Raw genomic sequence first — 59,389 nt, 5'->3', positions numbered from 1 at the left:
GGTGGGGAATGGAGAGAGAAACCTGAATTTTCAGAGAGTGAGGGGAGGGGAAGCTTTGGGGCTTCAATCCTTGTGGTAAAACAATGGGAAAAATAATAAAGGATGTAGTATTTTCCCTTTAACTGCTTTTTAAAATAATGTAACGCAAGAAATTTGTTGTTTAATCCTGTCACTCTGTCAGAGTCAGTAGAGATTGTATAAATATGAGAGAGAGCAAGAGGAACATGTCTTAGCATAAGCAGCTCTGTCTGTAAGCTGCTGGGAGTTCAGAGAAGAGGCCATTACAATTTTACTGCTGCTGGTCCTGTGCAAACAGCTGTATTTACTCACATTGGCTGCATTCCCATAAATCACTTTGTTGGAGCATAATGACTAGTCCCAAAGATTATGTTTCCAGGCTAAGTTGGTGGTGATCGCTCCAAAGGTTGATAAACAGGCTTCTGTTCTGGCAGGTATTTGACTGAAATGTGAAAAGGTCTCTGTGATGATGCAAATACCGTAGACTGCTGCTTTTCCTTCCCCCCCCCCCCGACCTATGTTTAAAATAAAATGACTGACTTGAAGGAGTTGTGATTTGTGTAGTAATTAACAGAAGTGATTAGAAATTCTTGCTGTTGATTCTTGACAGTTTCAAATAAATAAAACAATGTAAACAGATTAAAAAGATAAGTCATCTATATCAATGAAGATATTGGCAGCAGTGCCTGCAAAGAAATTTGGAAGGCAAAAAGCACAGGACTTCAGCAGTAAYAGTAACAACTTGGAAGACTGCTGCATGTAACTAAAGATTTCTGTCAGTTTCCTTGTGTTTGCACAGGCTTAAGGGGTTGAAGTTTTTAAGCTTTAACAGTAATTCCATTATCCTTTGAAGTTCAACATATATTTTTCCTAACTAAATATTGAAGAAATTTTATTTTATTTTATATTTAATAGCATTACACATCACAGTTGTTTCTTTTGGAGTTTGTGAGAGAAATGCTCTAACAGTGGTCTCTTCCCTTGTAAGTCAGCTTGAACTATTGGAAAAGCAAACAAATTAGATATCAAAATGCTACTRAAGAGGAGTGTAGTTCTAGAACGTATACTACTGGAGGAGGGCAGGAGTGGAAGCGTACGCATAGAAGCTTTTAAAGAGCTTAGAAKAAAAAGGCTGTTGAGGAACTTGCAAGTTAGATTACTGGCTGAATAGCTGTGTTGTTGAACCATGGTTATTGGAGATAATACAGTTAAGATGTTGTATCTAACAAAGAAAAATTTCAGAGAAAGGACCTCTAACATGACAAATGACTTGCATCCAGACCCTGCCAAAGCAAAAGGCTTGTCATTTCAGTTCTACTTAGAGCTCTAACTTGATGTTTCTATTTTGAGTCCTCTGCGTTTCCATACACGTGAGAGTCTTGAGTCTGTGGGGTTAAGCTTGCTCTAAGTAGCCTGTTGGAATTGCATCTGGCCTGCTGTGATAATGCAATGGGGATGCAGTATATCAAATTGTAGCTTCCCATCAATTGCTAGCAGATTATATCATTTATCAAGCTGCCCTGTGGGRTAAAAGTTACTTGGAGTGTGGTTTTTTCATTTTGGTTGAATGAAACTATTACAGTGAAGATAAACCCTTTGTTCTTGTGATTAACATCACATATAAAGTGTGGAAAAATAACATTTTAATTTGCCCTTTGAGAGATTTGTTACTTCTGAGATTTGCTGAGAGTTGWCTGAACTCACTGGGTCACCATGACATAATGGATGACTTTACGCTAGAAACTTGAAATAGCAATTTCAGTTGATTATGCTCACTCTTGGATGTCCTTCTGTTCTGGGTGCAGCACACAAAAGTGATATTGTGGATTTTATGCTCTGGTAAGCTCTAACTTAGTTCCTCTGTCTGGTTCATAAGGTTATTTCTCCCTACTCTCCCCTCTCAGCCCAACAAGGTGTCAGTACACAGATGTCCTGTAAGCTGCGTCTTCTAAAATCAGTTCTGTAGAATCATGCTTTTTTACAGCAGACCTGAATTTGGTTTAGGTTGTCTATATGAATAACTAACTCCCATTTGTTTTTCTAGTGCCAATTTAAGAAGGTAGTTCTTCAAAAGAGGATGATGTTTTACTGATTGTTTTTGTAACATTTGTATCAATGTTTTTGTTTTGCATGGCATACATGATAGCAAATGGTAGGAACAAATGCTCTAGTCAAGCAGTAATTATTGAACATACTTTAAAGCAGCACTCAAGAATGAGACTTTGGAACTGCAGTAGCCCTAGATAAGCATTTTTGTAATGTCTTAATGAGATAGAGAGAAGTTGCTGCTGTATGTAGTAGCATTTTCCAGGATGAAACATTTGATCCATGATATTTTGTGACAAGGTGTTTTTGTCAGTAGGCTAATGTGCATGGTAGTGTTGGGTTTATTCAGTGCTTTTTCTCACAGTTGAATGCAGTTTAGATTTTCAACATTCCAGGTGTGTTGAGGGTGTAGCTCTCAACATGTATGCAGCATAATACTAATCTACACTGGTCATCAGTCATAACAAACTTTATTAAATTGTGCTTTTCTTGTCAGTTACAAAGGTCCACTGTTAGATGATGGAGCACTGGCTCAGGCAGTCTCTCGTGGAGCCAGTTCCCCTGAATTCACCAAACTCTGTGCTTGGTTGGTATCTGAGTTACGGCTATTCTGTAAACTAGAGGAAAATGTGCAGGCAACTAACAGTAAGTATTCATAACTCCAGCATAAACGTTCAGTAAATGTGTGTTCTTGCATGCCATAAAGATTTAGGCTGACAGAATTGCTAAATCTGTTGTACCAGGGAGTGTTGTCTGCACACTGTCAGATCTTGGATATTTTCCACTTCAGTGTTCAAGCTTGCCTAATGAGCTGCCAGTAGAGGCTGAATTAATAGTGGGAATCAAATGGTCGTTCTCCTGAAATTAGTTCTTTCTTTTAATTGTTCAACTACAGAGAGTTTTGGKTTTTTTTTTCATTTTATTTTTTATTTTTATTTTTATTTTTTTAGTTCTGAAATGGATTTGAGGAAATTATTATTTAGATCATGAGAATATTTTTCTTTCAAATCATCTGTATAAAATTCTGATGTAAGGAGTATTTAGCATTCAAGGAAATAGTCTCATGACTAGAGTGAATTTATTGTCTTTTTATTATTGGCTGTCTTAAATCCATCTTTACTATATATTTTTCCTTATTTAAGAAATGCTCTGTGGGAAAGAGCTTGAAAACGTCTGTTTTCCATTTTGATGGAGGAAGCAAGCCCTGTCTTTTCAGGAAAGTTATTTACAGTCAGCTACTTGTGCCATTTTACAGGTTAAACTGGTATGATAACTTGTACTTCTGAATATCTAACACACTAGCTCTTAATGCATTAATGAATTTAACTGTCTGTTTACTTAGTGTCCAAAGATTGTTCACCTTCCTCTCAACATCTGTTCTGTCATTCTTCCTTTTTCCTAGCTATTTCTCACATGTCCATCTCCTCTTTTTTTGAGTTTGTGACTCCCTCTCTCCGTAGCTATTAAAGAAAAAGATATGCTATGTTTTATAAGGTTCCTACTCATTTTTGTAAAAAATACAATTCAGCAATATTCTAACACCTATTTAAAATCCTCTGAACTACAAGGATAGATATATTTTTATATGTAGTATCCAGTCTTATCCTTAATTTGTGTGACATGAGTAAATAAATAATATGTGTTTTAGGCAAAAGTTCCTTTTCGGAAGAAGAAGGCTGATAATTTTCCTTTATCATTATGTTTTGCTTAACCTGGCTGAACAAATTAAGATCAATTTCACTAGCAGTGCTTAAGTTCTGACACAAACATCAGTCTAAGTTTTGTCTTAAATGACTTGATTATTTTTAAAGGATACTAATAAAATAACATCAATTGACAGTATCACATGTGAGCTTACAAGGAGAGGCAGTTAAAGATAAGAAAGCTGGTAAACCCAATTATTCATGACTTTACAAACATCTTAGATAATCCTGATAATGGGAACAGTTAATTGATGCTTCAAATGCCCTGTAGAATTTGTGATGTCTTTAATGCTGCTTTTTATTGTAGAAGTTGCCAGTTGCTATTTATTATAGCTGGGGAAAGCCAGTGATGAACATTATGGCCCCAGATCGGTTGTTCTGTGTCTCTGAGAGACCTGAAGAATGCATTTGACTTTCATTAAAAGCAGGACTTTTATGTTAAAGAGTAACTGGAGCAATGTGTTTTTTTATTTTTAAACAAAGCAAATTCATTCTAACCATAGCCAGAGAGATATACATTAGCTGTGAACCAATTATTTTTATTTTTTTAAGGTCCAAATGAAGCAGAAGAGTTTCAGCTTGAAGTGAGTGGGTTACTGGCTGAAATGAGCTGTCCGTATACATCACTAACATCAGGAGATGTGACAAAACGCCTTCATAGTCAAAAGAACTGTCTCTTGCTGCTCAGTAAGTTAAAAGGATGCTTGAAAGAAAACTTGCTCTTGTGCAAAGAGTCATGCTACTGTTTCTTGCACTTAATGAGATACTGCAGAATATAATACGAGGTGTTTCACATCACACTGTATATATAAAGTGATTACAGGAAATCATTAATAGTTTTTATATTCTGTAACTTACAGTGTCAGAATATTATACTTTTAGGTCTTACAAACTTACTAGTCGTCGCTTAGCTAGTATATGATATTATAGAATATATTCTGAGCATTAACCTTTTTCACATTCACTAGCAAAAAGTCTGTTCTATAGCTTCTCAAAAAGTACTTCCAAGAGGAATCATTCAAAGGTTTATAACAGAATTTAGCACTTTGGTCAAAAAGGTCATAAAAATGACAAGTAACATACGGTGCATCATTGTCTTGAAGCTCCAAGCATTGTCTGACTCGCAAGGTGAAATTAGATTTGTTTTCTACGCTCCAAAAATAATTAATCTTAAAAAACACAGGATGTGTTTTGTCTCAAGTCCAATTCTTTTGATCATCTAGTGAATAGCTTCAGTATTGTTTTCTACTGCCTGGTGGGAGCGGGGGGGAAGGGAAAGAGCAGTAGCAAAGATGATGTCCTCCTTTTCATTTTCCATCCATGAGCTCTGAATATCTAAACTGACTTTAGTCTACTTAGGAAATGTAAGGGCAGAAGGAATAGTGCTTAATTTGGGGAAAGTATGCAATGTTGATTTATGKTTTTTTTTTAAGTATTATTTTTACAAGTGTCAGAAATTGTAAAACTAATTTCAATCTGATCTTAAAGTCAACATAAATTAGTATTTTATTTGCTTCCTCACTGTGGAATGCTYAGTTGCTGCTGTTTCCCTAATTTTGTCAAAGCGGAAGTGTGTATTTCCACTCTTGGCTGAGATGTAAGAAATGAACTACAGAGTAGTTCCCTGTATTTCAATAATTGGAGAAAGACTGCAGTAGTAAGACTTCATCTGAGAACATCCTATCAAATCAAATTCAGATTAAGTGAGGTTATTGTCGCATTTAAAGTATTTTCTAGCTCAAAACACATTTGCCTTTCAGGTTATTCTCTGTAAGCAAAACATTGAATAAATTTGGCCTTTCTGTGACAAACAGATTATTCCAGATCAGATTATTCTGTGATCTAAGAACATGTTCAGAAGTCAAATTCTGGTTACCATGTGACAGAAATTCTGTGTTTAGTGTCAAATGTGGAATTTAAGTTGATACCAAACTCCTTTTGTGCATAGCATAATAACAATACCTAAAGCTTTTACATAGCTTTCATTAATTACATTAACTGATTGGGTATCCTGTTGTATTATGTAAGAGCCAGATTTTTTCAGAAAAACAGAGAATAACACTCTGTGAGTGCTGAGATATCTTATACTTTGCCAAAACACTGCAACTACCGTCAACTGGGAGATGCAGCAGTATTGGTGGGAGAAGCAGAGCATCAAGTAAGCATAAATAAGTAGGATTGCCTTGGCATAGGATACAATATTAAGTACTGGCGTAGAATACAATATTAAGTACTGACATCTGCAAAAAGAAAAAGTACAAGAAATAAAAGTTTCAAACTGGTTCAGAAAAGGTCTACAAAAATGAATCACTCTCTGGAAAACATGTATGTCTTATGGTAACAGACTTAAAACTTCCATTTTTTTTCAGAGGAGGGTGAAGGTAGCTTGGATGTGATCTCTGAATTCTTGAAACAAACTTCTGCTACTAGTTTCTTTCACAAGAGGTTATAATATGCTGTAAATAGTTGAAAGTTGAAGATGAGACAAATCTGTATAAAGCACAAACTTAGCTAACGAAAGAACTTACGAAGTATTTGTTATTTTACACGTGTTAAGGATTTTATAAATTAAAAGATATTCTGCGGTATTAGCAGAAGACAGAGGCTGGATGAAATTCTAAGGATCATTATAATGCTTTGTTCCGGTCTTAATCCTTTGATCTCTCCTGGTTTTAGAGGTAAAAAGGTTGACTGGAACACTATCACATGCTACTATATAGTTACAGGTGTACATCCCTGCTCACAAGTCTCTCAGTGCAGTAATATATATTTCCATCCCTACTTTAAAAAATAATTTAAATTACTGTTATGGTCAGCCAGTATGATTCAAAATAAAAGTATTCTTAAACATATTTATTTTTTCTATCGAAACTTCAAGTTGTGACAATTGCAAGCAATGGCTGTGCACTAAATCTGTATCACTGTAACCTACACTGTAATGCTGGAATGTGGATGTAGATCATATGCAGTTCTGTGATTTTACTTTATTTAGTTGTTTGATAAAGGAGTTCTAATGTGATAGTAGTCTCTTACTCTTAAGATATTTGAAAGTGTTGAAGGCTTTCTAGCTTCAATTTCATCAGTAACTGCTGCCTTTGCGAAATTGTAAACCTGAATTCTCAACAATACTTTAAAAAGTGGATTTTCTTCCACTCTGCATCTTGCCTGGGGAAGTAGTAAAGGAGATTTATCCARCATTTCACTTTTCTTTACTCATTTCCTTGCTTCTTTCACCAGAAYGTCAGGGAGTCCTTGCTTGTCTAGCTTAAAGTGCATGTCCCAGTGCCTCATCCTGCTTACTTTCGTGTTCCCAGTCTCCTGTCTTTGCTGGGCAAAGCCTGCAGGAAAAGAGTTGTACTCTATTGACCTCGGTAATACCTGTTGGAATCATGGGGATATTCTCCAGGCTTTAACTGCTCATACTAAACCTTTCCCATGATTGCTGTGGTTCTGGCCTTGGGCTTAGTAATTACTAGAAACATGAATGTTCTTTGGATACCAAAATTATATCCCTAACTCTTTCTAAAACACTATTTGCACACTTGTTGGTTGTAAACACCTGGATTCTCTGATTGGTTCTAAAATATTTAACTCTGCTGTATCTGATGCTGAAATCTAATTTTTCTTACCCCAGCATACCTCATCTCAGAACTGGAAGCTGCCAGAATGCTGTGTGTGAATGCCCCTCCTAAAAAAGCACAGGAAGGAGGTGGCAGTGAAGTCTTTCAGGAGCTAAAAGGCATATGTATTGCTTTAGGCATGTCCAAGCCTCCAGCCAACATAACGATGTTCCAGTTCTTCAGTGGAATTGAAAAAAAAGTAAGATCCAAAGGAACAAAAGTAGAGTATTTACAATATTACTGTTTTAATGAAAAATAATTTTACTGCCAGAGTGAGATCTGTGTCTTGTGAAACTCCAGTGTTTGAATTGTGAAGGCAACTTAACATGGTTTACTGAGYATGCTGAGAGTCTGAATTTTGAAAATGAATTTAAAGGCTTTTTCCACGCTAAGGCATGAAGTCAGGGACTACTGCTGTCATTGCCTTAAAGAGTGATGTATTCCTTATACTGCTCTAAGTTTTAATGTCATCACCTTTTGCAGGAAACGTGGAAAATACTGGAYTTAAGCCTCAGGAAGAACATTGAGGAGAAATGTATTCTAAGCAATATTGGCACCTAAACAAACTTTTAAAGGAACAGACTATTTTAAAAATATTTAGGTTGAAAGGTGTTATAATTAAAGTCAAGTTTGCACCTTTTTCTTAAAGCTTTTGTCARTTCTTGAGGGTCCAGATATTTTCATATTTCTTTATATGTATGCATTCTTCAGGTTGGTTTTTTTTTTCATTTGTGTAGTTTATATAAAACAAAAAATCAAGTGGAATGCGTGCAGATCAAAGGTGGAGGACAATATTTAAAATATAGTAAGTGTAGGGTTTTTTGGTAGAGGGGAAGCAGTGCTGCAGAAATAAACCTTTGCAAACTTCAAAGGACAGGTAAATAGTTATCAGAAATACTTTCAGAGAAGCTTTTTGTCTTTAACCAAGTCTCTGATTGAAAACAGCAAAAATAGCACTTTGTTTCTTTGCAAAGCATCTGTTTGGGCCTGTTTAGGAGGAGAGGGGTGGTCTTCTGGTGGAAGTCCAGGGCGCAGAATGGAAGCAGATTGTTCTCTGATGTTGTTATGGGCATTAGAAAGTTAAATGTGCAAGAAACCTGTGCTTCTGTTTTTCTATATAATGGAGAAAATATTCATAAAAATAAAGTCAACAGTAGTGAGTTTTGGCAGAAGAAGAACCATAAAAATACAGATTATAAACTAGATCAGAATCTTTTAGGTTAAGAATTCTGTTATGTGTTATTCTTTAATTGACTTTCTTTCTACATTTTCTTGCTTTAAAGTCAAACTTGCAATACTCTTAGCATTTGTTTAACCATAATGATTTTGTGCTATTATTGATTTACATTCATAGGTTGTGTTATTCAAAAAATTGAACAATCCTTATAGTCTAATAAACTACATCAGGAATTTCTAACATAAAAAGTTCTTAGAAATCATATATATCTGTGGTGCTTACAGTCCAAGCACTTCAGATGCTAGTAGTATTTGAGAACGAGGAAGAAAATTTTACTGAAATGAAATACATTCATCAGATGTTAAAGGAAATACATCAAAAATGAAGTTTAGCTAAATGTGAAAAATAAAATAGTATAAGGAGCAAAAATTTTACTCTTTACTGTGGAATATATTGTTAAAAGATCCACCTTACAATGCTCTTTTGGTCTAGTATATGAAATAAAGCTGCCTTTTTCATCGTGTGTATGCACTACAGTTTGGAGTAGGATCTTTGTATAATTGACTTGCTTAGGGATCCATAACATTAAAAAGCTACTTTTTCTTTTTCAATAAACTACTACCTCTGCTATTCTAATAATATTTAATTTTTAAAACTTGAAGGAAATTGATTGGGTTCAGCACCTTTGGAAAACTGGGTCACTGAATGTATTAAATTAACTGTTGGAATGAAACACGCCAAGAAGTTGAAAAATGTCGGAAGGTGCAGTTTCRTAACGCTACCCTGTTTATCCTTTGATCCAAGTCTTAGTCCACACTACCATTTCTTCCCAGTGAAATCCTTAGCCATTTAGAGATCAGAAATACAACCAAACAGTTGTGCCCAGATTCTTTAAATTCAAATTAAATTTAGATTCCCATTCAGAGGACTTTTTCTCTTGATTGTGAAGAGGAGTCTTTTTTTAGGTTCTACTATGTTTTATGTAGTCTTAATACAACCTTTTTGATATGAGAGTTTTTTTTTCTGAATTAGAAATATGAAATTTCCCTCTATCATCAAGGAAAAGATACCATAAAGTACAGTTCAAATTTAAATTGTAGATCTCATCCATAGTTTGTTTGGTTTTTTTTTTTGTGATTTTAGCCAAAATTACTGGAAATATAAAGTAGCTGTTTTGCAAAAGAAATGTGATTGGTTCAAAGGGAACAAGCTGGTATTGGAGGCTGCTGTGTTGTGCCTGTGACAATCCAGTCCTCTCCTGTAAATTTAACCTTGAAAAGTTAATTTTCAGCCAATGCTTATGTTGTATATAAATCTCCTAACAGCTGAAGGAAACCCTAGCAAAGGTTCCACCTAATCATGTTGGAAAACCTTTATTGAAGAAACAACTGGGACCAGCTCACTGGGTAAGTAGTTGTATGTGTTAGAGCCTGTTTTCCTTGTTTGAACATGTAATACATTAATGTCGATTGTGTGGAATATTACAAAATGATTTTTGACTTATCTATTTATAAAGATGAGAAGACAATTTCTTGCAGTATTTCTACATGTATGATGCAGTAAATGTTCAGTGAATTTGTCTGGATCTTTCTTAGGCTTCCCTTGACAAACGTTAGATTTCCATATATGGATATATGTATAGGGACTGGCATGAAATTTTCCAAAGTAAAGGAGAAGGTTAATTTTACAGTAGTGGCAGAGCTGCTCTGCTGCCTGATATCTTTGTGCAGTGATTTTAAGGCTTCCTGTCCTGCGCCTTGCCAGCATGGTATGTATGACATAGCTGTGCTGAGGTAGTGTAATATCTCCTCCTGAGCCTTCTTTCCCAAGAGCCTGGGTTCCTCCCATCATTTCCTCCTCTTTTTCTGTGCTTGTAGAATAGTCTACTTCCTTCATAGCCTTTTCTCCCTGAAGCAGTGGATGCACGGGTGGGTGCTTAGAGAGACACTACATYCAGGTAGCAAAGGCATGATGGTCTTTGGCTAGGATTTGGTTTTGTTACCTGCTGTTCCAGGATGATGGTGCTTGGGGARGATACTCTAAGACTGGTGCTGAACCAGCACACAGTGCTATAGCTGCTACTGCAGGATGCTGAGAGTATCTCTCTCTCTCTCTCTTGCTTAAGACTCAAGATTATCTGACCTGAACGTACTTCTCTTAAATGCTTATATTGCCTGGGCTGAAGGTAGGCCATTGAGATGTCTTGATGCAGGCATCAGACAAGAGAGAAACGGTTTCTGTAATGGTATATATCCCAACTGTTGCTCTGACTAGACCATCATGTGCTGCCGTGTGTGTGCTTCTAGTGATGGCTTTTTCCTGTAGGTCACTTTGTTGCTTTGTCTGTACAGCAGATTGTGCTTTAACCAAGATCGTCTTAAAAGTACTTTAGTTACCTTTAATGGTGTATCTCTTTGTCCTTAGCTTGCCTTTTTTTCCAGAAAGTAGGGACTCCCAGCTCCCTAGGACTTAGATGCATGTCCTTTTATCTCCTTTAGCTTGTTTCATCTAGTACTTTTTCACTTTGCTTTTGTCTTGGTGAATGTTGAGAAATGGATCAGCAGTATATGCAGCCCTTACGTTCCTTACAAGGAACAGACAACTGTACCCGCTAGAGATGGTACGAGGGTGAGGATAAAAGAGCCTTTGAAGCTTTCAGGAAAATAGTGTTAGCAGACATGGGCTGAGGGCCCATTTAACAAAGCAGGTAACTTGGCTTTAGCACTGCTGTAGTACCTGCATATCTGATTGTCTTCTACCTACATGGTTTGCTGTCTTAAGCAGAAACATTTTCCTATAATCTGTATTTATGTTTGCAAATTTCTGTTTCAGGAAAAAATTGAAGCAATTAATCAAGCCATAGTCAATGAATATGAAGTCCGAAGAAAACTATTAGTCAAACGTTTGGATGTAACTGTGCAGTCCTTCGGCTGGTCGGACAGAGCTAAGGTACAAACAACTTTCTGTGAAGTGCTGTGCTGGATTATGTTTATGCTTTATATTAAGTATCTCCAGAAACCTACTTCATTGTTTCACCTTTCATAAGTAAGAAATAATCAGAGGAGTTAACCTGGTTTTGATTTGAGTTTCTGAAGAAGTTTATAACTATGTAAGCTGATTACAGAATTCTACTTTAAACTAATTTGTTGGGATGGAAGAACAACATGTAAAATGAGAAGATGGACTGCGTGTAACTATAGAGTGAAGCCAAAATCTACAGTTAAGTAGGTCAGTACAGAAAATAATAATAGAATACTAATCCAGTCATTGGCACTGAGAGCATAATGTAAGTCTTTGAAGTGCTGTGTTTGTGTGATGGCAAGAAAGCACTTTCCTGTTGGCCATCCCTTAACTTACTTTATGCTGTCCAGAGTGCTTAGATTTCTTTAACTCAATCTATCTGCAAACACACGTTCACAGATGCACATGAGAAAAACTGCTATGGCACTACTTGTTCTCTTACCTCACAGACAGGGTAATATTTCAGTATGTCTTTTGTCTTTGAACGGTGCAAGTGGCTGTGACGTGACTTCTGTTCTCTCTGAATATGAATTATGATTATTCTGCTTTTTAAAATTGCATGGTTTCTCTATTTCTTATCTTTTATAGTGAAAAGAGAATGAACATTTTAAATGTAGTATGAAGAGATCTTTTAAACTGGTATATAACACTCATGTTTAGGACTAAACCACATCTGATATAATGCTGTTAATTAGATGCTGCTGGCAGTGTTTGAGAATGAGGAATTTAGTCATAAACTGTGACACATGTCACAGTTGTCAAGTGTTTTTTCTTGGTAACTGATTAATTCAAAAAGCAACTGCGTTTTAATAGTAAAATGTCCCCTCTCCTCTTTCCTGGCTCATCACCTGAATGAGGCTTCTGCTGGTGCCTAGTCTCTTGAAGCTAGCATTCTTCAGATTTTTCAGTATCACTGAGGATCACTCAACATACTTAATTGTATAACCTGAAAAGTATCAAAATAAGTAGTATTAATTTAAATAGTTGTTTCTCTGAATGGTAGAAGCAGTAGTAAAATTTTATAATCTATTATTAGCTTTTTTTAGATGGAATTTTGAAATTTTTGAATTTGAAGAATAATCTCATAGTACCAAAATACTCTGGTTGTCTTTTATAAGTTCACAAAAGCTCAGTTAAAATTGCCAGGAAAAAACATACTTCTCTTGTGGATACTGTTGCTCTTCCAGCGTAAGATAATGAAATGCGTGTTTTCCTTAACTTTGAATACACTCTGTTTAGCCTATTAAAGTATAAAGTTTTTGGTTCTAAAAACTAACCCCTGAATCTCGTTAGAAATACACACTGTCAACTTCTACCAGTTCCAGCTTTCTGCCTGTAKTTGGAAAATATGATTTTAGGATTTTAAAACTTGCACCAAAATTTCTGCATTATCAATAGATTTGTTGGCAAATCTAGTTTGCCTGTTCTCAGTGTTCCCACTGTAGTCATCTAGCTGTACCAATAGATCTTTTGTCTTTCTGTATGTCATAACGTCTTTTGTCCTAGCTGCCGCATTCTACTTTGACTGAAAATACATGTAACTAGTGTATTGACTCATAGTTGGAAGCACTGATTTCTGTTGATTGGACAGCTGCTATCATACTTTTGAGGAGTTTAGAAAAGCAAGTATGGTTAATGCCAAAAGGCATCAGAGGAGGAGAGATTGCCCACAAGGCAAAGTTGTCTTGTAAGTTGAGAGGATCTCATTTCTAATTTTGGTTTACAGTATACAAGTCAAAGGACAGAATTAGAATAAGTTCTCGAGAGTTCTCCTTGTGCCCCTTGATGGCTTGCATTTGTGAAGAAGCTGACCTAAACGAAGAATGTGAGAGTAACACTGTCTTTTTGTACTGATACAGTGTTGGAGATAATGGTGATGCCAGTGTAACTGAAGTGAGTCTCTGACTTCAGAGATTTGTGTTGCACAGAGGCCTGGTAGAGACTGGATACAAAAGTGTTTCATTTTCACTGTTGCTTAGACATTAGTGGTAATTCATGTATTATGTGACAAACTCGCATTCTATGTTGAGAAATAATATGAATAAATTCTGTGAGAAGTCATACAGTCTATGCATACTTTATTCAACTTAAAATTGTCAGAAGACTGATGTCTTGTCAATTCAGTCCGAGTAGTGTTTCCTGTATTACTTAAGAATTTGGCTAATGCTGGCCTTGCTACGGTGATTCTTAAGGTCACAAAGTCATTCTCATTGTTCTTTATATTAATATTTGTTCTATTTGGAATGATATCTGGTTCATCAGTGTCCCATTGCTTTTCTGAGCTCCAGCTAACTGAGTTATGTTTTTCTTTTCTCCAACAGAGTCAGACAGAGAAACTGGCTAAAGTCTACCAGCCAAAACGTGCCCTTTTATCTACTAAGTGCACTATTTCCATTGCAAATCTCTTGGCAGCTCGGCAAGATCTGTCAAAGATCATGAGAACAAGCAGTGGGTCCATCCGAGAGAAGACTGCCTGTGCCATTAATAAGGTATTTGGTGACAAATAACAAAATAGCTTGTTCTATTCTGAATATTTAAGAAATTTGACTTAAACTTTTAAAACACATTTTCATTCCATTGAGAACAATAATGTTTTGAATGGAGTAGTAAATCATACTTTTTAAAATTTAAGTGGAAGTTGGAAATAAAGGAAAAGAAACTTGRTGTTTACAACAGATTATGCCCCAGTGCATTATAGGGAACTGTAGTTTCTCCCATTTAAGTTCAGATTAATACTCCTTATGATCAGAAGAAAATTGCTGGAGTATCTTTGACTGTTTTTGGTATGGCTAGGCCTGCTCTAACATTTCTTATCAGAATTATTGATGTTGTTATACTGCTGTTACCTAACTTGGTCACTATATCTAGAATAATGTCTACATAATAACTGTGTTTCTATCCTGTGTGAATGGAATGCATTAAAATCACAAACCCTGTATCTCACTAGATAAGACACATTATAGTCAAATGTGTAGTTTTAGTAATAATGTCGAGGAATACGGTACAGACAAAAAATTTGTTTCAAGATGTTACAAATTTACAGGAAAAAATAGATGCTCAAAAGTGCATGCGTTAAACTTGAAGCTCAGTAGCTGAGTACTACAGTGTACCTGATGTGTTAATTTGTGGGTATATGTGCATGCTTTTTTCCACTTCTAGTACTGTTCGCATGTCAAGTAATTTTCTAATTCATTTAGAGCTGAATAGTGGTGTGCTGGTTGGACTGACCCCCTCAACCAAAATATTTTTTTGTGCCTATGTTAGCGTAGTTGGAGCGTGGAAAGTAAAAGAAAGCGAGTGGTAACAGAGGTGTAATTGCATATATGTTTTGTTAGGARTGCAAGACTCTCCTACTGCTGTTAACTTACCTCTGTCTGTTATTGATATTAAATCTTTTCCAAGAAAGTCACAGAAAAGAACAAAATAACCTACTTCCATTGAAGTTTTYCTGATTGATGATTTAAGAACAGTGCAAGCATCCTGTCTTTTGTCTTGCTAAATTCCTAGTTTCACAACATCCTTGGACAGCTGAAGACCTCTAGAATCTCTGTTCAAATCTGGTCAGCACTGTTTGATACCTGTTTGCTGATGTGTGGAGTTCAGGAAGTTTGTTCCTAGGAATGTGTGTATCCTTATTGGAAAAATAAGTATTTTCATATAGTTTACCAAAAATATCATCTTTGCCGATGGCTTCTACAGTGATTCAGAGTTCTAGTTAGAAGAGAGACTGAGTTGCCCCCTACTGATGATTGTTTGAGATCAGCAGTTTGCACTAGCACGCTGTTGAGTGAAAGACTGTACTGATGCTGCCTCTTCTGGTGGGTGTGATACTGAACAAAGAACCCAAGACTCCAGACTTGCTAGCAACCTTTGGAGTACTAGATGATTCCTGCTTAATTTTTATTAATTTGAGACAAAAGTCTTTGTTACTTTCAAACAGACAAAAATGTCGTGATGAAATCTCCTGAGTGTTCGAACCCTTGAGCAGCTGCTCATTGCAGTGGGTATCAGTAAGTATGGCTCTTCTGTGAGGTGTTCGAACTCCTAAGGCTCTTCTCCCTTTCCCTTTGCAGGTGCTAATGGGCAGAGTGCCTGACAGAGGAGGAAGGCCCAATGAAATTGAACCGCCACCTCCTGAGATGCCACCTTGGCAGAAAAGACCAGAGGCTGGTCCACAACAAAGTGGCAGCAGAGGAGGAAGAGGTGGCTATGACTCATCGTATGGAGGGCGAGGAGGTTATGACCATGGAGGTCACGACAGAGGAGGGAGAGGAGGTTAYGACTCGTCATATGGAGGACGAGGAGGTCATGAACAAGGAAGCCATGATCGAGGGGGGCGAGGAGGACGTGGTGGTTATGACCATGGCAGCAGAGGAGGAGGAAGAGGAAACAAGCTCCAAGGAGGCTGGACAGATGGTGGAGGCGGTAGCTACCAGGATGGCAGCTACAGAGAGAGCAACTACAGAGATGCAGGTTTTCAAACGGGTGGCTACCATGGCGGTGGTGGTGGTGGTGGCTACCAAGGAGGAGGCTATGGTGGCTACCAATCTTCTTCGTACACAGGAAGTGGCTACCAAGGGGGTGGTGGCTACCAGCAGGACAACAGATACCAAGATGGTGGGTCCCACAGTGACCGAGGGGGTGGACGTGGAGGAGGGAGAGGTGGCCGTGGTGGTCGCGGTGGCCGTGGAGGTCAAGGAGGGGGCTGGGGAGGCAGAGGTGGACAGAATTTTAATCAGGGGGGACAGTTTGAGCAGCACTTCCAGCATGGAGGTTATCAGTATAATCAATCTGGCTTTGGACAAGGAAGACACTTTACAAGCTGAGGCTACTGAAAATGTTTGCTTCAGCAGAGCTCAGATAATACAAACCTGCTTTCAGAGGCCTGGCTTAATGCTTCTTGAAATAGTGCAGGTTTGTAAGTGGCAGGCAGGATCTGTTTGGATGGGATGTTTTGCTTTGAGTAAACTGCAGGTTTCTGTAGGCCTCTTCTTTTTATCTTACTGAATTAAAWGCATCATCATTCTCCACTGCACTTCACCTAAACATAAACTAATTGCCATGCTTTTTAGATGTTGGACTGATTTTTCTCTGCTTAGAACACTTCTGTTCTGAAACTACCAGCTGTGTTTGCCTTCCACTTTGGTTAGGTAAATAACAAGATCTGTCTGGTCAAATTTATATATTGTAATACACAATGGAATTTCTACTTTCTTCCCCCTAAACATTATTTGGTTATATCCTAAAACCAGTTCTGAATATTGCTTTTGACTTGCTGGCCTGTCTTTCTAGTCAAGAAAATGTTACATGCACGCGCACGCAATGAATTCCCTTTAACAAACAGGTTTGTCTATTATATGAGCTCTACTGTAGATGCCATGTTTGGTAGCCTTACTGCCACTAAAATTTTACCACCTGCTCAACTCTGGAGACTGACCGCCGCCAAAACCTGCAAAGATCACTTAAAACTAAGCTAAATTGTGAACTGATAGTGTATGTAGGCCTGTAGTTAGGTGTAGCAATTCAAACTGACCTGCATCCATCCAAAACAAGTTGCTCCTCCTCCAAACCTGATTTTTACTTGAAATCAGCTAGAAGAAATGACAAACTGAAATTTATTTTATTTGCAAGTTAATACCACTGGCTCAGCAGATCTAGGGCAATTTGTTTTGGAGGTTGTCTTTTTTAAAGAAATGCACTACGGCCTGGGAAGATTAGTTCCTGCCTGGAGGAAGCCCTTTTATTATTGCTGCAGAAAACAAAGCCTGGCTGAGTTTGATGTTCTGATGTGTTTTTTTTTTCTTTACTGAAAGCCACGTAATGCTTCTTGCTGGGTTTTTTGTGTACATAAACATTGTCAAGCTGTGAAAGAAAATGGCTGAAGGTGTGCTGTTGTATAAAAGGTGAGCAATAAAAGTATCTGTATGTTGTCTTTGCCTTGGTTTCTTTTCCTTCTTGAAAAGGAGTAGAAAGCAATTGCTACAGTAGCTAGGAACCTGTAGGGGTTTCCAGMTGTTTCACCTACTTTAAATCTAAAATATTTTAGTTGTTCTAATCATTGCAGACAAACTGTGAATTCTTCCCCTTTAGAAGCTGTCGGAACAGGTCTGGGAGATATGTTTTGATTTACTACAAACTGTTTGGACTTAATACTGATGTAACTGAGTGTGTGACTTCACTTCTGCAGAAGCTTGGACTGTATTAGGGTGTCTTTATTAAGAGAGATGGAGCTGCACAGCCTCCTTGAGAGTTACTGGAAACTGTTTATAGACAAAATCTGTTGTGTGGCTTGTTCTTCCGTGATACGGGGAATTACTCAAAATCAAGTGGGTTGAATGGTGTGTTTAGAGAAAGGTGGTGGCAGGGACTGGGCTAGATGAGTTGTTCGAGCGGACTAGGTTTGACCTGTGGAGTAGGCCACTTCCTGGCACAGTCTTGGTTTAAATGTGAAGTGTTTCAATTTTGCAAAAAACAGAATGCTAATTTGTTTACTTACTGCCTTTCTGTGGTCGAGAGAAAAAGGGACAACAGGAAAATGGGAAGATACGTGACGTGATTGTCTCAGTTAACAGTTCTAAATGGGGCTGATCAGGAAGGCTCTGCTGCCTGAACCTGGGATTTGAAGCTTTCTGTAAGCAATTGAGAACATCTACTGGGAAGGTATGCCACTTCCCCATCTTGWTTTTTTGGCTCTTGGTGTGTGTCTGGCTCCATCTTTTCCGAGAGACTTCCTCCTTCCTACTGTTTGCTCCTCAGTGACATTGCTGATTCTCTCCTGTTTCTCATTAAGCTGAAGACAGGAGTAAATGGGAGTAGATGGTCTTCATTCCACTGTATTTTGTTCTGTTCTTCTCCTGTGCTATGAGGCAGCACCACCATCTCCATTGGGTCTCTGTGTAAAGTAGTTCTTACTGTGCTGTTCAACTGTCCCCCATGTCACGCTCCTCCGTGCTATGTGAACACACTGTGCTGCTTCGGGGAACTCTCCTGATGCTGTTTGGGCTTGTGGAAAATACATGTTGCTGCTGCTGCACTCGGACAGCTGCTGCAGAGGCTGTGCTGATGGCAGTCTCTGCTAGTTGAAACGTCCAGAGGGCTGAATTCAGACTGATACAGGTAGGAGGAGTTCCCTGGATTATGTGAAGAACATGAGCATTTGAGAGAATCTATGTAATGCTGTTCTTGCTATTATTCAAGCTAAGCGTGTAAATATAGCTGTAAACATTGTTTAGAATTTATCTCATATTTCATTATATGATCAACTCRGAAATCGTCTGTTAATTTTTTCTGGCCACTAGGTGCTGCTGGTGATTCACAGGTTGGAAGTGAAGATACCAGTAAAAGGTGGCTGTGAATCCAAGTTGATGTCTGTCTTAGTTTTTAATATTTCAGGTTAAACAAGTCTGACAAGAAGAAAAGAGAATCAATATTGAATCCATGTCTTTATGGGGCACTGAAACAGGTCTGTCTCAGCATGATATTGTTCAAATTTAGAACTTTCATCTGGAATGTTCTTGTTTCACAAAGGCATGGATTGTTGCTAGTATTAGGCAGTGAGATGCTCCAGAGAAGACATCACCGTTATAAGGAATAATGCTATGTCCTGAGAATTTGTGGATGACTGAATTTTTGTAAAAATAGTTTTGGGATTTCTTTTTAAATAAAATATTTTTAAAATAGGGACAGTTCTGGACTGATAAAGGCAGAGAGTTTGACAAAGRTAAAGAGGCATTCCTGCGAAGGTAATAGCTTTAAGTTGTTAGCTGCTGATTTCCCTYATTGTAAAGAGGCTAAGGTTTCTAGTCTGTGTATTTGTGTGCTGCAAACTTGTCCCTAGTAGGAGAGGCAAGAGGTTCTGTTTTCTCTTCAGGAAGTTGCTGAGTTGCCACAGTGCCTTCAGGGACTAAATTCATTTTCTGTGCTAGAGCTGCCAGTTTCTGCAGGACTGTTACTTAAGCTGCAATGGGTATTCTCAGCTTTGCACGCTGAGGTGACAAGGTGAAATGAAGATGCTTGGGGAGGGGAAGCAGAGGTTCCCTTTCCCCTTGTTTCAGCTACTTTTGCTGCCCCAAATACGCTGCTGCTTCCCCTCRTTTTTACAGGACTTAGGGTAAGTTAAGCCCTGTTTTATTGCTGTTTATGGGAGGAAGTTTAYTTTTTCTAAATAAAAAGAACACTCAAGAAACAGGCTTTACGCTTCCAACGGGAAAGAAAACACTTTGCTTCTGCCAGCTGTTGTTGTTTTTCCTTACTGCTCTATTGTTTCCTCGTAGTGTGCTGYGACTCCTTTGTTTTCCTGAGGAAAACAAACTGTGTATGTGTGGAGAGGGCAGCTTCAATTAATGGAAGCAAACAGCGACTGCTTTGCTATTGTCTGTATGATGCTTTGATATTGTTTTGCAAATATTATTCCCACTCCAGTGGAAAGAATTGCTAACTGGGAGTTTGAAGACTGGAGAGGGGTTGTGGAGATTATTGGTCTTGTGGTAGATGGGGATATAGGTGCTGGATTTCAGTGTGTGTCATGGTACAAAGCAGAACTCAAGGAGATCATGAAGGCAGTAAGTAAGCAAGGATTTATACAGTGCAACAAAATTCTTCTTTTAAACTGTGGTCATTCTTGCTCCTTTTCTTTTTGTTCCACAAGCTTTAGAAATCTTGTTCCATTTTCCCCCCTTTAGCAACTTGTTGAAGTCCTAAGGACTCCCTTGTATTGCCTTTCCGTTCTATCTATTACGATAATCCTCTTGGATGTTGTCGTTGGGCATTAAAAAAACTATGGGGAGCGGAATAGAGTCTGGACACAAAGTTACTTCCTACATCAGACACGTTACTGCATCACTTAAAAACCATGATCTGTCTGCAGTGTGGTCACAGTTGGGTTTTCCTTGCAGGTCTGGAGAACAGATAAAAATGTACTTTAAACCAAGTCTGATGCTCTAGAGAATGTAAGCATAGCATGACTAATAGATCTTTGTATGCACTAGTTTGAACATTAGACGCTCCCCACATTTGCAGCTATTATTTTGGCTTTGCTAGCAAAGGACTCAACAGAAACAGAATTGGTGCTGAACAGAAACAGAATAGGCAGGTCTGCCCTGCCTATCTCCTTACCGTGCACAGAWCAGTAACACAAGGGGCAGGGTATCAAGCTGAGCTTTCACCATGCGTTGCTTGTCCTAGGAAGCCGTTTTTCTTGTAACCATCCCCCAGTGGTTTATCATCTTTGGAACTGGTTTTGGCTGGAAGTCCTTATCTCACTTGCTGAAATTCCTYTGCTTTTTTAGATTCAAACCCCTGGAACTGCAGGAAGTGGTTATGTTCCATTACAGCTAGCGGACCCCAGAGGGGCTTCTCTAACTGGGTTAGATTTGTTAGCCAGAGCATGTGGGTAACCTGCTYTAGCATGGTGGGGGCTCTGACTGCWTGTCCCTGTTAAACTGCTGTTTGCATCTGAATTAAAGTGGCAAGTGCCCTAAACGCTGGACTAGGGATTAGTCTGTCTCTGGCCTAACCAGAGACAAGACCGTCTTACCTGTGAAGTTTCTAAGGTGCAGCTGTTAAGAGAGGAAGCAAGATTTGCGTCAGTGGGTAGTTATGAGAAGTGCCTGAGCAGTTTGAAAAGTCCTCTGTCATAAGAATTTRCCCCACAAGGGATTGTGCATGTAAGAAATAAAAAYTAAGCTGTGCTGAATTAGGAAAGTTAGGGAGTGAGAGGAATCTCACTAAGACCTGATGACTGTTTGGGGTGTCCGAAAGACTTAAGTGTGGATTCTTAGAGTACTAGGAGTTAAGTCAGCTCCCTGTTCGTTCAGTGAAGGCCTAGCACACAAAAGGTCTCAACTGCCTTTCACATGTGATTTGTCTTGTTCTGCTATACTTAAGGCTGCAGTAGAGACTCTCAGTGATGTTGCTACTGAAGACTGTCAAGCTGTGATCCTTCTGCCTCTGTGAACTTCTGATTGGCCTTAGCAACAGGAATGTTACAAAAATATGTATGTATATATTTTTTWAAGCTTTTGAGCATGATTTAGCAATCCCAAACAAGCTAGCTGATAAACTGCAGCCTCCTAGTGTACCCTTACATGAGAATCACGTCAGCGTTGTGACTGGAGAGCAGTACACTGACGTGGATATGAACTTCTGTTTCCTTTGTGTAGGCTCTCAAAAAACTAACACGCTTGTTTGCTTTGATTATGCCTTTTTAAAGGGATGCAGACTGAAAAAGCAAGTTCTATTACCAGCTGTAAAYGTTGCCTTCTCCTCTTCGGCCAAAAATAAGTAGCACCTCTAATGGCTTAACAAACAATGTTAGAAGGGAAAAATATTTTTCTCTTGTGTTTACTTAGTGCTTTTTAGAGCTCTAAGTGCTGTCAGTGTCATTGTTTCCCTTTTATTGTCCTGTAATTTCCCTTCTTGTCCACGTGGGTCTTTCCCACAACAGAGGAGAGGAAAAACAAGTTCAAAAAATAGGAAAACACTATTGTAAAACCAAAGAAAGAGAGAGTCTGCCTGTGTTGTGGGCAGGTGGAAGGTCGTAACTCGTTTTCACACATAAAGCAGAGATGAAGGCGATAAGGACTCGTTAAACTTTCCGGCATTGGCTTAACTCATGGAAAAAGCAGACTCTTTGGCTAAATTTTTGTACTGCCCCAGCAGCAGCCTTTTGCTGATGGCTTTTCTGTCTCCTAGGACCAGATTGTCAGCAGCTGTAAACACCCATTTAGAGTTCAGCAGATGGAATTTCCAATGATTTTTAGCCTCTGAGAGGCACGTTGGCTGCAGTGCTTATTTTGAAAATCCAGTTCCACACATCAGTGCTGATAACTCATGAACTTGTTCCAAAGTTGCATCTATTTCTCCAGTGTCCCTRGGTGGGCCAACTCTGTTAAGACTCTCTTGAAGTTCTTAGATCTATTTGCTATGCTGTACAGAGGCCCATCAGTTAGCAGGCTGATGCTGAGTGAAAACAAACATTGGTTGGTTTTTTGGCTATGATGATCACAAAACAAGAAGCCCTCATTTCTCCTGCCTCTATATCTCTGAAATTTACATTCAGCTCTTATTTCTTCCTTCCTTCTTTTCTTCCCCTTCCCTCTGCTTGGTCTCCATTGGGATMCCTTTCCATTCCTGGAGTCATGTAGGGTGGGAGAGCAGAGACTTTGCTTGCTTCTTCCTGTGCTTAGTCTCCATCTGTCTGTTATTTGTTCCTTGATTATTTTGTGTTCAGGATCCCTCACATGCAGCTATTTCCCCTACAGATGCCTGGGACTTCTAGAAGTGCAGGGATCCTCATTTGGTTTCTTAGGCAGTCTTGGGCAATGACTTCTGGACTGCCTGTGAGGAAAACCTTGGGGTATGTTTTCATTTTGGCTCTCCCAGGGGAGCCCATGGATGTGGCAGCAGCCAGTCTGCTCTCTTCTGAAAAAAACAAAATTTTTGGCAGCAATTGTCCTTAAAATTGCTTTGCGAATCAGCTTTTTATTCTCTTCTGTATCGAAAAMGGTCTACCTTTCTCAACCAGGAGAAATTCAGGTCAGTAAGCCTATATTGTCCCCCTCTTTGCTCTCAGACTTACTTGGCAGAGGAAGACACCTCTGAGAAGATAGCTGAGGAGCTGAGATTATTATTTTAAAGTCTAGAAGCTGGGGAAAACTCCAGGRAGGAGGCAAGGTAGGGCAAGACACTGGAGATCTACAGCAGGAAGGAGCACTAGAATTCAAACTTTTACCTTTCACTGTAAGGCAGCTGGTTGTCTCCTTAACTCCTTGCATAGCCCTGAGGGCAACTTGGCAAAGCAGACAGCAAAGTCGAAATGCCCTTATTTGTAACACAAGACTTTCTGCAGGTTCTGTAGAAGCACAAAAAGTCCTAGTGGGTTTGGCTCAAACAGCCAAATTATCTTGTATAGGGCTGATCCAAACACTTACATTCTCACTTACTCTTGTTGCTCGTGTTCTTTGGCATTTGCAGATCAGGCTGTAAATAAGGTTTGGCCTAATCTCCCCTTTTTCCACTGGCTTTTAAAAGCTTAAAAATGAAGATCAAGATTCTTAAAAGTTCCTGAGGACTTAAAGACTGAGACAGGGAAGAATGGGTATGGTGGAACTAGCCAGCATCAGCTGGGATTGTTTCTCACTTTTGATACTTCATGAATCTGGTGCACTTGATGTTACAACAACTTCTCCTGTACGCTCTCCTAGAATAGCTCTGCATTAGTAGACAGATATTTCATCAGGAGCTGTGATGGCTGGTATGTTTTGCCTCTTGCTAAGTCAGGGGAGTCRAACAAGAAACTGTGCTTTCCCTATCTAACAAAGACAGTTTCAGTTTCCCAATCTGGGCAAAAGGCTTGCTCCTGTTCAGAAAAACACATCAACTGCAAAGTGTGGAGAGAAAAGATTTTATTTTTTATTTCATGTATTCAGGCTTCCTCTGAGGTAAAGAGCTCATCTTACGCAGACTTCTTACAATGATTGCTCATGCCTTGTCAGCTCTCCCCAGTCTCATTTGCTTGCGGTGGAACGAGAAGATCAGCATTCTGCTGGAAACAGCCTGTTAACGTATTTTGTTGAATTGTTACATGATAGTCTATTCCTTCTCRGGGTGGGAAAAGGCTGTATTTGCACACAGTATTTTTCTTACTGTCTGCAACACACACTCAGCATTCCCCTTAAGATGCCTAAAGAAAGGGTTTCCAGGTAGACTAGATGCTTGAGATTATTATCTAGAATGAATCCTTTGCCTTGAAGACTGCAGTATCTTGCTTARAATGGTAGCTGTGTAAACATGCAGCCTACACTTGATCTACAACTTAACTGTAGCTAAGGTAAGACAGAAATGACTAAAGATACCAGACTCACAAAAGATGTATTGAATTAAACCTCTAAAGTGAATTGAAACTTAAGCAGTCTAATTGCTAGCAGAAATGGCCTTCAGAAAGTGGGTGCTGCTCCTGTAGAAGATACCTTTCTTCTTGCTTAAGTATGTCTAGCTTCTGATGAGAGTATACATGGAAAAATATATTCTCGAGAAAGCTTTCCTTTGAAGAACTTTGAGCAGCCAGCCTTCTAAACAACTTAAAAAGGAATCTGTAAATATCTTGGAATAGGGAAGTGAGAAGATAAGATTATGTACGAGAAACATTCTTGACCTATAGAGAAATAAAGATAGGCATTGTCTGTGGATCTGATRGAAATAGGGAAGCAGGCACTTCTCAGAACAAGATGTACAACTAACTTTTAAAAATCCTTAAGAAAKGGACTGAAGTTTTCAGAGTAAACACTAGTTAAAGCTTACTTGATGATAAGAATGAAGTTACACATGAGCATATCATTTAATAAGTGTTAAAAGGCTTATCTCAACAAATCCATCAACAGCCTGGATCATAACCAATTTCTCTGTTCAGATTCTCTACCACATCATTTTCATTGAGTGCAAGCCATGCACTGTAACAGTAGCTGTCCAGTCAGTGCGTTGTAACCTGTCATCTGACCCAGCACAGGAAATAAAGACTAGATTTKTAACTAATACCTGTTCTTTGCTCACCCTAGTAAGAGGGAAGGATGCTTCTGGCCCTCATCCTGCTTGGAAATCAATGCTCTCTGAAGTGCTTATTTCTCTGAGGTGAAAATAGTAAGAGCACCTTCTCTTCTTTCTCCCCAGATTTATCTTAAAAGTTGAGTTGGAAAACAAAGGAAACTTGCAGAATCCAGGATGCAAAAATGAGCTGTATTGTCAACAGTACAGCTCACACTTGAGGTAGTGAAGGTAGTCCTTGATCTTAAGGGTTTGATCCCTGTTGTATGGAGCAGTAGCTTGTATTTTGTAGGAAATCTTTTATTCCAAGTTTCTTTAATTCAGGGTGTGTGTTCCTCACACATACATACCATGTTTTGGCTCAGGACTTTGAAMGGAAGAAGAATGTGTATGCCAAATCAGACCACACTCCTTAGGTTGGTGCTTCCTTCTGTGGAAGGGAGGAGGAGGGATAGAAAGGGAGGAAGGTTGGTCTTTTTTCAGATGAGGGCTGTGCTCCTTAGGTAACTTAATGCTTCTGAGAAATCCCACGCCAAGCCTGCATTGCAAGCTGTTACGGATTCAGGTATTAGACCCTACTTTAGCAATCCCCTAATTTGGAGGCTACTCTTCAGTACACCTAGTGTTGCATTTTAGTCTAAACCTGCAATTTGCTAATCAGAGAAGAATGTTAAGTAATACACACATACATACACTCAAAACTAAGATGTTTATTACATGCTAATTTTACCATATCAGTGCTGGCAGAGAGGACTCCTCTCTGTTGCTGTATAACCAGACGTATGCATAGTGGCTTGGCCTTCCTTCAGTCTCAGACGCATGCTGCGAGGTTGAAGGAGTCCCAGTCAGTGAATTGGTATCAATGTGCTGAACATCAATATGCTTACTTAGCAATGTAAACCTGCCCAAAGTTCAAAAAACGCAGGTGTGCAAAGAATTTCAGTATAGAGGACTTTTTGAAAGGATCTTGTTTGAGATTTAATCAATGTAACACACGTACTTCTTTCCTTAAAAGATCCTCACAAGCCTCTGAAAAAGGAATGTTGTCAAATTAACTTAGACACTTGGCTTCTGTCCTCACCATTGTTGTCACTGGCAGACATACTGAAATGATGCAGTATATTTAGAGGAGGCCAAATATATCCTCATTGGCGCGTAGAGGAAGTTTCCACAAAAGTCATACAAGAGAAAACACTGAGCGCAGAGATCTGTTCTGCTTTGTCCATGCAACGTTTAGCCAGATGGCTTATTCATGTGAGAAAATAAATAGTGCATTTCAATGCTTATCAGCTAAGAAAATAGGGCAGTGGTTGAATTTATAAGTATGAGGTACAGGAAAACATCCCATAGCCAAATGTGGTCTATAATAGTCCATCAACTCTTGCTATATTGCAGTTGTTATCTCTGTTTTTCTCTGTTTCATGGTGCGTAATCAGCTATCCTGTAACCAAAAGAAAATAGGCACTTATATGCTGGCAAAAAAAGAGTCAATAAAAGCACAAGGCTTTGGAAGAATTTTTTTTTTTTTTTTTTTTTTTAGCTGAGAGCAACAGAAATCTGACCAGTACCCTACTTTAGGTTGGACTTGTGCATTTACAAAAATGCTAGTTCTATTGAGCGCAATATTGAGCCCTGGACTACGTACTGCAAGGGTGCAACAGGACAGAATTCGATCAGATATCTAGTAGGCTATTTTAATGATTCTCAAATCTCAAAAAAAAAAGGTGCCTAACTTCTAAAAGCACATAGCGAGATGAAGACCCAAAGTCCAATTTACAATGTTAAAGTAAATAAAATTCACTCTGCTGTGCACAAAATAGATACCTATGGATGATTTGGCTTTTTTTTTTTTTTTTTTTTTAATATTGTGCAAGGAAGAAACAGCAAATTTGTAAGAAAAAGTGTCCTGAAATTCATAAAATAGCCACATGAGATCTCAGACTCTAGCAGATTTTAAATGGTCCTGGCTTTTTTTGCATCTCACCTCAGATTCTTGTCTTTCTGGGAGTGTTTCTATTCCATTGTGGTCCAGTATGTGTTGTGAGGCCTCGGTTTCTACGTCTATATCAGCCTGTATGCTGGGTTTTTCGTTCTCCCATTTTGCAAAGCCTTTGTTCTTCCCAGCTTTGCCATGGAACTTGGACTTCATTTTGGGGAAAGTATGGGAACCTGAATCACTCCAGCCTGGCTCATGCCACAGCGGTTCCGTCTGTGTCGCTTGGCTAGTGGTTGCCCTCTGTAGCCGCACTGAAATCTTCCGTGAAGAGCCAGTCACGAGAGTGATAGCTCTGCCATCGAGGTCCTGGTGTCCTGAGGCAACACTGGGAAATTCAAATACTTCATCCTGGACTGAAAGAGAAGGTGGAATTATTTAAGTATTCTACTTCTAGACTATTTAAAAAAGAAAAAAAAAGGGGGGGTTTAAGCCTGGTCCCAGGTTCCTGCTGGTTTTTTTGGGGGAGTTCTGGCAGGGGAGAAAGRAGGGAGGGATTTAAATGTTTAGAATAGAAGTCTGCTATTCAGTAATATTTATGCAAGGCTTTTAGTAGTTAAAGCTCTTTCAGGAGCAGGTCTTATATATCATAGTATATTAACTGCATGATGCTTTACAGAGGTGTTTTTCGCAAGCAGCTCTAGGGCACATAGAAGAGAAGGCAGCAATATCACTCTGCAGCAGAAAACTCTGAAGTAGGTTGCTCTTATTCCAGGTAACCCCTTACGTAAAGCAGTGCTATACATAAGCAATAGCTGTATGCTGCCTAGAAACTGATATTGGCCTTGGGCGCACAGATTTCCTTTTCCCTCTACCTGCATGCTGAGGGGATAAGGCAGAGCTAGAACTAATCCTCCAACCCTTGCACCTAAGTGACCTCCAAGGACAAGAAGCACTATTTCCCCAACTACAATTTTATTTCCCTTAATTATCATTTTATTTCAGCTATGATTGGGACACCAGTGTAGAGGAGAGGGAGCCTCAGGCAGGAGACTAAGGCTGTTGTTCCTCACTGTAGAAAGAGATGCAGTTAGAGCACCGAAGAACACAAACCACGGTGTATTTGGAAGTGCATGAGCTGCTCAGTGTGTTGGCAAAAAGGAAAAATTAAAAAGTGGCAGTGAGGACAGTGGATATTAAAAATGATCCCCAAAATGGTATAAAATATAAACAAAGGACTGTTCTCACCTGGAGGCAGAGATGGGCTGCTAGGCAGAGAGCCATGGTTACTGCCCACTGAGGTTCCCCTGGAAAATCTTCTGCAGGCGAGCACAAGCAGGTCTCTGCATTGCTTATGGCAGTTGGCACCGCAATCTGTAAAGAAAGGAATTGTCAAGACAGCAAAAGTGAAGCCACAGCTATAYGGTAATCCCTCAGGGCTGTTAGTGCATCCAGATACGAGCAGGGACTTTGGTGGAACAAACATTTTGACAGAAGGCATGAAGGTAGTTGTAAAAATGGATCATTTCTATGGCAGCCATTAGCRCAAATCTGGTAGTAGGAGGAAGATGATGCTACCAATGATTCTACCATCAGAAATGAGTGTAGAGGAATAGACCTAGAATTAGTGGCATGGTCCTGTGTATAAGTAAGTCTGTGAACAATATTTCTGCTCCCCTGCACCAGTCTCAAAACCGATTTGGCCCAGCAGGGCCTATTATTGTAAACTCACTTGGTTAAAAGACACTGCAGCTTCCAGACTCTGAGCCTCTGGAAGGGCAACTGCAGGTTAATGTGCTCAACAAGGAACATCACCACTGAGTTTAGCAGGACCTATTTTGCCCACCTGGGTAAAGCTTCCTGAGTTCCTGCACCCCTGGACATCATCACAAATACAATCATCACTAGGTACATTTATTTGAAGTATGACTGCAGTACCGATGTCATCTGTAAAATGGAGCCAACGAGTGAAAGATGGATGCCCTAAACATGGGCTGTGTCCTCTGTGTCCCTTGGCCTTGCTTGAAAATTTCCATCTCACTTGTGTCTCTTGCTGCTCCTTGGCTCTAGCATTTTGTTTTACAGAAAACACTGCATTTATAACTTTTGGCTAAAATTACAGTTCAGCTCAGGGAAGCAGTTCYAGTGTAATGGGAAGAGTTCTGGCTTCTCTTAGCAAGGCTATCCAATTTGTTCATTTGACTGCTACTGAAGTAGAAGTAACTGCCTTCTCTGATATGGTTTTTGTCTGCCCTGATTTTTTTTTAGGAAAAAAAAAAGAGAGAGAGAGAAAGAAGAAAGATTTTGCTTGGCRGTGGATAGCCTCTCTCATCCCCTGTAGATCACACCATCTAGCTTTATCTCATTATCCACAACACTGGGGTAAGTAGCAGAGCTGAACAGATGAGCTCCCCTGCTAGCACAACATCAGAGGTTCAGAACAGAAGATGCCAGCTCTCTGCTCAGAGGAACAATTCCATAACTGGTGCAGCACCCTAGCGCTGCCTGCATACACAGCAGCTGGCACTAATGAAGGACAGGCACTAATTGTGCCTGTTGACTGGCTTAAGAGCTGAGAGAGATGCTCAGCTCTTTTACTCCCAAGCACCAGGCTGCTGTTACAAGCAATGATGCAGGACAGGGCTCAACTTTCAGATCTCAAGTTGAGTTTACAGGGTTGCTGTGACAAAATTCTGCTTTCCTTCCTCCATTCTACCAGGAAAGGTGTAGACCACAACTAGCCCTTATACAGCTGCTTGGATGACAACAACTAGGAATAGGTGAGTTAAATATACTGGATAGTCATGGATGTTTCTCCCACCCAGCCTCCAGGAAGAGATAATCCTGGGTGAGAAAGGGAGACAGGAATACAATTTATCCTAAAAGACCATTTCTTCACCTTTCTGGCATAGTTAAAATCTCCTGGGAAGTACTGTGAGACTGAAGGAAAAGCATTTGCATACMAATGATTGTGAAGCCCTCAAGTGAACACTCCCCTGTGAATAAATGAGATGCAACTAGCATGGAAGATCACAGTGTTTCTCAGAGCTGAGCTACCTGAGAAACAAATAGATCCAGGATTTTAAAGCCAATGGGGACCACTGCAATGTTGCTTTTGATCTGACCTGCTTATACTGTACAAGTGCTACCTAAGCAATTAATGTTTTCTTGAAAGCAATCAACTGAGAAGGCAACTGAGAGTTCCAGGATTTTTTTTTTTTTTTTTTTTAAGTTGCACTTCTGCAGAAGACCTTGCAGTGAGATCTGCCAGGCAGCCAAGGAATTAAATATCTGTCTATTCCTTGCTCAGCCACTACCTCATTGAAAGGCCAGCTAGCCTTCACTACAGGCATGTGGACATGACAAAGACAGCACTGTCAGCACAGTTTTAATGACTGCAAATCTCAGGAGATAGGATATTTCAGGATATCCCCCTGTTAATGTAAAGGCATTTAGTCTTCTGAGATGCAAGTTCTTTAGTCAGACAAAGCAATGCCTCATGGAGTCAGCAGTTGTTTTAGACCATTTGCTCATAGAGCACCCAGTGGCAATGCACAGGTTATGTCCCCTAATGCRCTGAGATGCAGTGAGACTTCACGGGGCACCAGCAGTCACTGTTCACAGACAGTACCGAGTGTACAAGCAAAATTTGGCTGAACCGATGTCCTCTAGTTAAAAAAAAAAAAATAGTTGACTTATTTATGCTAAAGCCCACCACCTATATCTTGAAAATCCATGCAATATTTATTTACCTTTGCATTTGTAGCCTTGCTTGATTATACCCCAGAGCTGCAAAGAGAGACAAAAAATTGTCAAGGAATCAGAAAAGAAAACCAGAAGGAAAACAAGGTCACAATGAGGAAGTAGCAATGGCTACAAAAGCACAAACAGGATACAACTGCTCTTAACATCCTTCCTGTTAGGCATCCCTCCCCTCTCTTGTTGTGATAAGACTTGTGTGGCTTCCCCCTTATTTCTGTTACCTACAGTGGAACTAACAGCRGCAGAGAGCCATGATACCTGCTTCCAGGAACAGACCAAAAAAAAAAAAATGCTATCACAAACACCGAGACCAGCAGAAAGCGTTCTGCTTCTAGGCTCACTGTTAGGTTGGGGGGGGAGAGGGGCCGGAGGGAGAGGATTTCCAGTATATACCCATACCTATATACAGTATATATGCAGTCTCCACATCTACCCATTCTCCACTTGGATGGCCCATAYCATATAAGCATGGCAGGATAAAATACCCCTGGGGATAAAAATGAGGTTCTTGGTTCCCATGCTGGCCACCAGCACATCCACCTTTGGCAAGCCGATGTGTCCTCCTGACTTTTTCCCTCTAAAAAAAATGTTTGAAGACTGAAACAAGCAAAGAACCATTAAATTTCATCTGCGCCTCCTCCCAGAAGCTGTTCTTGCCAAAATATGTTAACAACTGAATGCTAGACTTCCAGGAGGCAGTGTGTGAGGTCCCACTTTTGGGAAGATTTTATTGCAACATTAGCAGAAAGTAGGAAAAAAGGTATCCTAGCAAATTGTTATCGCTATACTTAGAGGCAGGTATAACTGCAACCACAATATTACAGAAACTTGATGTAGTTTCAGAGAGGGAGAAAGACAGGAGGGACAGTTTTGCTAGACCTAGTATTAAAGCAAAAAGATGGGGCAMACTGCAGTGTTTCAGCAAGGAATTAATATTTAAAAGCCACAGCAGCAGCTCCAAAGGGAAGCCAGCAGGAAGCAAGGAGGAGGAGGGTGGCAGARAGCACTTTTACTGAGCCTGGATGCATATCAAACATTATCAGGGAGGTTGAGCAAATCCAGGCAGTCAAAACTGCACATGGCTCCTCACCATATTTTAAGAACTCATGCATAGTATGTTGAGTGAACGTGGTGATTAAAGAAGTGTTCAAAAGTAAGAGCAAGAGAATACTCAGAACATAGAYGAAAGAGTAAAAGAAAACAGAAAAAGAAGATGGAGGGGGAAAAAGCCATACACAGCAAAAAGAATTTGCAAGGGAAAAAGAGAGGCTTGGAGAGAGAGCAAAACAGATTAAACAAGGTAGAAGAAAGGTAAATAAAAGAACAGAAGTGACAACAGTAGAAGACAMGTCCATAGAAAGCCTGCTACTTGCTCTTTTCTTGTTAATATGGTACATACACACAGTGAATTGCAATGGTCAGGCAGCAAAACTGGAACCCCCCGCACCTCTCAGAAAAGGAGCTGCAGAGCTGTCACTGCTCAACTTTTTGAATAATTTTCCCAGCTCTCTGTCAGAATCACCTTAAGAGATTCTGATGCTCATTTCTGTCATTTAAGCTCTAAACTGTTTCCACTGAAGAGCATTTTCTTACTTGCTCAGCTCCGTACCTTGCTCTTGCTCAGATTTGGCACCCTTATCATGGTTACACACAGCAGAGAAAATATAGCTCAAGTACCATGTCATGAATTCTGGCCTAAAGCTCTGAACCCATCTGATACAGCTTTGCTACAAACTAGCTTGAGTCAGCTGTATGGTAAGAGGATCTGCACAAATTCAGATTATACAGCTCAAAGGGATTGCTGGTAACCTACCCTGACACCTAACACAACTCAAGCTGTAGGAGGGAACTTTGACCAGCAATGGACATATCAATTTTGCACTGCCTACTGGCATTAGATTTTTAGTTTGACCTTTAAAGTTCATATCATCTTAATAATAGATATCTCACTGGATCCTGCTGACATTCCACTATCATTTCCATTCATCCTGCCGCACCATTAGTGCACATCATTTTGACTGTGAATCATTGCATCAGTTTGAAGTTAAGCTGCCACCCATGGATGAACAGCCCTGAAATTTAGAACAAGCACTCAGCAAATTTTGCAGCTGGTTCATGTCCTATCAGCCCAGCTCATCCATGGAACAATGCCAATAAATTCAGTGAGTTCACAGGAAAAATGACCTTATTTCCATTTCCTGTACAACTCCTTGCTCATTTTTATTCTTGCACTGGATGTAATCAGGGAGATATGAGATATTCAGTAATGGCCAATTAGCAAATAGATGCAGAAGAAAAATATCTAGCAGATATCAGTATGCTCTTCAGGTCCTGCTTTGCTATGGAAGCCTTCCAAAAATGAACTAAGTGTCACGAACGCAATGACATCTTCCTGAAGCTGCAGGCAGCCTGAAACAATAGGCTCAGGCAAATTATCTCCATTACCCCATTAATATGCTTGAACTGTCAGCTCAAAAGCCCGAGAGCAAGTTTCTGAATCAGAATTAGCTACGTCACATCCCAGGTTTTTGCAGTTTTAACGGAAATAGGTGAAATTCCTTCTTCTGAAAAAAAAATATGGACTTGATTAACAGTTGCTATAAAGGAGAAAAGGCAGAGCAAGGAACACAGGAATCAGAACAATATAGATGTGCAGCAAAAGAAACAAGTTGAAGATGGGAAAATGCATAAGGGTAGAAACAGTGCTGATCTGAAAGGAGGGCCGACTTTTGCACTGAATAGTGCTGTTACTGTTGTTCTCATCCATCATCAAATATTTCTTAGCAGTGGCAAAGGTCATTCAATACAAGCTGATGATTTTGCCATTGATATCATTGCCAGATCTGCACTGGATAGTAGAGACTACATTCTGAATTTATACACTATATATGAGCCACAGATAAGAAGAGAACACAAGCCTCTTCCCTGAAGGAGACTGACAGTCCTATTTATTGCTCTAGCTCTGCAAATGTGGACATCTGCTTTCAGCAGGGGGTGTTCAGCAGGCTGTACTTCACACTAAAGTAAATTAACAATGCCTTTTCCTTTACTATACCTGGTTTGAAGTGGGAAAGATGGAAGAGGTTTACAAGCAATAAAAAAAGTTAAAAAAACCCTGTGGTTTGCCAACTCTACATAGAGCACTTTAATAAATGTTAGCTTGTAACTTATGACTGAGAGAAAAAGCAAACAAAAAATTAATTAAAAAATTCTTATGTTATAGAACTGCTGGAAGCACTGAACTTTTTGACTAATTAGGAGATCTGTTAATTCAATAGATAAAGGATTAAGGCTGTTACGGACACTGCAGAGAATTATGACCATAGCTACGTTGCCCTGTGTAATTTCCTGAAGAAGAGCTGCTTTTGCTTCATCTACAGACGCTCATTTTTCCTTGAGCTTGTTTAGATGTGAAATCAAACCAAATGAAAGAACTTAAGATAAATCAAGTAATGCCATTCATACAGTTTTTAATATCCTTTGGCTGATACAATTTTATTTTTTTCCCTGCAAAAGAAAGCCTTCCAAATGCAAGTATTGAGGAGCCACAGAAACAAAACTGGATAGTACAGGTACAACATGAGTAAATGTTCTCTGCTTCTGAATGCAAGGAGGTATTAGGCCAGGCTGAAGGAARTGTGGAACCAGTTTCACTCTGTCTACATTAAAATATTAAGAATTTGTGTGTGAGATTTACTAAAAACATACTTACAAATCCTGCACAGTGCTCACAGAAAGTTGGTTTAAGATAGGTCATCTCCTGAAAGTTATGAATAAACCCTGGTCCCATCTTGCACTGGAACTGTGATTTAGCCCTCAGAAAGTAAGCCATCATTTCTTCTTTGCTTATAAGACCATCTCTGTTAGGAAAAAAAGCAGAGTAAATCYATTACTGCTCAAAACACTGAACACTTCAGGATTTTCCATTGCAAAAAGCACACAGTGCACAAAACATGTTCTTTGAAAGACCACCAGGCCTCACTGTGGTGCCATCAAAAGCCAGTGACAAAGCCTGAGGTTCCAATCATATTTTTAAGTAAGTACTCTACTCATAATAGTTTAGGCAAGCTTTCTTACACACACACACACACATATGATCGCCACCAGGGCTGCACACCTCTCTAATGAGCCTTACAGAGCAGAGAGATTTTTCTGATACAACAATTCACCCAGTAGTAACCAGGTTCAGCATATCTTTAAAGCTAAAGGAAATAGTCTCCATTGCAGACGTAGATAATATTTTAGTGCTGTAGTGAAAGGCAGCATTTAAAGCAAGGTCAGAGTTTTCAATTACATTGCCTATACTTTTCCAAATACCACCTTTCCTGGGCTGTAAGCCACTAATTCACTGGGTTTGCAAAGCCCTCAAAAGGGTTCCTCTGAATGCAATCATCTGTTACATGTTGAGGTCTGGAGGAGACTTTAAAAATGCTTTCAGTCACCAGCTTTATGTCTGAAATGCTTTCAGTCCCCAGAACAGTGATAGCACAGGAGGCCATGAGACAGACCTAGACAGACCTTGTGTGGTAAGAAGTTGGTTCTGACTGTCTCATCCTGGACACTAAAAACTTCCAGTCGAAAAGACGACAAGAAATCCCCACAGTCCGACGTTTCACTGCATCCAGTTAAACAAAACAAAAAAAGTCCTCACAAGACATTTAACCTGATGTTTTATTAGTCTTCAAAGCTGTGCTGATTGCTCATTCTGGTAAAACTAGCAGCACTGGCTGGGGGCTTCCAGTTTACATCTGGCAGCTGTCTGCGCATGGGGCTCGCACAGAGCACTGGGAGATAATAATGAGTGGAATATCTGCTGGTCAGCCTGGAAAATTAGAAATTGTGGTCTGCCCAAAACATATCCTCCCAGAACAGCTGCTTCACGTTCTATAAAGCACAACCTTATATCCCAGGTGAATACACCTAGTCTTTCATTGGCAGCTAGGCATCAACAGGCTGCGTCTGTTTGAACTGATGAACAGCAACACACTGCACAGATTTGCTGCAAACACCTCTAAACCAATCAGTCTTTTAAAGCGTAATTTTCTCAGCAAGTCTCAGGAGTGGAGCCCTGGAACATCCAGCAGTTACTGAACAGAAAAAAATCGGTGAAAATTTTCTTATGGTGTGAAATTAACCACTTCACGTGGTAAGATGGGGAAGAGCCATCTACATAGCAAAGACCAGCTACAAGCCAAGCCAACACTGCAGCGAAAGTCCTGCTCAGCCGAGCTGCAAACTTGGTGTACTGTCAACCGAGAAGGTACACGGTGCAGCTGTGAAGCCACATCATTGCAAAATACTGTTTGAGGGTTTCTTACTGCTAGGGACAGAGACGCTTACATTAAAATGGAATTTGAGACTAGTCCCAGCCAACCAGCTTGAAGCATTCAAAAATCACAGATCTTTACTAGCAAGAGCACAATTCATGTGTTCAAATGTTTTTCTAGATTCACCAGAATAGGAATCCACAAGAAGACTGTGAATGTTCAGAGCCCTAATTGAGCAGATAAATGTCATATTACAATACACCATCTCTACAGTATTTACATCTTCACTTTCTACTCACATAGTTCACATGACTATGCCCCTCGCTGACCATCGGACTTTATGACTGGATAACAAGAATTATCAAGCCCAGGTGAGTAGGGAATATATATACCTCCTAGAATATTTGTTACTCTCCATCTACTACACTAATTCATTTGCCCTGTGCTGTACACAATTTACTTGTTTCTTCAGTCTGATGCCTGGTCTGGGTACAGCATCTCCATTGTAATTTGACAATACTCAAGCGGTTTCAACTCAGTCCTAGCAGGAATTCTTCACATTATATGAATACTTAAATTAAAGAAAAGAAAGAAAAAAACAAAACAAAACAAAACTTACTGGTCTTTGTCCAGCACACAGAAGGAGTCCAAAAAAGGGAAGTTGGCAGCTATACTTTCGAAGTCTTCCTGAGATATATAGCCATCATGGTCATGATCATAGTTCCTAAAGACAGACTGAAAAAACAGAAGGAAATGATTGTCCTAATATCCAGCCTATCCACTTCCCTGAATCTATATTAGCTCTAACTTAAATRTAATTATAAGGTTGAAATGTCCAACATTACTAATCAGATACTCTGCTTCATTATTTCATTCTTTCAAAAGTTACTTGCTACTTCAGCATGCATATTTATTGGATTGCAGGAGAAAACATGCATAATTTTTAAAGAAAACTTGCCCTCAAGATTCACCTATCAAAGGTTCTCCACACCTCTCAGACACAGTTACTGTCCTTGCTTGTTTTTTCTTTTTTTCTTTTTTGAAGTATCACTAAAATTCTTCCCCATGAGACATATTCCCTTTCTTTCATATGCTTTTTTGATACAAATACAAGTAATACAAAATACAAGAAAGAAACAAAACATTAACAACCAAACAGCAGTGTTCCTATGGCTATTTCAGATATTTTGGACTTCTTTTTTCTTTTATCTGGTCACCTCCTCTCTGCCACAGTATTGTTTCAATCTGATTTCTTTACTAAAACTTTGATATCCGGATCACAAGCACCTTGCATATAAAAATTACTCCCTCCTATCAATCCACACCTCAACATACTACTGTGTAAACATAGACATGGGATCAAATTTAAAAGTTACATAAAAAATGCAAGCCCTCCTCAGTTGCTAAGGCATTGGTATATTCTGTCTTATACTAACTGTAGARATATCTAAGGGGCTTTAAAGCTACACGTGATGCTGACGGAAAAATTCTGCATGTCAGAGTCAACATGACCAGCTGAAAGATGCATACTGAAGCACAAACTTTCTCATTAGATTAAAATTTGGTTTCTAAAGGCAAGAATTTCATATCTTGATTCCTTATTTTAATGAGAATGTAATGAAGCCAATTTCAAAGCACATTAAAGGACCTGTAACTGAAGACTGATAGACCTCAAAAATATGTCATCAGGAAGGCATCAATATACAAGCCCAAATATTACTTAAAACTTTTAGTAATAAAAACAATACTGCATAGCACAAGTCAAAGCAGCTAACAAATGCTAAAGACTGGCAGAATGAAGACAGTTGTATATAGTACCAAGGGTCTCTTGGTAAGCTGTATCCACAACAGCCCAAACTCGTATTTCAATTCTGCCACACCCAAGCTCATATGTCCTGAACTAGGCCAGAACCGTGGAATGGGGGACTGCATTTCCCTCACTCAAAGAAACAAGAACAACCCCCCGCCCACCACATTCTGGAAAAGATTAAGGAATTGCAACAGACTTCCGATTTAAACAAGCTATCAGAAACATTTCTGGATGTGGAGTGATTTTTATCAAAACATACAGCACTGACAAAACCAATACTGGAACAGCATGTACAGTTCTGGCATCCAACATCAAAAAATAACAAGTTAGAAAAACTCAGAGCATGTGCAAAAAGTAAACCATAAAATATATTTGAAGTCTGAGTGAGGGAACTGAAGACTTATGTTTAAGTGACCTTAACAACATAACCCCAATTAATGACTTATCACACAGAGGAGGTCAGAATCTAATAGTTCCTTCCAAACTTTATTAACTTGTAAAAAGCAGAAGCAAATCTTGCTTTATTGTCTACAGCACTTTCCTGTTTCCTCTGCATGCTGCTCACATCACTAAAAGTCCCTTACATATCAACACAACAGGGTTCAGGCTCTCCAAAGAAACAGAGAGTAGTGTTGGTTTTGTGTGTATTATTCAGCATGTCCCCTCCAGATTTAAGCTGGAAGATCACAGCTATAATTCTCAATGTTCTCATGCTCAGATTTTAAAAGTGATACCAAGACAGTGCTGTCTTTACTAGGTATAACCTATTCCAGACATTCAAACGATGGTGAGCAGAAAACCAGAAATGGGCCAAGAGACTGTTGTCTGGTATAGAAATAATTCATTTAAAAACTCAAGCCATTTTGATTCAGCTCCACTTTAAAATTTAATCACCTAAGTCCAATTAGAGTCAGTCTAAACTACTAACGTACCCCAACAATCTGTCCCTTTCCTGCCAAGGTAAGAAGCCAAACTGCCATTGACTCCAATGGGTGCAAGAGAAGGCTCTAAACAGGACAAGTAAGGTCAGCCGGTGTCTGGCCAGCAGGGAGTTACCCACAAGGCAGACACAGCACCTCTGCCCTGGKCCAGGCTTTCCAAGGGAGCGGCATCACCTTTGGAAAAGCACCTGCCAGCAGCGAATTTGCTTGTCAGCGTTTGTTGTTTCTCAGGTGGCTCATTAGAGAATAGGAATGTTATTTTAACCTTGGCACACTAGATAATCAGTTTCTATTAAAAAAAAAATCCATTTCTGTTATACTGTCCTGAGGAGTAAACTTGGTCTGTGGCTTTTGATCAATCGGTGCCCAGAGACTAACACAGCGATGCCAAGAAACCTGTCTTTTGCCGGCAGATCAGCACAGTGCACTGCTTGGTAGAGAGGAGGGTTTACAGACACCTTCTCTAATTTAACAACACATGAGTCCTCGTTTCTGAGTATTTTTGTTGCAAACTGCTTGTTACTGGACCTAAACTAGTTGGCTAGAGTTCTGAGAAGTTAACTTTGCCCTCATTTTATACTTGCAAATCAAACCCTTTGAAAGGTAGCCAGGTTTTAGATGGTCCTGAAAGTTGCTCCTTTGCATCTGGAAACCTGCTTACTAATGCCACCTGATTCCGTGACTAAAATATAAACAATTCTGAAACTATCAGCAGAAGCTCAAACTTGCTATCAAATAGCTGAAATTTGTCCCAGTCCTAAAATCTCTTGAAAAGCTCAAATAAAATTAGGATGATAATAATATCAAAGCTCTTGTTCCCCTTGACCATTATATTCTTCGAAACACTTACGTCCACCAACTTCCTTATATGCTTGTTAATGACCGTAGGGTCRGGTTTTGGTACCACTCCAGATGCCCACTCCAGTGGCACCACTGGCTTGTTTGGAGTCGTCGGGGAGGTAGGCTGCTGAGAGATGAATCAGAACACAAAGATTTTCAAATCCGAATTATAAAATTATGTTTGTTATAAGATGCACTACATGCCAGAGCTACAACCACAACCTACTGAAAACACATCTCCATGCTGAAAAATGGGCTTAGCAAAACATCAGGCAAGGTTTTAAAGGAGTGCTTGCCCTTGCTAACAGCTTTGGTTGCTCTCACTCAGGCACCTTGAAGCTATGTTGTTAGAAGAAGCACTAAGTGAGGTCAGAAGCAAAACAAATGCAGTCTTTTCTCACTGTCATCTCCAGAGGGCTTAACAGGAACTAGACTCAAAAGAAGAGGGGAAAGGAAGGAGGATCTTTGGACACAACAGAAATTAGAAATAGGAATCATGTAAGGCAAACACACAAACCTGATTCTTCCCTTCCCAGTGCAGTCCCTAGAGGAACTTATCATCACGAGACAACCAGCAGCAAGCTCCCTGCCCYGAGGACATGTGTCCAGGAGCCACTCAAGGGACTGAGGAGGTCTAGAGAAGATAATACCTCCTCTGGGTGCAGCACAAAGAAGTCGGCAGTATGCAAAAGCACGGCCAGGATTGCGCATAGGAATTACACCAGATTTCAGCCAAGATGTACTACGACAACGTGGCAGGGAAAATGCCAACACTGTAGTTGAACAAAACCTAAATCTTTCTGGGCAGGGACTGGAGCAAATTCACAACAGGCCAGGTTGCATAGCTTAATCCATCCAGGCAGCCTGAGCAGAAAGGGGCTAACCTTTGACTTTCTCTCCAGAAAGGACCAGTCAGACTATTTTATTTTGAAAATATCTTGGCCCTGACTGAATGGTAGCTGAGCTGACAGCTCACTCAATACACAGAGCACGCAGCCTGACTCACTCCACGTGACTAAGATGCTTTGAGAAAAGCTCTGGCATGCAGCTAGGCTTGTTCAAGTAGAAAATATAAGACAAACTTGAATGCATTTTCAAGTAAGGCTTCAAAAATCATCAGCTGATATGGAAAATGCTGTAAGGCACTCTGGTAATTTCCTGCATCTGCCACTGAACATCCAGCAGACGAAACAGTGTCAAGTAGAAAAAATTCAACATGATTTGGACTGGGAAGTGAGACAGTCCACAGGCTCAGAAAGCCCCAGTACTAGCTGATGAGCAATAAATCTGAGTCCCACTAGCTGTCAGACACTCTATTAATTGGTGTGTGTTGCTGGGGCAGTAATTAAGCTATCTAAAAATTTAACAGTTATTATGTATAACAAATGTATCGTAGACTTTGACATGGGGAGGAAAAATAGTCATAGATACTCTACCATATTTGGTAGAAATAAACCCAGAGGATGTTAATGGGTTGCTTCATTCATTTGGCTTTTCCTTTTTCAATTTATCAACACTGCTTTTACCAGTTCCGCAATGGCTCTTGACTCATTATACGAATCTGCCCAGGTAAATTTAAGAAGAAGAAATCCTGATATCCACAGAATTAAATTCCAACACAAAATTCAGTGAACCTGAACATACACCTCTACATGCTAAAAGCATTTACAGAACTTCTTAATCCTAAGACTAATATGCTACCAGACAGGACCCAAATTTTTTGGACCCAAATGCTAGCATTTTTTTTTTTTTTTGCTCTAAAACATGCCGAAATTAAGCAATTTTTWAAAGATAACATGTTATATAGCAACATGTTACGTGCTGATATTGTGGCATTCTTACAGCTATGGTCAAAGAGATTTGATGTGYCCCTTCTTTTGAAAAATTTTTAGACTAAATGGTCTCAAAATATCAGCTTAACAGAGTGATGCTAGACTACCAAGTCCTCACAGAAAACTTTTAACTCCTGTTGACTTCAATGCAGAAAGGCAGAAAGAGTCTCAATTCACTGGAGCATTCCTCCTTCTTCTTGGCTATTTAATTTGAACTCTCATTTCATTTTTATGTTTTTTACCATATCTCAAAGAAACCTTTATGTTACTGTCACTCCAATAAGCACTGGGAAATGGATAGATGTTTTAACAAGTTCATTCCCTCAAAATAACTGTAGCTAATTGGACAAATTATTTCCTATTACTCCTCCTATTTCACTCACAGACTCATATGAACAACTGCACTCTTAGTTTATATATTTGAAATATAGGCTATAAGGAGGAAAAGTACTAACCAGCATTCAGAGACCATCTAGCTGAGTTTGCTGAACTATCAGAAACATTGCATCTGGCCAACATTTTGTGATTCAGGCTGTATCTCCTGCCTGTTTTACCACCATAAGGGTAATGGTAACCCAGACTGAAAAAGCATTTCCAGATGGATGCAACTATCTGCATATTTTGATGTTGAAACTAATCCCTCTCACAAGCAAACAACTTATACGAGTGCATTTTCRCTGGCGTAACTGTGCTAGGCAGAGTCATCTGCTAGCCAGTAGCTGTCCAGGGGGAAGTGCACAGCAAGGAGATAACTAACACACAGGGAAAAGCCACCTGCGCAACAGAGGGAGATGCTGCACTGTAACTGGTGGTCGGGCTTCAGTAATTTGTTAAGGATGCTACRCTGACCAAAGAGCTTATTTCCAATTTTACCACAGAGGAAGTTTTGCTCAAGCCCATTTTGAAGGCAGGCTCACAGAATGAGGGACCGTATCTCCCCATTCACCTGGAGAAYGACCACAGCAGCACAGGACACGTCCTCTGCAGTGCACCCACATGGGAACTGCACACCAGAAACCAAAGAGTGGTTGTAACTTTGTAACTACACTGTCATGACTCCTTTGACAATTTTTTGCATGTGTAAAAGCTCTACAAGTTCTTTCCCCTGTAAAATGTCTTGTGTGTTTTGGCACGTCAACAAAGAGAAGCATGCCTTGAACAGCTGGGYGTCTGCTTATTCAGCTGTAGCTTTTTACCCATCACAGCGCTGCAACAGCTGAATGTCACTGGTTATTTATTGATTATGGTGCAAAAATCTCCAACTATTGATGGGTACTGTTAAAGTTCAAAGCACTACTCCATGTTGACTTTGTCCTTCTTAAAGCTAAGGCCAGAGAATAAAGCAACAATGTGTTTATTTTCCTCAGTTACAATAGTGGCCTATGAATCCATCTCCAGCACAGAGCCATAACAACTCAACACTGCAGTCACTGCTGGCAGTAACRGAAACACGAGGGGGACAGAATGACCACAGCAAATGGGGACTGTTGTGATCAAACCATATCCATCAAAGACTGCGGACTAAGAAAAGAAATTCCAGGTGTTCAGACTGAATTAGGGTTGAATATTGAAATATTCAATAGCTTTTTTAGTATCAGTCATCACCCCCCGCTGAAAGCATGCATGCAGTCTCCAAGCTGGTCTCCAAGAGTGAGAAACTTCACTTAAAGCCCAAGAAGTGGCTTTGTTTTCTTTCTTGCTTTTAAGAATACTTCAAAAATGTAAAAAGTCATCTCAGACTACTGGACTCCACTCTCASATTTTGCTAAGCCCTCTCTGCCTCCCTTAGTTTGTGTTGGTGTCAGCCTTGAGAGTGCTCAGCTTGACAGAGCCAACTGCCAGATCTGACAGGCCATAAGGATGTTAATGCTCTCCTAGAAATGCCCACAGGGCAGAGGAGTTCCATAACTTTGGCAATARGAGAGTTAGTAATACTTCAAATGAAAATTCAGCTATTATTTATGAGATTTATCTATGTTCTCAAACTTTCACAGCATAATACATAATGCACCAATGCAGCATTAGCTTTAGTTACTTCTCTTCAGATAGGATAAGATGTGCATATTAAAAAAATACTGTATATTCTGAAATGTTTTAACATTGCTTGAGAGCCCAACATACAGTTAATTCCACACAAGCAAACAGTTTTTAAAAAAGTGCAGCTAATGCTGTGGCTTACCTGAAAGAAATCTTTGGACTTGGTGTTGTTTTATATAACTGCACCAGCATCCAGCAAGTGAATCAATGGACAATTGATAGAAGCTGTTAAGGGTATTTTCATATAAAGTGCAACTATGTTTTCTGGACTTGCAGAGGTTTTGTTGAAAAATAATGAATACTGAAGACTGGCACATTTCACTACTTACCTCTCCTAATGCCCATTAAAACTTATAAATAATAACTCTATTTACTAGGTGAGCATACATTTTAAAAGGCTTTCAGCATACATGAATAAGGGAACCTATTAAATGGCATTCACAAATATAATCTAATTACTTTATATTAACCTAAACCCATGCAGACAAAGTAACTAATACATCCAAAGGCAGTAAAAGGTGACTTACTGATTTGCAGGTCCTCGGTTCCAGCACCAGCGAGAGCTTGTAAATGTCATCTTCAGTATGATAGAGGTCCAGAGACAGCTAGGGGCAAGAAATAGGGAAAGAACAGTAATATTTACTAGACCAGCTCGGATAAGACAGGGATGCTAGTGAAGATACACCTCCCATTGAAACTAAACAGAAGTTTTGCTGCTAAGGATGCCTAGAGAAGCGGTTTAGAGCTGCTGGGAAAGCAGCTTTTCACGGGGCTCCCACATCGCCGAGCCCACACCTAAACCCATCTACAGATGTGTTGGATTTGGGGGCTGTCACAGTCCACACCGTGACATGTCRAGTTAGAGGGGCTGCGTGTTGATCTTTGCCGAAGGATTGCAGAGGATCGTCCCTACACAAAACGCTTTCAGCAGCTCAAAGATCATGAGAGATCTCAGAGAAATGGGCCYGTGAGCACACAGACTGCAGGAAAGAAGTTTTAAAAGGGCTCAGTAACACATCATCAATACAAACATAATACAAACATAAATACCCTCATAAAAGCTGTTTAAAATTTGGTGAGCTATTTGCAACAGAACACTCGATTCATTTAGAGTTTGGGGGGGGGGGTTATTCCACAACCCCCTTTTAGTGTGCTGAAATGGAACATTTTAAAATGTTTAATGCAAACCTGCCTGCCAGCAAATTGCCACAAACAGATTTTAGGCAAATGCTTGACCATTACTGTTCAAAATTCAAGCTATTCTGCCTGGCTAGGTAGACCTTATGRTCTGTTTCTATTCACGTACTGACTAAATGGGTGAACAAGTCCAGGCTGTCAGGATTAATAGTTGAGGATGCAATTTGCAGAATTTCTACAGTTTTACCACAGTTCCTGTTACTACACGAGTTTCTTCTAGAACAGGCAGAGAAAGCCAGTACAGACCACTTTTTCTTACTATAAACATGTGATTTGTCAATCACATGCCATTACTACAGGTCCTTTAATTCTGTCAAGACCCAAAAGGGAAATATCTGTTGCTCTCTAACTCTCCCAATGTAGAAGTTGGTAATGACACCTTAAAAGTCTATTAAACATATGAAGAAAATACTAGGAATAATTCACATTGATTCACATTGTGTTCCAAAGAAATTTCATGATTTCTCTTGGCCTGAAAAGGGGCGAGACTACTGCAGCTCCTCTTCAGAGAAGAGACCACGCACCRACGCGCGGAGGTGGAAAGCCTCTTTGGAAAGTGCTGGCCAAGAGCCGAGCACAGACGCAGGCCTGCAAGACCCAGGCCAGGTTTGACCTCGCTGTTGACACAACCAAGGTCTCCTGCCATGAGCAGCAATCCCYGTTACTCCAGTCCAGCTTTGCCTATCCCCAGTCCCCTCTCACTATTTCATGCTGTTTCTTCCACGTGCCCAYTCTTTTCCCAGACTAGAGGAGAGAAAAGAAGGGACACAAATACAGTAAAAGTAAAATGAAATTGTTTGGGTTTCTTTTTACTTTGGCAGCTGTGGTCTAGAGCTGATGCAGATGGGCAGTAAACTCCTCCTTGCTCAGTGTGATGGAGGAGAAAAATAATCAGCCCTGTGGCTAACGTCATGCAGTGAGAGGAAGCGACCATTGCACGTTTCCTGTGCTCCTGGCCCTGCGTTAATTGGCTTTGGAGTAATTGACATGATTTGAAGTCATCATCTACCTTGCAGATCCCCAATTAAGCTAAGATCAAGTTAAAAGACGTTTCACAGCAGGCAGAGACAATTACCACTGTGACACTATAAGTCACTGTAGATGACTGACAGAGAATTATTTTTAAAGAGACTGGAGTGCAGGAGCAGCAACAAACAGGACCAGTGACATATTGTAGAATCGTATCTAGAAATAACCTTCATTCAGGCAGAATTTTGTGTAATGGTAAGACAGAACCAGTGCCCTTTTCCCAAACGTAAGTGCCTAACCTAAAATTAATGCAGATCCACTAATTGCTGCAACTAATATTGTTTTAATATTCTACTTAGCTATTCGGTGATTGTAGTCTTGGGTTCCCTTGTGGTATAAATAACTAGAAATCAGCTAGAGTAAATTATATTTATCAGATCAGCCTGGGACTGACAGCAGAATTCATAGTTTTGAATTTGAAAGGCTTTGCCCTGTTCCTACTAAAGACCACAGTTTTGTTAGTAGAGAAGATGAGCATGGTATGTATTTGGGGATGGAAATAGATTAACATTTACCAAGCAGGTTTTTATCTCCCCTCCATGAGTTATCTGGCCTTTTAATGAGCAGAGGCTGTAAGTGCATTAGGCACAATGCCTAAGCAAAAATGGAGGATAAARTATTGTCTAGCATAGGAGGTTCAAATACTAGCAAAAATGCACAAGCATGACAACCAAGCAGAAGTTATATAAGCTCTCACCTTGTATTTTACTTACAGTTTTATAGGGACAGAAAAAACGTAATAAGGATTTTCYGAGGACAACTTTTACAATGGATGGTAGATTCCATTCTAATTCGATTTTCATTGTTGTCCTATTTTTCCAAGCAGTTTTTTGGAGGTGAGGGAAGGAAATCAAAAAAGCCATGACTATTTTTCAGAAATGGAGCTTGCTGAAGAAAAGTTGAGGAGGGCGACTTTCAGTTTGATTGTTTAGATATTTCTCACTCTCTTCACTAGACTGTACAAATGACTGGTACTTTCCAGGTATTTGCATATAGTCTCAGAACAGGTTAGTTAAATAGCTGTTAAGACCTAAAAATAGTGAGGGGGAAATGGTGGCACCAAATGTGTTCAGACACGGTTAGTGTAAATACACTGCAGAATAGTAAAAAGATCGACAGCCAATTCCATTCTGCTGAAAGCGAGGAAACATTTCACCACTGGCACTTCTTCATGTTGTGAAATGAAAACAATGTGAAAATACTGCACAGCAGGTAACGAACTCACCTAAACTTGCTTTCCAAATATAAGCTTTCCAATTAAGAAAATGTCAGTAGAGATAGCATTCCTCCCTGTTGCACTGAAAAGCATGTGCTTAGGTTCTCTTTTACATCTTCTGCTTTTTAGCTGCAGGTTTCAGAGGCCCAGGACCAGCACAAAACTGGGTCAGTGAGTCAATGGAGATGGGACAAGTGTGGCCAATAATTCATGAAAGGAGGAAGAACAACACAGACTAAGAAAAAATGTGTGCAAAAAAGTTATTCTATCTTTGCTTAAGCACCTTGGTAGCTGAGCTATGCCACATTCATTTGTCTTGCCCAGATGATTCAGCCCGCTTTACACATGACCAAGTTAAGACTTGCATCACTTAAAGCTCTTTCTCAGCTTTCATGGTCTCCTATGACACACCTGGCACTTGTCTCACTACCCTTCATACAGCACACTTTTGCTTTATTTATGGCATTTTCATTTTAATGCAAAATATTGGCTTGTTTCAGGTAGTTGTTCAAAGTTAAACTTTTGTTAGGAACTGATTTTTATGCTGACCGCGAGATTGGGGGAAGGGTGGGGAGGCGCAAGCTTCTGAGTTTTTCTGCAGACACGAAAAGAAAGAGAGAACCAACTTTACAAAATGCTGATCATTCAGCAACTGCCACTGAAGCCAGAGAGATTCAAGTTCCCCTTTTCCCCATTCAGCCTTTTGGTCTACATGCATGACAGCACCTGAAAAACGCCTGTAAACTCAGGCCCATGTGGCCTGAAGTTTGCTATCACACCACCCCCGCCCCCCGCCGCAGCTTTTAAGCTAGCTGTCATTTTGTAGCTCTTAACACAGAGTCACCCCAAACAGCATTTTTCAAAACCCTTGAAAGAGATCGATCACCCTGGAGCAGACAGGCCTCCACCACCAAGGAAAAAAAGGAGCAAATAGCCACATCTCCTCTTAATGCATGAGATGATACCCCTTTTATCTTGTCGTGTGAGTTGTCTCACTGGCAAACCACTATCCAGCCATATATTTGTCAAGCAAGCACAGGCCAAACTGTTAGTGCTTGCTGAGTGCAGTGCAAGAGGCAGCCTTGTAAGGGATGGAGCCCAGAGAAGAGACTAACACATTGCCCCCAGGACAAGAAAAAAAAGAGCAAAGCTTGCCCAGATAGAAGTGACTTAATGGGAAAACAGAGGAAGTTAACAAATAGTCGGATGAGCTGATTCACCCACAAAGAAAAAGCACGGCGCACATTTATACACATTTACTAGTTTTGAAGGGGAATTTCTCTTCGTTAGAGATGAGAAAACTTTTATAGAGTTTGTATTAAAGAGGGAGAACATTGCAAAAAACTGAATTATCATTTCTTCAGCCTCTGACAACTGAGGATGACTGGAGCAGCAAGGGAGGCTAAATCTGCTGAAAGACCATTTGCATGCAGCAAGGTCAACTATTTTTAGTCTGCAGTTCTTGTCAGCTTTGGGCTGCAATCCTAGTTTTTCTTCTCCCCTTTCTCTGACCCCAGCCTATAATTTAAAACTTCCTTACTAACAGAGAGATAGACAGAAATATTTCATCTACTGCATAAGTTCATTATTACTGTTTAAGAACACTAATAATGTTAACAATGTTAAAAATGTACCGTAATTTATTCATATGGTACAAATAAGGAAAACGTTTACACACGGGAAGAAAAATGAGACTATTCATAACATTATGAGATGTACCGAAATCCAGGTCCAGGAGCTTTTTGAAGAAGTTGGGTTTTATCCGTTCCAGGAGTCACTGTATTAAATCAAAAATCCCACACTAACAAACATACTTGACTCAACTATGCTTCCAGTGACTGCCTTGAGGGCAGAATTACCTAGGGAAGGTTTTAGGACARCGAAGACTGTCTTCATCACTACTGAAGAGACACCACCCTGTTCATGATTCATGACATGTATCCCAACAACCAAAAAAGAGCAGTGCAAGTTAATTTTAACTCACGATCAGGTCTGCAATCTGCAGCATGCAGTTTCATTTAGCTGCAAGCAGACTGGCTCAACAGTAACTGAAGTCAGCAGAGTTATACTAGGAATGAATACATCATACATCAGAGCATCATAAGCAAAAAAGTGCCTTTTACCCAACTACTTCTACCAGGAAATGAAATATACTATGAAATATTATATAAAGACAAATAAAATCCCTAACATTATGTGGGAAACAAAAAGAGGAAAACATATATATATATTTATATATAAAAAGGTAGATAAAATAAATCAGCTCAGGCTGATATAATGATGGATATGAACCTGCAAGGTCTTGGAAAAATCTGAAAAACCTGGCTCCTTCTGAAATACAGGTCATCATCCRAAAGAGAGAAGAACACATATGGAAAATGTAAGCAGTGGTTCAGCTTCCATCTCTCACTTCACATTGTCTAATTTCTGTGCTTTTGGGCTCAGTTTCTTATTGCTCAGTTCTCTGAAGTTTGAGGCTCCACTTCCCTATGCTCATAGCCAACCTTGTAAGATGCCATGAGCTTTCAAAAGGGACCAGGAAAGGGAAAGAGTGATAAGCCATGAGCTAGGAAAGCAACTCTCAATCCTTACTAAAACAAAGCAGGAAGATAAATATCTGTCTTTATAGTCCAACACTTCTAATTAGAGAGTTGTTTCAGTGGACAATKATCCCTTTTCCCCACTGCCCCACTAATGATGGTTAGGACTGGTTCCCAGCTTACTATATAAAAAGTACAACTGGAGAAGGTTTTCCTATTCCCCAAACCTTTCCCATTCCCCATTTCAGTGAAGCCACAGGTCCATCCACACCAATAGCAGGTCCAAGCTCAGACTTATGTTCCTCATCCTTTACAGTGCAAAATGCTGTACCTGAGCAGTTCCAGCAACCTCTGCTTAATTTCTAGATAGGCATATCTTTGAGCTTTTAAAAGTAAAATACTAAAAAAAAGTTCTAAAGTTCCCACCCACTAACCCTCTCGTCAAAGCATTCACCTAGAATGAGACAGCCRTGGTCATATCTGACCTGAATGAGGAAAAACAGGAATTTAGCTCCCACCTCCCTAGGGATTGAATGCTGAGACATTGCCTGTTCTGGATACATCTATTCAAATGTATACAAATTACTTCCCTGACTTTGATCCGAAATTTTTTCTGCCATCTAAAAGAGAAAAAAAAAGCACTGCGGAGAAAAGCTTGGTCTTGAGAAGYTTATGCTATCCAAAACAATAAGCAGAAACACTGGAAAAATTCTCAAACCTGTCCTTGTTACACACAGACCTTGTCTACTTGTAAGTTCGTTTAAATAAAGAATTGTAATGTCTTAGAGCAAACAGTTTCTGTTTTGATCTGGGTTAGAGATCTGAAAGACAAAGTTAAAATAACAAGAACAGAAACACCATAAAATGATTACATATAAGAAAGTCCTTTATCCAACATGAGATGTTTCAGACTACTTTTAAACGAGTATGAGGCTTTCTTTTATTTTCTTGCAACATTAACTGTTTTATAACAAACATCATTCTTTTCTTCAGGTTTCACAGGTTCACTCTTAGTTTCAAGATACTATTTTTTGCCCACGGGCTGAAAAAATCTGGTGCTGGGTCAAATACTGGTCCACTTAATATCAGTGCTAAGCAGACTAAATTTCAATAGAAACAAGACTTGGCTTATAGATTCAGGCAGTATGCCTCAGTATATTTTAAAATAAAGAAAAATGTAGTAGTTATCAAAATGGCAGTTGTTGCCTACATAGCAAAAAATGAGAATTACAAGGAATTGCTTCTAGCCCTGTCAGTTAGGGYTTTAAAGGAAAACAATCCCTGCAAAATATTCTGGTTTTGACTAACTTAAAACAGAGAACTAACCATTGAATTTATTTCCTCAGTAAAACTCTGTGTGTGCACTAAAATTTTTCAAGTTTGAATAGATTTTTTTCAATGTTCTTTGAAATCTCACTAGTCTTTGATTTGAAATCAGTCATTCAAATCCATATCTCTAATCTGTATGTGCACATTTCAATCCCCCCAAAATGTAGCCACTATTAAGGGAAAAGGGGAGGGGAAAAAGGAGGGGTGGTGGAAGCTATTTAACAACATACAAAAATATGTTTATTCAATGGATAGGAAGACTACTGTATTGAATTCAAAGCACAGAGAAGAGAAAACAAAATTACGCACAAGTAAGAATGTCACTTACACAACCACATCAACATCTCATCAGATCTCTGCAYAGTAGACATAAGCCTAAAATACTGAGTCAAAACATGGGGTTTACTTCTCTTAACACCCTCCCTTCTGTCATTCTTAAAAAATGTATTTGACACAATCCCTTCTTCTGCTTTGGCATCCAGCCATCACATACTCCACTAATGAAACTCTCTTCAGCTTTATTCATATCTCCTGCAACTTCATTTTTATTTTGTATCCTCTCTCTCTCCTTTTACAAAACTAAGACAACAAAGTGCATTTATCTTTATAGATATGAACACCCTGTTAACTCCCCATTGACCCCCCAGCTCCCTGCTGACCCCCTGTTCAACTTCTGAATAACTGAAGTGAATTAGAATTTGCACAACACTTACTGTTAGCAGGTTAATTAAATCCATATTAGGCTCTAAATGATGAGAGGCAGTTTGCAGGGAAACCAGTTCACTCAAGGTGATGGAAAGCTGCTGCATTTTCACTATGTTTACTTTGTTGTCATCTATCCAGTCAGGAAAGATGACATGGACCGCAATCAAGTCTTTCAAATGAACTCCTAATATGGGAATTTTGAAGCCAACGCAGTCAGCGAAAGCCTTGCGGTAGTTGCAGTAGTTTCCATTGGAAGAGACCAGCTCCGTCATTTCATTCCAGTCCTACAAAAAGCCGCAGAAGCAAGTGTCTGTGAGAACATTTATACCATTTYGTTAATATGCTTTAAATGAGTACAACTCATGTCAGAGTGCTGGTGATGCTAATTTCCTCCTCAGCACAGGCAATCAAACAGATGATCTCCATGAGCTAATCCTTCTCCACTAGGAGGAATCCTTTTGGGCACCTTGCCATGATCCAAGTGCTGTGCTGGTGAAACACCCGCACTGCAGAACCCAACAGACCTCAAAGAGGGGATGTTCTGTGTAATATGTTTACATTGTGGATTCCACCATACCTTTGTGACTTCTGAAGACAGATGAGAATGAGTTTCTTTCAGGCGAGAAATAGAGCTGTGGCTTAGACCTCCCACAACTGCCATCAGTGTGTTGAAGTTCTGGAGATGAAGGAGCTTCTGCAGGAAAGATTAATCACACAAAACTAAAGATCAAAGGAGTATATTGGGCAGCTCTCCAGTGTCACACAACACAAGCTCAGGCAGACAACCTACCATTGCCAGCCAACCTATCACCACTAAAACAGAGATGAGTAAACCACGGGACATAACAGAATAGTTCAGTGTTTCATTTTTTATTAGACTAGCTCCTGTTGAGCAGGCTATTCACCAAGCRAGCAATAAAAAGAGCATCCAGTTCATTTGTTTTCTGCAGTCTCCATCTGAATTACTGCTTTCTACCAGAGGAAAACAATCTACATGTGAGACTCACCTGTGCAACATTGATAAACTTTGTGATTACTTCTGCCCTTTGCTGGGGTGTTGGTTTACTGAGAACCATGAGCTGGACCCATTTGGAGATACCGTTAAATAAAGCAATAGATCTCTCCAAAGTGGGATTGTTCTCTAAGCAGCCGTGGATCACATAGCTTTGGTAGTCTGTAAACTAACAAAAGAAAGGCATTTTCAGTAAAAAATGCAYGGTGTAAGAATCAAAGTGAAACTTCTAATATTTTTCCTTTTAAAAAGTCCTCTTGTTTAGAAAGTGACCTCTACTCAGATCCTATCAAAAGTCCCTGCTGCATACCAGTTCTTTCTTAAGAGTTTTAAGTTGGTCAAGTAAAATCAAATAAAAAYAAAAGAAAAACTTAGTGTTTGCGTGTCAGTTAATACATGGACAAGCACGAGGAACATGATTATTACCTCCATGAAATCRGCTTTCCCACAATTTAGTCAGTACTTACTTTTTAATCTCTGTGTTTTTACTTCATATTCTACTGGCATGATATTTTATGGAAATTCTCTAATGCTACAAGTTATAAGCATGTAGATATAAGAGTTTCCATCCCTTTCCAACAACCTGACCAACTTGACTGAATTAAATCTTGGCACCACTGAAATCTATAGAAGCTTTRTCACTCTTCTTGGGAGCCTAAGGTGCATCCCAAGAGCCATTCTTTTCTCCTTTTTCAAGAAATTTCTGTATTAAAAAGAGTTTAAGCTTTGCTAAATCGTGCTCCTTTTGAGGTTACTGTTCAATCCTTGTGTGTTCATAGATACAGTTTTACATGGGAAAGCTACTGATTTCAGAATTAAATTTCTCTAAATGTCTGGGAAATATTTTTCAATTGTGTTTTCAAAGTGGATTTTCAGAAGATTATAACAAAGCTTTTACTTGTGTAGGGATTTGCTAGTAATCCCAGCCAATCCAGGTTTCTTTGGTCTTCTTAACTGATCAAGAATTGCCTGCCATAGGAGGCCATATGATGGCATATGCACTCATACAGTAGATACTTCTCTCAAAGCTGCAATACACAGTATTTCATTGCTCGTATACTTCTAATTTACTACTCCCCTTTCTCTCTCCTCTTTTTTTCTTTTTAATATGTAAAACAAAAGACAGAATTCAGACTAACCATCTTTGACAACTGGTGTTACACAGCTTTTAAAAAACCACTTTTATCTGCCCTGAAAAATAAGCAGCATTCATACATTTCTAAACAGATTGTAAGAGTTACACAAATCAGTTGGATTCACTCATGCCTCTGAGTAAATGATAGCTATTTCTCTGTAGCATTTCTCAATTGTTTTCCATATTGGGTCAGAGATACCAGGCTCATTTAGCAACTTTTAGGTTTTGAGGTCTCTCATGAGCATCTCTAGGAAGCAAGGGAGTCACTGCAGGCTGCAACAGAAAGTCTTTGAAGGCCATGGACTGCCAGCTAGCATTGCTCATATAGCCAAAACTGCACCCTGTACTAAATGTGAGATAAATGGGATGGATACCTTACAGCAAGAGCCAGATGCAAAGTATAGAAGTCTTGACATCTGTGAGGCTGTTGCAGGTAATGGGAAGGGAGGAGGGGAGAAAAAAGCAATTTCCTCATACTCCTTCTAATATGGGAGTCTTTGGCTGCCACTGTTCTGTGAGACCTGTCTAGCAAAACGGACTCCTCAGCCTGTATTGCTGCCAAGTTTCCCAAGATTTTTAAGAGTGAGACCCTCTCTCCCTCATCCTTTCATTTCTCTTCATCAAAAACCACCCAGATTATCCATCAACGCTAAAAACACTGCCAACAGCAATAAATTCTGGGACTTTCTTGAGTCAGAGGTGGGAATGATGGAAARGACAGTGAATGCTGGAAAAACGCAGGAGCAGGCAGAACGGATCAGAAAGTCATTGTGTGTCAGGAGCATCAGATTGATGCAGCAGCAGCAAAGGTAGAAATGCACTGCAAGGAACTAGAGAGTGTGGGAGGGCAGGGGATCACCCAACCCAGGGAGGAGGAGCACAGAGTGGTTGTGCAGTCTCTGTCATTGGAGATTTTCCAGACACATAAAGCCCTGAGGCACCCAGTTTGATCTCAGAGCTGGCTCTGATTTGGGCAGGAGGTTGGACTAGAGACCGCATGAGGTCCCTTGAACCTGGACCTGATGTTAAGTTGGCAAATGAAAAGACAGTTTCTGAAGAACTGGTTAGGACTGTGAATGGAGACTATAGAAAGGCTATACAAAATTCAGTCTTTTCAAAAATTATTTGATGCAAAGACTCCAGTGTTTCCAGAAAACTAATTAACTATTTTTCTSAAGGGAAAAAAAGCACCTGAAGAACTTGAGCTATATTAGTTTGATCAAAATAATCCCTGTACATGGCTGCAGTAGCTATTAGCAGAAATGCTTGCTCAGAATTTAGGCACAAAATTAATTTCTATGATTAAAATGGTCAGTCATGAAAATGATCAAGGAAATGCTAGTCCAGCCACATCTATGGATGTCATATGAAGGACTGTAGAGATTTACTACATTGAAATGTAGAGGGAAAGAAGTTGTAAGTGTTAAACCATACAAACATTCTCTTTAAGGACAGGTTCTTAATTGCACGTGAAAATGTTGTAGGTTTCTTACAGAAATTCTTCTAAAAGATTTATGCTCCAGAAAAGTGAGATGTTCAGCTAGCTCAATGGGCTCCAGATGGTCAAACAGCAAGCAGGCTTTTCCTTTCTTGGAAATCCTTTTTCTCTGTGTAACTCTTCTCATCCAGTCATAGGAAGGACTGCAACAGAAAAATAAGTACAATCTTTAGTTCTGTTTTGGTGCAGCCTACAATTTATACATGTAGTATAAAATTACCAGGAGACAGACCAAGAATTATCTGATCTAYGACACCCAGCAGATTCCAAATACTCAGAGTAAGACATCCCGTTCAGGCACATAACGGAGGATAAGAGTTTCAGAGGCACTACTGCAAGTGATACACAACAGTAGGTTTCTGCCAGAACCCAAGAACAAAGTATTCTTTTCTGTGGTACAGGAAATGATAATTCAAAAATGTTTAGCAACTACATTTCAAGAAGAACAGGTCACATAAAATTCTGATTAAGAAAAAAAGAGACAAAGAGACTTCAATAACATCAAGGATTTATTTTTACTCTGTAGATTTATTTTTACTCTGTAGACCCACAGGTCCACGAAATAATGGAACATCAGAAATACAGTCAGCCAAACAGCTAACAAAACAGTAAGATTAAGGGTGTGTATTAAAAGGCAAATCATTTGCTTCCAACCAATAGAATAATCCCTACCCAAATACAGTAATAGCACTTCATAGAGCAGAAAGATGTTTCTAATTTATTATTTTAAAATGAAGATATAACAGCCAATATGTGATTTCACTGCTATTTTTCTTGCAACCCTCACTGAGATTAATTGTGCTATCCTTCCAGGTCACTATGCAAATCTTTAAATAAAGAAAGATTACTATGCATATGCCACATTTTAAAAGAAAAAACACAATATCAGGTGAGATACAAGTTAAAAAGGTAACTTATATTTCAGGGTGCCAAGGAAGTAAGAGTGATTCCTTTTGATGCAAGAAAGCTACACCTGAGAACGCTAAAGATTGTTCAGTTAAATCATAGCAAAGACGTACACAGAAAGTTGCTAGAAAAAATAAGTAGGTTACTGATCAGAGAAAGAGAACTCTCAAGCTTCCCTGAGAAAATGCAAGACTTACACAATGTACCAGTCACTGCATTGCTTGTCATTCTGCACAAAAATTAGTAAGAAAAAATAATATTCATTGCTTAATTTGCATTAGCTTTGCCACAGAGCCAGGAAAATGGTATCTTTCCTATTTTTATTAAAAAATATAGAAAAGAAGAATCTTCTCCTTATTGTGACACAAGCTGAACTGTGTTACTGCAATTAAAATTTCTTATTTATGGTAACTTCAAATTTAGAAGTGAATACAATCTTTCCTATAACTGCTTATTTATGCTCTCAAGATCAAGATCGTCCTCAATATTTTTATATTTTTACAAAATTGGAATTCTGTTGTTACAGAGAACAGAAAGAAAGATGTTAAAGCTCATGACATTCTTACATGCTGGAGATATCAATGAGATGGATGTGATCCTCATAGCCGAGCTGGCTGGCCACTTCTCGAAATTCTTCAGTCAACTGAATAAGCCCAAGATCCAAGTTAAATTCTGCAGGAAATTCCAAAATCCAGTATCTGAAATTCACAGACAGCAGTTCAGAGATGCCCAGGCATTCAGACATAACATTCAGTAGCTACATATATATGCTCATATTCATATTTAAATCAATAAGACTGATAAACATTTCCGACTCCCTGGCTTTAGAGCAAAGAGGGTGGATTACCCCGAAATATCACTGCTATAATTATCCACGATGCTGAAGAGAAAGATTCCAGACTTTAAAAATAGATAGTCACGGACCCTGTAAAACAAAGGCTTCATCACCAACTCTGTCAGTAACTGAATCAGTACGCTCAAATAATTCTTAAATATTCCAACTGAYGATAAATGATGTCATGCAAAAGCCATTTTATCGTATATTTTCCTTCAGTTAACTTGCCACAGCAGAATGCAGCAGCACTCTTTTGAAACGCCAATTTAAACTGACCCATCAGAAGATGCACATGTGCCCGAACTCATGCTGTGGGGACACCTAAGTGACACTTGCATTCTTGAAAACTTATCCCCTGTTTACATAAGACACTCACTGTGCTCAGGCAATACTTTTCAATGAATATCAAAGTGTGGATTCCAATGGATGTTCCACGGTGATAGCCACGAAGCAAGAACACTCTTCAGCTATTTAAGGGGGTGGGGGGAAAGGGATATCAGTTCTTTAAATGCCCCTCTTTCTTTCCTTCAGATTGAGATAACTTAGTCCAAAGGAAGGAGGAAAAAGCCTTTGTTTGAGGGAAGTGGATCATACCACATTAGCTTAAAAACTCATGCTTTGTCTTTTACAGAGAAATGTTTCTACGTAAACACAACCCAAAAAGTGAACATTTTCCTATACCAGCAAGGCCAGAGGCAGTTGGTACAAAGATCAGGATACCCTACCTGTAATAGCTTTGGCATCGCTAACACCCTCCTGATGTCACAAATTTTGAGGACATTATGTGAACTGAAGCCAACAGCCCAGAGACAACCTTCCTCTGCCACTCTACATCTGGAAATAACGTGGAGGGCTATGGCTCTCCTCAGCATGGCACTGAACTAACCTCACTCTAAGAGGCATCACACTCAAATACTAGGTAAGYCAGAACGCAAGTTTTCAGTGAACTTTTTAGCTGAATGCCGTTAAGCGTCTTAAAGGCTGGATGGTTGTACTTGAACCACTGTTTTCAAAGCACAGAAAACTCCCTCTTCATTCTGACTGGAGACGATGTAAGAAAAAAATCAAGAGTTTCACTCCCATGGTTTAGTTTTAATCTTTAGAAAAAGAAACTATAATGATAGTATTCACAGTAGCATAAAAACAAAACACTAGAGGAAAAAAGCATGCTTACCTCATGAAATAGCAGATTTTTAATCTGAATTCATTGCAGTTCTCCCCACTGGCATCTCTATATGTGGACTAGTTAAAGAAAGCTTTGTGTGTCTTGATTTAGCAATGTTGTTCTTAACCACAGCAGTGTCTAGTGTTTTAAAAGATGGGTGTTATTTTCCCAAGCACTAGACCAACTGAATAAAAACAGTACTAAACTTTTCTTCTAGAGATAACGATAGTATGCTCTGATCTCTCATTCACTTTCAGAGCATCTTAGGCTATACAGACTATTTCTTCGCTGCTATTTCATTTTTTTGTCCTCACAATGATGCCTCTATACTATTCCTGAATATTCTGCTGAATAAAACATACAATATTTATGGTTACAGAAATTTCTAAAAGGCATGAATGACATTTAGGTACTTCACTCACTGAAAGTTCCTAAGAGTCTGATGCCAATCTGCTATCACATATTTGAAAAGATTCCTTGGAAATATTTTTCTATTTCTTCAAAGCTAATTGAAAGTATACCTCAGAAAACTTGTACATATGGACAATGTCCACAACAAACAGCAGAAAGAAGCTCACAGACTTCAAGCTTTGAGGCTGAAAAACCTCATCCCAAAACCTTGTTTGTTGCTGATTAATTGACAGATTTTTTTTTACATGTAGCCACAGAAATAATCAGCTTTTAACATTCTAATGTCAATTTGCAAGACTTCTTGAAAGGATATGTGGACAGAAGCTTGCCAGCCAATTCTGTGGAAGGCAGATACCACCTGTGCATTAAGAGAAAGGTTCTTGGCAAATGGCTGGAGCACCGATTTCCTTTGTCATCTGTAAAAAAAANAAAAAAAAAAAAAAAAGAAACAGGTGAATTAACTACATTTTTCATGACCAGTGAGGAGCTTTTATCCTTCACATGGAGTCAAATATAAAGTATTAAAAGTAAAAATGTTCATTCATTGTCCACCAAATAGGTAGGAAACAAGACCAAAGCACACAAATGCTCTTTTAGTGAAAACTATTGTTACATTGGAGTGCTAAGTACTTAAAGGAAAAAAAAAAGTTGAGTAGACAACAGGCCATACTGAGAAAAACAGTCCATGGACCCCACTAAGGCAAATGTTATAGAAACTACCAATAATCCAAAGAACATGCAGAAGCAAAATCAGAGGAACCAACTGATTTTAATAGATTTCCGTAAACTTTTTTTTTTGTAATCCTCATAATGCTTGGATCATTTATAACTTGTCTTTACCCTAAATCATGGCAAAAGAAGATAT

The 59,389-nt window shown here is 39.3% G+C and overlaps 2 protein-coding genes across 2 annotated transcripts; one reads left to right on the top strand and one right to left on the bottom strand.

The window, feature by feature from the left end:
- Window positions 1-2,560: 2,560 nt before the first annotated feature.
- On the top strand, window positions 2,561-17,515 carry TSLIG3A (tRNA splicing ligase complex subunit 3A; the record flags this gene model as incomplete). Its single annotated transcript, XM_085301191.1, has 7 exons — window positions 2,561-2,709; window positions 4,320-4,454; window positions 7,402-7,586; window positions 9,890-9,970; window positions 11,397-11,513; window positions 13,907-14,074; window positions 15,659-17,515. Coding segments are annotated over 7 exons (1,588 nt in total), but the record flags the coding sequence as incomplete, so codon positions are not given.
- An 8,304-nt stretch (window positions 17,516-25,819) lies between these two features.
- On the bottom strand, window positions 25,820-58,185 carry RASGRP3 (RAS guanyl releasing protein 3). Its single transcript, XM_085301187.1, has 14 exons — window positions 58,123-58,185; window positions 56,680-56,811; window positions 55,203-55,350; window positions 52,570-52,743; window positions 52,140-52,256; window positions 51,571-51,846; window positions 44,074-44,151; window positions 39,688-39,804; window positions 36,706-36,821; window positions 34,532-34,679; window positions 30,810-30,846; window positions 28,306-28,431; window positions 27,109-27,473; window positions 25,820-26,565 (listed from the first exon to the last, which is right to left on the bottom strand). Exons 1-14 carry the CDS (start codon window positions 58,125-58,127, stop codon window positions 26,557-26,559), a joined length of 1,848 nt encoding a protein of 615 aa, XP_085157313.1. The 5' UTR covers window positions 58,128-58,185; the 3' UTR covers window positions 25,820-26,556.
- Between the last annotated feature and the right edge of the window lie 1,204 nt (window positions 58,186-59,389).

This window comes from Rhea americana, unplaced genomic scaffold (genome assembly GCF_003343005.1).
Source record: "Rhea americana isolate MKP2758 unplaced genomic scaffold, rheAme1 scaffold_173, whole genome shotgun sequence".
In the NCBI taxonomy this organism is placed as follows: domain Eukaryota; kingdom Metazoa; phylum Chordata; class Aves; order Rheiformes; family Rheidae; genus Rhea; species Rhea americana.
The sequence above is the reverse complement of the archived record's forward strand: the minus strand, read 5'-3'. Positions and strand labels throughout refer to the sequence as shown.